The sequence below is a fragment of the Acipenser ruthenus genome, chromosome 3 (assembly GCF_902713425.1).
Source record: "Acipenser ruthenus chromosome 3, fAciRut3.2 maternal haplotype, whole genome shotgun sequence".
Classification (NCBI taxonomy): Eukaryota; Metazoa; Chordata; class Actinopteri; order Acipenseriformes; family Acipenseridae; genus Acipenser; species Acipenser ruthenus.
In genome coordinates, this window is record NC_081191.1 from 7,238,262 (window position 1) to 7,300,837 (window position 62,576).

Sequence of the window (62,576 nt, forward strand, 5' to 3'; positions counted from 1 at the left end):
CAGTACTTTTTAACAATCCTGTGAGGTTTCTGTGTGGTTGTCTTCTAATTTCGTGGTATCAGTACACTCTGCTTCAGCAACTGCATCAGCGTGCAGGAAATAATCCTCTTCTAGGACTTTGTCCTTGCAGGTTAATAACTTGGAGAGCAGGCTTCTAAGACCAGGGTCCTACAAAAGACAGTAACCTGTGTGTTCTGTAATTTTAAGGAAATAAAATGGAAATCTATTCTACATTCCACTGTTCTTTATTAACCATCATCACTGTTACAAAACATATTTTCTGCATTGAAGAGATTGGTGGTATTTGTACATTTCAAATATCACGTTGTCCAAAAGGTCTCTAATGTAATGAAAACATTTCATTTGAATAAGCCCCCCACCCCCCCCACCCCACCCCACCCCACCCCACAGATTATACATTGATTATACACAGATTGAATAGGAGTAATCCTTCCATTATATATATATATATACAGTAATATATATATATGTATAGTATATTCCGGTAATTCTTTAATAACATTTAATGAAGTATCAGAAAGTAATCAATAACAATGCAATACAGAATCAATATTTTGTAAAGAGTTTTATGTGGGAAAGTCCAGCTGTTACACCATACCATTCTAAATAACTTAACCATTCTTTTTAGACTAATTTATTCAATTGGCAAACATATACTTAGCTAACAGACAACAGTGACAATAGCATAGCAAAAGAATCTTACCCACAGCAGGAGACATCCATATGCATACATATCAGAAGTGTATATCGCTTGACTTAATACTCTATCAGTAATTGGCAGTATATTTATTTAAAAAAGGTACAGTATATTTATATTTATTAAAAAAAAGGTACAGTACAAACAGATTAACCTTTTTTGAGATTATTCATAGAAGTTTGTTGTGAAATTCCTAATAATCAATAGTAGTTCCATGGTCCATGTTTAGCCTAATTGAACAGATCCCAAGATATGTTTGATATGAAACTTCATTTAAGTAATCAAAACACTTACAAATGTAAAATAATGACTGACCTGGTGTGGCAGTCTGGCTCGCAGTGGTGTGGTGGATGACGTCACGGACCAGGAAGTAACTGACTCCAAAACAGTGGATGGGCGGGTGAAACCGAGTGCAAAAGCACTCAGCGTATTTAATAATAAACAAACAAAATATTTAAACAAAATACAAACAAAAGGGCACGAGGGCCAAACGAATAAATAAACAAACAAGTAAGTGCCGTGCTGGATAATGCAGCACGTATTAGCAATTGTTTTTTAAATGTTATTCCTTCTCTCCTTCTCTCCGCTCCCCGTACTCTCTACTCCAACACCCCAACCCCAAGTGCAGAGAGCTGCTGGTTTATATACTCTGGCCGAGGGATTTAACTAGTTGGTAATTATCTTATTATCCCCCGGCCAGAGTCTGCACGCGTTTGGTAAGGATGCATGACTGTCAGCTATTTAAATAATCAGTAGCTGATCAGCCATGCATCCTCACGGGGTTTTTAAATAATAATAAAAGACGCAGCGCTTTTACCCGCGCCGCAAACAAAAATACAAATAATAATAAATAGGGGCGGGACACTCCGCCACACATGCCCCCCCCTTGTGCGCAGCACACATGGCCCCAACGGCCACCTCCCCCCTCAGTCTTAAAGTCCCGGAAGAGGGGGAAGTAAGTTACTTCTGGGGGGTGGCCATGGTGGAATCTCTGGCACCCCCCCATTCTTCGTGGTCGGCAGCTCCCTCTTCCGGGGCTCCCGCCACACTCTATCCTGCCGCGAAAGTGCGGCTGGGGGAGCTGGTCTCCTGACCTTCCCCCTCCTCTTCATGGCCAGCAGTTCCCCTCCGTGGGGCTCTGACCACCCAAACTCCTGCCGCGAAAGTGCGGCTGGGGGATCTGGTCTCCTGACCTCCCCCCCTTTCTTGATGGCCGGCAGCTCCCCTCCGTGGGGCTCCGACCACATAACCTCCGGCCGCGAAAGTGCGGCTGGGGGAGCTGGTCTCCTGACCTCCCCCCCTTTCTTGATGGCCGGCAACTCCCCTCCGTGGGGCTCCGACCACAGTGTAGGGACCCCAGGTGAAGCAGGATCCCTGGCGACCCCAGGCGACGGCAGCGGACCCTCGGGAGGCGACGGCAGCGGCAGCGGACCCTCGGGAGGCGACGGCAGCGGCAGCGGACCCTCAGGAGGCGACGGCAGCGGACCCTCGGGAGGCGACGGCAGCGGCAGCGGACCCTCAGGAGGCGACGCAGGACCGACAGCAACCCTAGGAGATGCAAGGGAGACACAGGCGACCCTAGGCGATGCCGACGGCGGGAGGGGAGCCCCTGGCCATGAAGGCGGCAGCAGGAGCTCCACTTCTCCCAATGGTGGTGGTGGAGGAGGTTGAGGTAGCTCCTGCTCCTCTCCTCTTGACAGTAAAGGTGGCAGGGGCTCCTCCTCTTCTGGCGGCCAAGGCGGCAGGGGCTTCTCCCCTTCTGGCGGCCAGGGCGGCAGGGGTTCCTCCTCTTCTGGCGGCCAAGGCGGCAGGGGCTTCTCCCCTTCTGGCCGAAGTGGTAGGGGCTCCTCCCCTTCAGGCGGCCAAGGCGGCAGGGCTTCCTCCCCTTCAGGCGGCCAAGGCGGCAGGGCTTCCTCCCCTTCAGGCGGCAGGGCTTCCTCCCCTTCAGGCGGCAGGGCTTCCTCCCCTTCAGGCGGCAGGGCTTTCTCCCCTTCAGGCGGCGAAGGCGGCAGGGCTTCCTCCCCTTCAGGCGGCGAAGGCGGCAGGGCTTCCTCCCCTTCAGGCGGCGAAGGCGGCAGGGCTTCCTCCCCTTCAGGCGGCGAAGGCGGCAGGGCTTCCTCCCCTTCAGGCTGCAGTGGGGAAACCAGCAGGCATGCTCCCTCTGCTGGTGGTGGCGAGGGAGGCGGAACCAGCAGGCATATTCCCTCTGCTGGCGGAGGCGGGAGCAACACATAGTCCTCCCACGGGGGTGGAAGTGGCACCAGCAGGAACTCACCCTCTGCTGGCGGAGGCGGGAGCAACACGTCGTCCTCCCACGGCGGTGGAGGCAGAACCAGCAGGAACTCACCCTCTGCTGTCAGCTTGGGTCCTAAGGCTGTGGAAGCGCAGACTTCCACCTCTTGGGCTATGGACGCACCGACTCCCCCCTCTTTGGGCTGTGGACGCACCGACTCCTCCCTCTTGGGCTGTGGACGCACCGACTCCCCCCTCTTGGGCGTAGGACGTTCGGGCTCCTCCCACTCGGGCGTAGGACGTTCGGGCTCCCCCCACTCGGGCGTAGGACGTTCGGGCTCCTCCCACTCGGGCGTAGGACGTTCGGGCTCCTCCCACTCGGGCGTAGGACGTTCGGGCTCCTCCTCCTCAGGCTGTGGAGGCGAAACCAGCAGGCATTCTCCCTCTGCTGGTGGAGACGGTAGCGATGGCTCCTCTCCCTCTGATGCTGGAGACGGTAGCGATGGCTCCTCTCCCTCTGCTGGTGGAGACGGTAGCGATGGCTCCTCTCCCTCTGATGCTGGAGACGGTAGCGATGGCTCCTCTCCCTCTGCTGGTGGAGACGGTAGCGATGGCTCCTCTCCCTCTGCTGGTGGAGACGGTAGCGATGGCTCCTCTCCCTTTGGTGCTGGAGATGGCAGCAGCAGGGTCTCTCCCATATCCGCAGCCAGGTAGTTGAGCACCATGGCTGCGATGTCTGGGAAGGATGCTGGGTGGTGTTGCTGTTCCCAGGCCTCCCAGCGCTCCCCATCTCTTGCCCACAGGAGGTTGATCACTGCAGGGAGGGCTTCCTCATAATCCCTCCCCGGCTCCACCAGCCAGTCCCAGACTCCCTCAGAGGAGAGTGCATTCGTCCTCTTTGGAGGATGCAGGTCCTCCCTCACTGGACGCTCTGGCTCCTCTTTCTCCTGCCATGGAGGGGGTTGGTCGGGTGCTATGTGACCCACCTCCCCAACAGCGAAGCACCACTCCTCACCTTTCAAGCAGGTGGGGCAGACGTCCAGCATGGTTGAGCTACAGTGGGACCTGCGACCGGCCCCACGCTGCTGTAGCTGCTGCTTCCTCCGTCCGCTTCTTCCCATATTTTTTTTTTTTTTTTTTTTTTTCCCAAAAAACACACAAAAAACACTTTGAAAAAAAAACGAACAAAAAAACGAGCTTTTCTTTCCTGGTCCGGCTATTGGAGGCGTTTGTTTTGTCCCACGCAGGACACCATATGTGGCAGTCTGGCTCGCAGTGGTGTGGTGGATGACGTCACGGACCAGGAAGTAACTGACTCCAAAACAGTGGATGGGCGGGTGAAACCGAGTGCAAAAGCACTCAGCGTATTTAATAATAAACAAACAAAATATTTAAACAAAATACAAACAAAAGGGCACGAGGGCCAAACGAATAAATAAACAAACAAGTAAGTGCCGTGCTGGATAATGCAGCACGTATTAGCAATTGTTTTTTAAATGTTATTCCTTCTCTCCTTCTCTCCGCTCCCCGTACTCTCTACTCCAACACCCCAACCCCGAGTGCAGAGAGCTGCTGGTTTATATACTCTGGCCGAGGGATTTAACTAGTTGGTAATTATCTTATTATCCCCCGGCCAGAGTCTGCACGCGTTTGGTAAGGATGCATGACTGTCAGCTATTTAAATAATCAGTAGCTGATCAGCCATGCATCCTCACGGGGTTTTTAAATAATAATAAAAGACGCGGCGCTTTTACCCGCGCCGCAAACAAAAATACAAATAATAATAAATAGGGGCGGGACACTCCGCCACACCTGGGTATTTTCAATGTACTTTTCCTGTACAGTACAAAGAAGCTTCTGCTCTTGCTGTATCTTCTGCATCACTTTGGAAAAGGCATTTGACACAGTCTTACAGTCCTCATCATCTTGTTCCTGTGGAAACACCAATAGCATAAAAACCATTCAAATCCCCTTTCAGGTGCATCAGCATTGAAATAAAGTCTAATCCTGTCTTACACAGAGAATATTGCATTTATAAATACAGCTGCCAAGTTCATAAACAAAATGTGCGTGTGTGTGTGTGTGTGTGTGTGTGTTCAATGAACATTATTCTAGAAAAACAACCCATTCACCAGAAATTCACAGTGCCTGAACATGAGTTGAAGTGCTAGGGGATCGATTCAATACAATCCATTTCACTCACAAAATGTTGTAGTATAGAAACATTGGCTTGCGATGCAATCACAGATTTGGACCACCAGAGGCATGCAAGACATACCAATGGATGCTTTCAGCGATTGTCTGATGAAGTCGTTAACAATGCAACCTTACTGTGCAGTGCATCCCAGTAGCAGCATACAACAAGGTGAGAAAAATAGCTAAAATAAAAAGACATTTAGCTATCACTTATCTAAGCTATACCAAAATATAATCAAATTCCTTTATCTGCACACAGAAGTGGTACATGCGTATAGGCTGACACAATTGTGAATGGGAAGGAGCTTAAAAATCTTGACAAATTGCAACAGAGCTTTGTAAGACATCAAAGGAAAGTGGCACTGTACGCACCTTCCCTGCTGGTCTTCCAACAGTTAACCATCTAATTGTGTTACAATATTATGCCATATAAATAGGCTAGATGACCATGAACTAAAAAAACGCTCAAATGTATGATATGTAAAGTCAAATTCCTTGAAAATTTTTTAAAACAGTCTTTATAGAAAGTAAAAACTTTGAATGTTATGCAACCATGGGGTAGATAAAATGTAAAAATGTAGGAACTCTTTCCAGTTTGCAGTTTCTCTTACACAGCAACAAATCAAACAATTCCTGAAATTTACAGCTCCACAAAATGAATCTTCAAGCGCGATGTATAAGAGCAACTTCAAAGCTTTCTTTTAAAAAGAACCTGCGTTACTAAAGCGGGTTCTTTAAAACGCTGGAACGATTGTGTTTTTATACCACGTTAAAATTAAAAACCAGATACTGCATCACAGCAGCCATGAAATCACTTTGAATTTTTGTTTTACTACCAAGGAATTGGGTGGCATTGCAAATTTCTATTTAATATCCACATTTACCCCATCTTAGCTAAGACGATGCACAGAATTTAGGTTTAATCAACCTCCATGTCAGACAAATTTACCTAAATGACACCAATAATCTGTAAAATGAACGGTTTTACCAGAATAGATCTCACAATTCAGTGTTATATGCACTACCTAAGGGGTTCATGCAGGTAAGAGGGTGACACAGGTGGTATTTCAGAGATAACTTACCATAACTTGACAGATGTCTGAACAAGTGGTTTCTGCAGTTTTGAGTGGGGTTATCTAATATAACAGCTAATTACAGCTAATATAACACCAATGAAATAGTTTAAGTACTTAAACTATGCAATCTCACATTCAATCCTGTGTTTCTACTATAAAACCATGGTAGATTCTAATACCCTCAATAACTTCAGCTAATACAATCCCAAGTAGATTTATGATAATTATTGGATGAGCGTGATAACACAAAAGCAAATCATCACAGCTTCTGTGTTCAAACATGGGTTAATTTTGGTGGGAGGTATTACACAGGTCTTTCTGACTGAGGACACCATTTGTTACATCGAATAAACTGAACATTCATTTTCAGTTCTGTACTTAAAAGCAACTACTTATTGCATGCTTTTCATATCCTATTTGTTACCTGGAAAGCTCAAAATGTGTTGTCAAAGTTACAGTAAATTAAGGGCCTACATGTTATGTTACGGTCTGTTGCCTAGTTACATACTATGTGTTTAAAGCGATGCAAACAGCAATTATGTAGAATAACAAATAAGTATTAAGCGATGTGTTTCATAACTAAACTAGTGTTTACCCCATATATAATATAAATTGCTCAATAGTAAGTTCTTTTTTTTTAAGTAAACAGACTCTTCATTAAGTATTTCACTGTCACATACAGATTCTCCATGAATGATTCTCCATGCATGCAGTGCTGTTTGCTGTTTTTGAATTATTTGTATATAAAATTATATATTGAGATATTCTGCACAGTGGAGTTGCAGGGGCTGTTTCCTCCCTGCAATGTTTTGGAATTGATGAACACTTTGTGAGGTTCTGGAATTGGTGAACACTTTGTGAGGTTCTGGAATTGGTGAACACTTTGTGAGGTTCTGGAATTGGTGAACAATATGAGGTTCTGGAATTGGTGAACACTTTGTGAGGTTCTGGAATTGGTGAACACTTTGTGAGGTTCTGGAATTGGTGAACAATATGAGGTTCTGGAATTGGTGAACACTTTGTGAGGTTCTGGAATTGGTGAACACTTTGTGAGGTTCTGGAATTGATGAACACTTTGTGAGGTTCTGGAATTGATGAACAATATGAGGTTCTGGAATTGATGAACACTTTGTGAGGTTCTGGAATTGGTGAACACTTTGTGAGGTTCTGGAATTGATGAACACTTTGTGAGGTTCTGGAATTGATGAACACTTTGTGAGGTTCTGGAATTGATGAACACTTTGTGAGGTTCTGAAATTGTAAAACTAGCAAGAAACTACTTTTGTACGGTAACATTTTACTGTTAACTAATAGACTGCAAATACTAATTCAGCACTAAGTATCTTTATAGAAAGATAACCCTAACAGAACTAATTGCATTCCCATTTTCAAAACAAATGAGTCTTTTCAAGACTGGTCTCTATACAGGCCTGCAGATCTGGAATAGTTAAAGTGGTGCAAACTTTGAACTGGAGTAAAAGCTAAGTACACCTTTGTGACATCATGCAGCCTAGAGAGTACCTCTTTTATGTCACTAAACCACATGCACAGGGATGTCAGGGAATCATCCATTTCATTTCTGACACCGCTGAACTCGTCCTGTTTATTACTCTTCCAGACAGAACATTGTTCAAATGCATCTTCCCCTACATTTTCCATTGTGAATGATCCAAAAGCAGAACAAACCACAATTCCTTCACCAAATAATTCAGCTAGTTAAACAAAAAAAGCTATTGATATGTGAATAAAAATGTGACCCTTTACTTTCTATTAGAAACTACTGTACCAGAGATATATCATTCATTTAGAAGCCCCAGAGAACTCCCTTTCAAGCTGTCAGAAATTTGGTGTGTGCAGAAACCCGTTATTCAGAATTGTCTTTAAGAAGTATTTAATCCATTCACGCTGATTGCAAAACAAGAAAAGCTCCCCTCACGTTTACAATTGAATATCAATTAATGGCAATTAATTTCCGCACTGGTGTACCGAGGCAATAAGATGAGAATGAAAAGTCTATGGTTTATGGTCTTGGTATGCCAGTTCAACAGTAAAAACATCAGCACCCCAGATGAGAGGAAAATATTCTTCCAATTGGCTTTTAAAACACTAAACGCAGAAGTTAATTGCCATTGATTGGTACGGAATTGTAAACGTGAGGGGAGGACAACTTGTTTTTAAATCAACAAATCAATTAATGGATTTATTGAATTCCTGACGATAAATACTCCTTAACCTTTTCAGGACCAAGCATTTTTCAGTGGGATGCTCCCCCAGGACCAGGCGTTTTTTGGTTGTAGCTGACTCTCTTCCTATAAAAATTCACTAAAAATCTATTTTCTACAGTAGCACCTTGGTAATGGAGTCCTTGTTTCAGAACACTCTGGGGAACATTGCAAAGTACTTCACATACAAACTTTTCGCTTTTTTTTTTCAACACAATATTTTATTTTTGTTTTTGTTTTTTTAAAGTTAAGTATCTTTTATTATGTAGTCTGCTTAGTTATTCATTCCATTATTATCAGTAATAAGGAAAAAACGTAAAAAAGTACCTGATACATTCAGTTCATGAAATAGTATCTGTATAGCCACTCGTTCTTGATATTTATAAATGTTGTAAAAACAATATATATACAGTATATATATACAGTGACTATAGAAAGTCTACACCCCCTTTCAAAATGTTCACCTTTTGTTGCCTTATAGCTTGGAATTAAAATGCATTAAAATCGTTTTTTTTTCATTTATCTACACATCCTACCCCACAACTTCCAAGTGAAAAAAATATTCGGCTACCCATACACGTGACACGAGCAAGACCCTGTCACAGGGTACAACAATTCATCTCCCAATACTAACATCAAATAATAATAATAACCGCTATTTCACTGACAAATCTCACGCCCTCCCAGTCCCCTCTCAAATGTTTAAGTAGTGAGAATGTGGTCCAGTAGCTGTTTGTTTATACTGTACATTATAAAAATACCGTTTTAGTTTTAATGAATAGAGCAAATTACCAGAATGTATATAAATCAGAGTGTTCCATAGGACCACATTATACTAAATGAAGTAAAGCGATCTGTACATGGATTTGTGAATATCCTTCAAATATATATGCCGTATATATATTTTAATTTACAGATTAGTAAAAATCACCTATCCTATATCACATTGCACAGATATATTCTATGATCATATGTGGTATAAGGAGATCTAATTCTATGCTTAAAATTGCAACACTTTCAAACACAACGTGCAATACGCATTATAACTCCTTTTGGGTCTTCAGCGTATATAAATTGCTAATTTATATCGACACTTCGATGACCGTTGCTGGGTTACACCTCCGAAATACCCACGCTAAATATGAACACAATAAGTAAATAATAATTAATTTTATTCACATTCTTCCACAAGGAGCTAGTAGCTATGACATACGTTATGAAACAAGTTGGAGAGAACCCTAGTAATTGAAACACAGTAGTTCTGTTTTTTAACTACCAACGTGTGCTTTCATGAAAGGGGTTACAATGTGTATGCTCAAAAGCAGGATTCCACTTTTTTTCTTGAATTATTATAAATATTATTAATTGCTTAGCAGATGCCCTTATCCATCCTTTATCATGTAATTTTTTTGACAAAAAATAATCACTTCCATATAGCCTTTTTTTACTTTTTATTTTCAGATCATGCAGCAATCCCCGCTTAGATAATGAACACTATAGGCTTGTTGTATTTCTTTTCCATTGTTTTATGAATAACTCCGAAATCACCTTGGTGCCCTTGGGTTGGATTTTTGTTTTGCCTCTTTGCCCCCTAGAACTGCCTTGCTGCCCCTGGATTTTCATGTCTACCGAAAGCAATATTGCTTTGCCCTTCATAAACTTAAATTCATGTCCTGTCAGTACCTCCCCTATCCATTGATACGAGTTTCAAGCCTGTACTGCAAAGTACGATGGCCCTGTAAGTCATCAAATCAAAGTGTTGTTTTTTTTTTAACATGTTTACACGATCGTGGTCCTAGAAGCCCATTTCAGTATGATCGTGTTAAAGACAATTCTGAGTATGGGTAAGACGATTCTGCACACCCCTATCAGAAATAATACCTTGATTTTAATACCATATTATTCATTTTTAATGACTGCCTAGCAGTCTTCATATTGTACTTTAATAATGTTTCTTTCTTTTTTATTCCAGGTATTCAATTAAACATACATGGGTGTCTGGTACAATAGTCTGATGTGAAATCAATGTCAGACCTAAATGTAAACGTGCACCTCCTTGCTCAAACATATTAATTATTTTCTAAATTATTTGCATCCAGACCGCCTGTCATTACAAACAATGCAACAAATATTCCAATGTGCATAAGCCTTTACACATCACTCATCAGTCACAGTATTACACATTTATGTTAGACTCAATTCAACATATAAAAAAGCCAAGATAGAAATGAGATTATAACAACCCAAGCAGCCTGAAAGACTGAAAGATCTCAGGTACTAACTAGAACAATACAGACCTTTGACAGTGTCCTACTTGCACCCTCATGTGGTGTACAGTGTTAAACAGACTCACACCTCTTATTTCTTAAACTCATATACACTACTTGAAATTCAAAATCAACAGATCTCTGCCCAAAGTCTCATTGTTTTTAACCAAATAAGGGAAGATTCCTGCGGACTACTGTTTCTCTGGGTAACTGTTATCTGTTTTAACACACCAGACAATGTATAAAATATGTTTTCTATAGACTTTTTGCACTCCTTTAACAAAAACTGTAGCTAGTCTGCAATAAACCTGCAGATCACCTAGTTTCATCAGAGCATTCGGTGTTTACAGTAATAGATAACCTGCTGTACCAATATATAGTGTATGCAGGTCATCTCTTTAAAACGGGTTATTCTTTAAATAAAAGACAACCAGAGAATTTTAAAACACGGGCAACCATCCCTCTTTGGGAAGCTTTCAAACCTCAAGAGTGTTCATACGCTCTGTGATGGACTACCCATCCACTTCAAGGAGGTATTCATCCACTGCAGCAGAAAAAGCCTCTCTCGCTTCATTGCGTCTGGCAATCAGCTCTTCCAGTTCATCCTTCTGGTAAAAAACAAGACAATATCGAAATTGTTCATTTTGTTACAGAAACACTTTTACATTTCCAGTGTGAAATACTTGTGCTGTTGCTGGTAAATTGGCAACGTTTCACAAAATGTATACTAATTACACAGAGTATTGCTTATGGGTAGAACACTGGAGAGATCTTACTCTTATTTGTTTCCAACCAATTCAAAAAATGACCTTTTGGTTTAGTTTTGTAAAATTTAATGTATAAAGATTACAGAACACGTAGCTAAAACAAATCTATCCTACCTCTGAGGCAAAAACAAATACCTTTAGAGTTCGTAGCACCACTACTTTTTCTGCCAATCCATTCAGTTTAGATCCCACTGCTGTTTGGATGCATTTCTTACCTTCTGTAATTATATGATGCTCATGCATTGTTTGGACAGCACAACTAACTATAACAAGGTTCACACACTGTCTAAGGATCGCAGATATGGAATGAGCTCAAAAGTATTTTAGATAAAGATTGTTTTAAAATAACTAAATGTTATTTAGAAAAAAAAAACATATATTGACTGTGTGGTGTGAATGATATAGTTAGTAAAAATGGACACGTGAACATACCGTAGCAGTTCAGAGAATGTAATATTAACTGTCTTTAAAGTAAATTATGTTAAGTGTGTATTTTTATGACTTTTTAATATTGGCACTAAATTGTTTTATACTTTACATCTACGCTGCAGGGACTGGCTGAAAAATAGCTTTTAGTTAAAAACATATTAATAAATACAATTACAATTGTAAATAAAAAAACACCATAGGCAAGAGCAGGTTCGGAAAAGAAACCAATACATCACATGACCACACAGGTCAAAGCTGTGGGTACCATTACATTTTGCCCATGGATTTCAAATAGTTCTGCATTTCTAGACACCACAAAAGTGACAAACAGACTTGCCTGAAGTTCAAGGTTTAGTTCCTTCAGCTGAGATTCTAGCAACACTGAGTTCTGCACAACAATGCATGTCTCAGCATCAAGCTTCTCAATCTCTTCTGGTATCGTTTTTATCTATTTTCTTTCTCAATAAACTCTCTGTCTGCAATTGGCAGGTTGTGCTTCTTTCCCTATACATATAAGCAGATAGAAAAACAATGTGATTCATCATTTACTTTACAAAAGTACACCACTGTAAAGCAGAAAGCCACAACCTGAATGCAAATGTTGCAACATTATATACTTAAATCAGACAATGGTGAATTCTGGATTTCCCTGCAAAATATACGTGGAGCACTATAAAAAATACTGTTCAACCACACCCCTCTCACCGCCCAATAAAACTGTATTTTAAAAAACAATGAGAAACTTACTAAATGTACTGCCTTACCTTACTTTGTTCTGATTCCCTGTTGCAGAACATTGTCACCTCTGCTTCCTCTGTCCAGAGTTCTACATGCCCACAAGATAGAAGGACTCCTTAGAATTCTAGCTGGACGCCTCACTTCATCACTGTGGGCTGGGTCACCCTTTTTAGCAAACCCCATTTTGCCGATTTCATCTCCGATATCCATGTTACCTTGTAGAACCTGAACCAGCGTGTTGCTATCCTTGCTTGTGCCCATTATCAGGATTCTGATCTGTTTTTCATAAACTACATTATGTAGATATTCTTTTCCCTGAAAAATCACATTAAATAGGATAGTTTTCAACACCTGGTTTAGTAAACAATAAAAGCTTTTAACAACGCATTTCTTCTGAACAATGTTGTCACCAGCAGTCACACTGATAAATGCCAAAGCAACCACCATTCCAGTCAAATCTTACTTTTTGAGAACTGGGAGTTCCATAAACTCCTTTGGCCTGTGGACAAGTCTTTGCGAGGGAACTTGTCAAATCAAGGATGAATTCATCCCGATCCTCGTATATATTCTGAAACGCAAAAGAAGTGCAGCAAAAAAAGAACTCACTTTATCAAGACAATAATTATGTTAGAAATGCCCATACATTTCTTTTTTAATTAGTGCAAGTATTGCATTCATTGAGGTAAAAAAAAATATTTACAGATTTAAATCATAACACCTCATACACACATTGGTTTTACTGTCATACTAAATTCCAGTGTTCTCTCTTTATCACCCGCTTCCTGATTTGTGACTCTACACCTTTAATTTTAAACATAATCATAGTAACTTTTAAGGCAATATGCATTCCCAAGTTCTTGTGCTTAATCGAAGTTAGACTAAACAGCTCCCCCGTGTGTGCAAGTCAACAAACTGCAACATTTGAGCCCAAAAAACTCTGGAATAGTTAAAAAAAAAAACATGTTTCACTTGGAAGAAAGACAGGAGGTTTTCCAAACAAAAACAAAAGCATCCCCAAGAATTCTTGATATTAAAAATAGAATCATTGATATCTAAAACAGAATTCTTTATATCAGAAATCGATGATTAAATGTTAAAACGGCTTGACATAGGACTCCTGACAAGTGCAGAATTTCAGTATTCAAAAACAAAACTGCCCTCCATCCTTTAACACGTAGTACTGCCACTCGAGTCCAAAAAAGCATGGTTCACTCACCATCGTTTATAAACTAGCATGCATGCACATGCCAGTAATAAAGTAATTGTACAATACACACTTGGTAACTAGGCTGTACTGGTAAACACATTTAACATCTAATTCATATAACGAAATCATTATTTTATTTTATTTTATTTTATTTATTTATTTATTTTAATTGCCGTGTGTTCTATTGCCATTCAGTTATTCAATAGTTTACAACTAAATACTGTCCAACATCATCAGTACTGCGGTGTGACTGGGGTTAATGGATGCACTCTTTCAATTGCAACTAGGATGCTGTGTGGTCCAGTGGTTAAAGAAAAGAGCTTGTAACCAGGAGGTCCCCGGTTCAAATTCCACCTCAGCCACTGACTCATTGTGTGACCCTGAGCAAGTCACTTAACCTCCTTGTGCTCCGTCTTTCGGGTGAGATGTAATTGTAAGTGACTCTGCAGCTGATGCATAGTTCACACACCCTAGTCTCTGAAAGTCGCCTTGGATAAAGGCGTCTGCTAAATAAACAAATAATAATAATAACTCACTAAGGCCTTAGCGTTGCACTCTGGAATATACAGAAAAATCACGACACTTTGACAGTTTCTTTCCAAATCTGTTTTTTTTTTTTGTTTGTTTTTCCAATTTCCCAATAAACTAAAATGGTTGCTATCATTTTAATTTCATTACGGGATATTGAAGGGGTTGGTTGTGGTTATATATGGTTAATAAAATGCTCTTGGGGTGAAAACGTGTCTGTGATTTTGAGCCAACATGGCTTTCAAATCTGGCCTTTATGTTTTTTGTCAGCATGTCACAACAAAAAAAAATATACAAACCTTTCATAATCATTTAATATACTGTAATTATTCAACAAACAAAACGTGCTTCTACATTTAAATTCCACTCACAGTTATTCCATAATCAAGCACGTTTAGACACGGCTTGGAAACGTTTTCCAAACGTCATAAAATAAGCAAAGTGCACGTGCAATTAACGTTTTGGCCTACCTCAACTCCAATTATTTTCTTCTCAGAAGAACTTTTATTTTTTACCTTTCTTTTAAAACCGCCTGCTCTTCCAATTTTTCCTAATACTATTTACTTTCAAAAATAGTTTTTTTTTTTTTGTGTTGGCGTAAAGATATCAAAAACGACGATGACTTTTTTCTGCCACGTTTAACAGATTGCCATCCTTCTCAGGGTTTCTTGTCATGAATCAACACGTGATTCGAACAGCCTGGAGGTATTTTCAAGTAACCTGGTACATAGGGAATTGCAGCCCTTGTATTTATTTAATTATTTAAATAAATACAATATTTATTGTTATTAAAAAAAAAATGTTAAAAAAAATTGCCGAATTTCTCATTATGTAAAGTGGTCATACAAACATTTTAAGAAATTCTCATTTTTGTCAGCGTTTAGTAAACATATAGTACCCCTAAATAATCAAAACAATACTATTTTCTGATGATTAAAAACGATAAACACTATGGTCACTACATATTAAGTAACCATTACCATGAAACATGACATGTTGAAATGTTAGTCAGCTAAATACATATTTTTAAAGAATATAACATGATTAACTCATAAAAATATACACAAAATAGATATGGGTTCTGAAGCTATGTGTTAATAATAATTCTGGAACATATTTTTTTGCAAATGTAGCTAAATGGCTACATGTAAGGTTTTACTTCACAGTCAGCATCAATACTACATAACTTTTGGTGAACCACTAATTCCAAACAAGTGTTTCTTGAGCAATGTGCATTTGAGCTTATCAACAACTGCTTCCTGTTGTCAGGTGCTTAACTATGGCTTGACCATTGTTCCAAAATTGAGCCACTTGCTGAGAACTCATGGCATAGATCAAATCCCAGTTTTTTCTCCCTTCGATTGTTGTTCCCCAAAAAGATTGAGACTTGTGAAACTTTTTTTATGCTGTCTACATTTCTTTTAAAACATGCTAACTGTAAGTTTTTACAGCTATAATATAAGGAATAACAATGCACGTTCAATGACTCTTTAGTGATTGAACGCTTTGTTATAAGCTATTATAAAATATATTATGTTTTATGTTTTATAACTTATGTATTATAAATATTATCCACCTAATATTGTAAATGACATTCTTTGTTATATGCTTATAGATGTATTATTGGTTATTAATAATACATCCTTAAAGTGTTACTGATTCCTCACACTTTTCACACTATAGCACCATAAAAAAATGTGAAATGAAGATACTATAAAACTAAGAGCTTGGTGATGAAGTGGGCTATTTCATTTTGTGCCTTTCATCTGGAAACCCAGGCTTGAAATCAGGTCACGTTTGATGGTCTAAGGTAGCCGGCCCAAACTAGACATTAGCCCACATCACAAACCACACAATTCAGAGAGACCTAGGAAGGAAGAGGGTATCCATGTCCAAGGCATCTGTCTGCACAAAGTCTATCTCTAGCAAGACCAGTAGCTAAGCTTTTATGAGCACTAACTTGAAATGTATCAACAGTTTAAAGTAAAATGTTCAGGGTTCATCTCAGACGACATGGCCTTGACTTACGCTGTAAGTATGATTGTCAGTCCACTGGCACTTTATATAACTTCCATTCTATGTTGACATTAAATTGTTAGTACAGATGATATGAAAATAGTGTGTCTTATGAAACAAACCTGCGGTGCATCAGGGTTCAGCTGTTCAGCTTATTACATTTAATAAATAATTGTGAGATACAGTACATAGGTTTGAAAATTCTATCAAGGACAGATCTAATACTCAAACAAAGGCCCTTTCATAATATTTCAGCAAGCCTTTAATTAATAATAGAACCTTGTGTGTTTCATTTTTGCAGTAGTGACGTCTGCTTCAATGTTGTTAAATTAGGCAAACAAGCCACTTAACTCATGGACATTTGACCTGATTCTTTATAAACTTGGTAACAACATCTCCCCCAATAAATTACATCCTTTATGTTAAATTAAAATGCCAGTCACATGGCCTGTATTAAAAAGGTCAGGCATGCCAATGAACAACCTTGAAGATCTTAACACAGTAATCTTATTCACTGGAAACTTATTTTGCCATCCATCAAGTTTAGCTTAGGTGCCTAGCAACTCTGTCAATAGGGCATAAATGCTGTGCTATTAAACTTATAAAGCGAGAGAACTTCCAATACAATACTGAGAAGTGTGTGCACACTTTGTGCGTGCATGTGTGTAGGTGTGTACACTTTGTGTGCGCATGTGTGTAGGTGTGTACACTTTGTGTGTGCATGTGTGTAGGTGTGTGCTTGCATGTGAGTCTGTGCTGTTTATGCTAGCATGGATTATTTATTTATTATTGACTGTTATTTATTGATGCTGTGTGTACTGTAACCCAGCCAGCACTCATGGTCGTTCGTTTGCCCCTTTAAATTATGACCCAGGACAAAGGAAATGGAGTTTAAGTGCTGACGTGCTATTTTTAATACACAAAAAATGAAATAAACAAACAAAATCCTAATTCCGTGTTGGAGCACTGACTACACAGGCAGGTCCCTGACTAGCTCGCAGGATGGCTAAGCCGTTTACCTGCCAAACAAAAACACACCACACAGGTTTTACACTACCTTTTTTTTTTCTTTTTATGCTTGAGCACACTATCAAGCAGGCTTCTATCCACACCAGCAACCCTGAACAGACTGGCTGCTTTCTTTAAATACCCTGCACCTGGCTCTAATTTACAATGATCACCAGGTGCAGGGGATAATTACTAATAACACAATATAACTAAACAATTAAACCAAATGTACATACGCACATGTTTCATGCAGGGAGGATATTAACCCCCTCCCTGCTGTGTTACAGTGCATTGTTGTATGTTTCTTTTGTTCTGAGCCATGGTGTAAACTGAAGAAAAATTTCCATTTTATGCTCTATTTAATGGACAATAAAGCTTTTTTGAATTTAATTTAAATTTTTGAATTTTGAATACTCCCTGAAAACAATAAGATTTAACAATACATGTGTTGACAGTTACTAACACTCATACAAACCCCACATTTACTAATGCATCTTTGAGTTTTCTGTTTTATTTATTCATGCTGAAATTCACAGAAAAAAAGTATGTAACTAAAATGAAACAGAAGCATGTGTAACAAAATAACAAATAAATAAATACTGTATTGAGTCACAGATTTATGATAAATACTGTATTAATTCACAGATTTATGAAACAACAGTTCTACAAAAATGAATGTCACAGATGAGTTTCATTTCAATTGAAGTAAGAAAGCACCCATCTGCATTTCAGATGAGTTTCAGAATGATGTATTACCAGATAACAAAACAGCATTTCAGATGAGTTTCAGAATGATGATTTACCTGATAACAAAACATTCGGATTTCAGAGTGTCCACTTCAAAACATACATAAGGGGTAGGACTTCATTTCAACTAAATGTATTACTTGAAATTGTAACTGTTCAACATACTGCCTTAACAAAAAAAGAAGAAGAATTAATCAACACTGCATTTTACATTTTGAAATATTGTTAAACAATGATTTAAAAATAAATGTGAAACATTTAGGGTCCCATTCTGAAGCATTGGGGACTGATGGCGCAACCCCTCCCTGATTTTTACACCGAAATATTGAAAAGTCTGAATATTCCCAGAACATGAACTATAAACCCAGTGAAGGTAGTACCATTATAGCTGTCACCTCTGTAGACTTTTAATGTGTCTAGAAAATAAATAGACCTACAGCAACAACAACAACAAATCATATCATTATGTAACTGGGCAGGCTTGTTCTCCAAGAATTGTTAATTCAATAAAATATAACCTCACAGAAAAGTTATCTTGGCATGGTTTTGTGATGCTGTCAGTATTTAAACAATTGGTAAAGCATAATATCCTACTACACACTATTTCAATAGAATGTATTTATTTGTGTGCCGATGTCCTGGAGTGTAATTTGCTTGTGGATGAAGGACCCTTTTGTTGCTTTGCCATCTTTTCCATTTTCAACAATTCCAGTTAAGCTTGCAGTAGAGACATTATACAAAAAAAACAAACATCCTGGAATATATTGTTCAATGTTCCTCTCTCAAAGAATTCAGGTGTTGTGGTACAATCCAAAAAATCTACCATGTAGTCTACAGTGTAGTCTAAAATAACTAAATATTCAGGATTGCTTAGAAGTATTCACACCCTCATTTCATTATAATTTTATTCCTGGGATGGAAATATCAAGGATCTTTGTACATCGTCCAAACTATCTACAGTTTATAATCCAATTGAGTGAAGAGTATCTGAAACCACAGGGTGTTAACATTTCTGGTCACCACTATAAAAATACCAACATTCGCCACCAACACCAACCAATTCATTTTGTTACTGCTAGAGATTTCTTCTGAGCTCTCTAATTTTATGATCTAAAAAGTTGTACATTTAAGATAAATAAAAAGTTCCCTAATGGTGCAATATAAAATGTTGCAATTTGTCTGTGTATTTACTTTAACGAAAGGTGGTATAAGGATAGGGTTAATAACAACACATCTCTGTGATCTTCCACTCTGAAGGCTGTCTGGACTGTATGAAGTGTTTATTAGCAGTGTTAGTCAGCAACTCCGGACACAGAAATGTGCAATCATTTATAAATAACCTTGTGGAAGATTTAAACTCACATAACTGTTTTTCCTTTTTAATAAACGCACACACATATATGTGTATATAAATAACAGTTTATGCTCAAAAGAGCCAACTTCCCAGCATTTCAGTTTGTGTAACATATCTTTGTCAAGGGAAAGTGTGTTTGAAAACAAACAGTGAAGGTGCTTTTGATGCCATGGCAACTGCACTCACTTATTTCTATTTAAATCTAATAATGTGTTTGTGATGTTATTTACTACATAATTAATGATGTAAATCTACTATTCCTTTCAATTTAAAAAATTGAGTATTAATTTATTTTCCTTTATTCTTTTGTATTGTCTAATTTTATTTCTTCTAAAATTACATTGTAGGTCATTTATGTTATGTTCATTTCTTGTAAAGTGTTGAACTATTGGTTCATTTATTTTTTAATTTCTTATGTTTGAGAGGTGATTCTGTATTCTCTTATATAATGGTGTACCTGTCTCTCCTACATATTTTATTTTGTTACATTTTTAGCATAATATACCATAAACAAGGTTGCTAGTTATATATCCATGGGAAGGTTGCATGCATATAAAGTATGAACAGGGAAGTGACTAAAATGTTGATTAGAGCATGTTCTGGGTTTTAGGAACACCTGCAAGGCCACAACATCCAGTGTGGATGTGAATCAGAATTGTTTTGCCAGCTTAAGCAATAAAGATTTGCGGCAAACATAATGATGTAATCATAACACTGGGGACTATTGGGTGAAACAAAGAAGCAGTTATGAAAGATTGTGGAAGGGTGGTGGGCAATTCACTGACACAGAGGAGACAGAACTTTATTTGTAATGCCGCTTAGGCGCACTGATTTATTTTTACCCGCAGAGGGTGCTGTTGTCCGTGGCCTGAATACTGACAACAGTAAACAGGATCATAGGGTTACCAATACAGGCATACAGTCCAGTGCACATACAAGTGCTCAAAAATAATAATGAAAACAAAAAGTGAAAGAAAAAGGAAAATAAAACACAGTAATAAAACTACTCGGCAGCGTTACTCCGACCGTCGCTATCCACACGGCCTGGGTCTTCGTCCTACGCTCACCCGTTCCCTCAACTTGTAGATACTGTTCGGGGTTCTGCCAAGTTTTTCCCCGCTACTAAAAATTCATTTTCTTTTCTTTTTAATTAATTTATTGTTGTGCTTGGTCCGGCAGCAGAGCTTCCGCCAGCTGGCTCGTTTCGTCTTTGAGGGGCAGGCTGAGGGAACACCAGAGTGTTATTTTATAGGGTGAGCAATCCCCCAAGGCCCGCCTCTCAGCCACTCAGAGATAGGGAAAGCCAACACACCCTCTTCCCCACCTCTCTGTGTCATTGCCATGACTGACAGGCTTATCTACGAGGCTGCTGCCCCCTTCCTGCAGTACCACGCATGCGCCTGACAGTCAGCACAGATCTCTACCCTGTTACAAAGATGTTAACATCAAATACTGTATAAAACAGGCTTATTCAGAGCTCTTTGTTGGAGCAGGAAGAATGAAGTAAAGACTGCAGCCTGTCTCTCTGGAATATAGGTAAATATTGCCTTTGAGCAAATACTTTAGGTCAATCCACAAAATAACACTTGCTTATGTGAAGTGGTTAACTCAGAGCTGGACCATGGCAGAGGGACATCCAGGGTCTAGTTTTAGGTAGAGCTGGGTGTCATCTGCATAGGAGTGAACACATGAGGCTATGTTGGTGGATGAGGTGACCCAAGGGAAGCATGTAGATGTTGAAAATACTCAACTAAAGTCCCTTGCAGAATATTTTATGTCCAGGAATTAGAACTTGATTGAATATAATTTTACATTATCACACCACAAGGCTGTGGAATTGGCTATTAAGTTATTATGTCAGTGGTAAATTAGGTCTGACTCCACTGAAATGTATACTTCTATCACTTTAATTGAGAAACAGCATTCCCAACAGAGGAGGTTAAAAAAGGTTAATAGTATACAAGAGTACTGAGGTAGGAGACACTGAAACAAAGTGAATGGCTTGACAGTGGGAACCAAGATTACCTGTTAATCTTCAATCCTGAGCAGTAAGTGGATTGTAGCAGGGAGACAGCATTCAAAATGCGCTGCTTTTTTAATCTCATTGATTTAGAAAAGGATAAATATGCTGCTTGCTTTAATTTTACAGGGAAGAGAACAGTGACACTGAAAACATTGGCAGATAATGAATATGTTTAATAGGAAAGTGAGGCATTATCATTTATTTGTGCCTGTAGGCTTACATGAGTAATTTTTAATACATTTTTACAACACAAACATAGCAGTAATTTAGTAATGTTTTCCCAACAGATCTACATTATCTAAACAGGCAAGAGAAGGTATGCTGGATTAACAGCTGCTTTTGCAGCTCATTTTGAAACTGATAATAAAATGCAAAATGTGGTTTGTTTCTGTTCCATGTAAATATAGTTTTAGTATATAAGGTATCTGTGTTTAGGTCACAGAAGAAGATAGTAAATATATACTAAAGAATATTTCTGTTAGGTTTACCAGAAATGATTGAACTTACTGTATTTTTTATCTGACTTTTGTTGTTACATTAATTAGAATTTGCAATATCATCTCAATTTCTAAATCTATGTTGTTTTTTTTTTGTTTTTTTTTTTATTCAGTTTAGTACTTGCTAGATCTGAAATCAGTCTCTTTTTGTTACAGAAAACACTTCCCCTTAACATGGTCACAGTTAAAGTTACTGAACCTTATATCTCTGAAGATTTGCAGCAAAACATACTATAAATAATGTAATGATTTGCCAAAATTCAAGGACGTTGCTGCTTCGTTATTTCACTATTTGAATTTAATAAAGGTAATTAAGGTAATAAAGGTCAGTACTATTGGGGGGAGGTGTGTTTTCTTGCCCTCCGTCAGCGTTTGCCTCTGTCCTCCATAAGCTTTAACAAACGTATGGTCCGTAACAGTTCCAGAGGATTCCAGTACATCTACCAGTGGTGCACCTGTTAAAAGTCAGGAACCATATTTATCAATGGACCTTTTTTACGGTGAAAAAAGTAACTAATTCATATTTTAGTTCAAAGAGATGCCTTTTGCAGATACAGTGTAAGCCAATTGGTAAGACAATCCAAAGCAAGCTCTGCAACCAGTTTAACTAAATGTAAAGAATCTAGATTTGAATCCCAGCTTAGCATTTGACTATCTGCTGAAGAGGTGCAAACCCCCTCCATGCCAACCCAATATTCCCCACACACACCCACACATTACACCGGCAGGGCTTTCATCCTGCCACAGGGTTATATGTTGGCTTGGCAGCCTTACAAATGCAAACAAGATGTGTTATGTAAATTAGCATTCATTTATTATTATTATTATTTCTTAGCAGACGCCCTTATCCAGGGCGACTTACAATTGTTACAAGATATCACATTATTTTTACATACAATTACATATAACTATAAAACCTGTCAGGAAGGTAGAATTGTTTGGTGAGATAGACCAGTAAAACATTTTGATTATACTCTGGTAGTGAATCAATCAATCAATCAATCAATCAATCAATCCTTATTTTATATAGCGCCTTTCATAGTGGACCACCATCACAAAGCACTTTACAAGATACAGTCAAAACAACAATGCATAATACATTAAATACAAGGCTAGGATGTGAAAAGAATTCTAAAACATTGTGGATACATAAAAAAAAAAGTAGCAACGACACAACAGCTAATATCAGATGCATGCCCTACTGTAATTGCTGTTGCTGCAAACAGTGTCACTGTCTATGCAGCAGACTCTACAACCAAAGCATCACCATCCATTGTTGCCTGCAATGAAAAGCAATTACAGTATGCAACAATGTAAAGGTAATCAAAACATGGCTACTCTTACCTGGTGTTCTCCCTGCATACAGCAGGAGGTTTCAACAGCCTGGGTTAACTGTAGCTGGTGTTAATTTGATTGGTGCCTCCCGGGGATTAAGGTTCCCCACCTTTACTCTTAATTTAAATGTAAGAGGTTAATGTAAAATAAACTGCTTTCAGTATTACATTTGTGTGTGTGCCTCTTAATTATATAATCTCCCATTCGCTGTTATGTGCTGTATTTCTACAGTATATGAGCCTGCTTTTTCACTTTTTCTATTCCCCTACTATTACATTTATAATAAGAATCCACATATATGCATAGGCACCTTTCAAACAATGAACAAATACGTATTTATCAACCAAGGATTTAGCTTGTAGTATTAATTATACTCGTAAACACTAACAAGTTCTTTTTTGTTTGTTTTTTTAAAGCTAGTTAAATCTAAACATTGACAATTCTAGCCACAAACATTAAAAAGGCCTTCAAAGATGATTATCCACACTCACTCAATCACATACAATTTATATACAGTTTACTATCTCCTATGAGTGCTCTTACTAATGTAAAAAAGGCCTTTATTTAAACAGTCCATAGATCAAGTTATTGGTTTTGTAGGAGTACTCAATTATGCAAATTTCCTTGACCCGGGTTATCTGTTAGTTTAAGTCTTATTGTCCCAAAAGATTGTAGTAGGCTCGGTTTGAGATATACAGTATATATATATATATATATACACACACAGTATATAGATAGACAGATAGATAGATAGATACACATACTGCGTGTGCACTTTCTTTTGAATTATTACTCACCCAGTCCCCTTCAACATGGAGTCCTCCGCAGTGTGCTTCATTGATGTCATTTGTTTCTTCGATTGGTGAGTAGAACAACTAATATAAATGTTTTAATGATGCTAGTAAAAACATATATGAAACGAAAAGTTCTCCTGTGTTATATATACGCCTATTGCACGAAGGCGCTGCTCTCGACAGATGTGGCATATTGTTTTTTTTCTGTGATTTTCTTTATTGCTTTTATTCAAGCTTGCAATTCAACAGCTGAAATCACTCCATATCCAGTGTCCAATCAACTGTCTCACTAATTAGGTGATTAAGTGCATATGCTTCAGTCATAGTCACTCAAGTGTGTCATGGTCAAGGATGAATGATCAAGTGATTAAAAAGAAACCAAAAACATTTTGTCAATGTCCATCATTTATATACCTTATTTTATATATACACACATTTTGTAACGGCGGGTCCCAAGGCAAGCTGGAGAGAGGGGCTGGGCCAGCGTGCTGGAGTGAACGCGAGAACCCAGCTTGTACTTTTCCACCGAGCGAGGTCACCCGCAGTAAGGCTGGGGCCATGACTCTTCACTTTTAAAAGGTTCTATGGATCCCTAGGTTGGGGAATTTCCCCACAGCTGCCAGCCTGGGACTTTCCGGCCTGGGACTTTCCGGCCTGGGACTTTCCGGCCTGGGACTTTCCAGCCAGGTGAGGTGGGAGCTGGATACCAGAGTCAGACTGAAAGAAGAGAACAGAACAAAGAAAAGGAGCTAAAGAGAGAAAAAACTAAAGAGAGAAAGAGCTAGAGAGAAGAAAGAGCAGACTAGTAGAAGTGTGAGCTGTGGCTGACAGCAGCTTTGTTAAGCAATAATCAATAACACTATGTAACACAATTTTTGTTCCTGGGTAGTAAGTGTTATTTCCTAATTGCTTATGCCTCAGAAGTATAGAAAATGGCTATTATTCCCCACAAACTTTGCTTTTGTGACCAGGACAGTGATATTTTGAAATTTACCTATTTCCAATGAGAAAACGGGCGAATGTGTGTCTTTCGTTCACATAAAGTCAGAAAAAAACAACGTATGAATCCAAATTAACATGTATTTATACTAAAGTAATACAAAAATGACTACAAAAGATTTAGAAGTGAGTAGTTTTTCGAGATTTACGATTATACTGTAAATCACTTTCAAGAATCAGCCCCCAAATGTAGTCTCCCATCATGTTCTCGTTATACTGTCCTTGGTAGCGGCGTTCAAAGTCCAGTATATCCTGGTGGAAGTGCTCGCCTTGCTCCTCCGAGGACGCGCCCATGTTCTCCTTGAATTTATCAAGATGAGCATCAAGGATATGGACTTTGAGGGACATCCTACAGCCCATTGTGCATAGTTCTTCACCAGAGTCTCAACCAGCTCCACATAGTTTTCGGCCTTGTGATTGCCCAGGAAGCCCCGAACCACTGCGACAAAGCTGTTCCAAGCCGCTTTCTCCTTACTAGTGAGCTTCTTGGGGAATTCATTGCACTCCAGGATCTTCTTTATCTGTGGTCCGACGAAGACACCGGCTTTGACCTTTGCCTCAGACAGCTTAGGGAAGAAGTCTTGAAGGTACTTGAAGGCTGCCGACTCCTTATCTAGAGCTCTGACAAATTGTTTCATAAGGCCCAATTTGATGTGCAGTGGTGGCATCAGCACCTTCCGGGGGTCCCAGCCGTACTCATCATACTTCAAGGCGTCCAGCAAGGTCTTGATGCTGTTGTAATCCTCTTTGAGGTGCACCGAGTGAGCCAGGGGAAGAGACAGGTACTTGTTACTATTATGGAGAAGCACAGCTTTGAGGCTCCTGGATGAGCTGTCAATGAAGGACAGTATAACAAGAACATGATGGGAGACTACATTTGGGGGCTGATTCGTGAAAGTGATTTACAGTATAATCGTAAATCTCGAAAAACTACTCACTTCTAAATCTTTTGTAGTCATTTTTGTATTACTTTAGTATAAATACATGTTAATTTGGATTCATATGTTCTTTTTTTCTGACTTTATGTGAACGAAAAGACACAAATTCGCCCGTTTTCTCATTGGAAATAGGTAAATTTCAAAATATCACTGTCCTGGTCACAAAAGCAAAGTTTGTGGGGAATAATAGCCATTTTCTATACTTTTGAGGTATAAGCAATTAGGAAATAACACTTACTACCCAGGAACCAAAAAAAAAAAAAAAAAATTGTTACACGGTGTAATTGAAGCAAAAAAAAAAAAAAAGTTTAGCCTTGAAACCTTGCCTTGCGTCCTTCTTGACACCGTCATAATATATATATATATATATATATATATATATGATTTGCGCCCTCAACCTTTCTATATATACATTTAGTTCTTCCCTTATATCTTCTCTTATTTCCTTATACTTGTACATTTCTTTCTCCATTTGTTTTTCTTTCCCTTCTACCTTCAAAATATAATGTACTGTTGCTACTTCAATTTCTATATCCCTTATCTTTCTATTTAATCTGTTTCTTTGCTGATCATATGTATTGCATTCCATGATATATGTTCCACTGTTTCTTGTTCACCACAATTATTACAGGATGACTCCCAATCCTGTATAAATGATGATTTAATGCTGTCCTAACCTTAGTCTATTAATATTAGTTTCTTCCTCTCTGTTTTCCCTTTCCCCATATGTTTGTATTTCCCTACTTTTGAGTGATTTTTATAATAAAATCTTCCCTTTCCATTGTTTTCCCATTGTACTTGCCATACATCCATTACCTTAGCCACAGCATTCACCTCTGCAGGACTCAAAGGTATTATTTTGTCAATTTCTTTATTTAGAGTTGCCTTTTTTGCTTAAAAATCCACAATTTCATTTCCTAAAATACCCGAGTGACTTGGAATCCATATTCCCGTCCTTTTATCTCAGTTAACATTTTATTTCCTTTCTTGCTAATTATTCTGGTTAACAGTTTACATATTTTTGGTTTATTAAACATCCATTTTGGCATCAATGTTTTATTGAATATGTTCAGTATTGTTATTTCCTCAATCTTAATCTCTTTTGCCCAGTTTGTCATATGGAATGCAAATGTTCCACCAACTTTTTCCCATTTTCCCTTTTTATATTCATGATACCATTTTGTCCCAATACTCCCCCTCACTGGATGTTCCTTACTAAAATATTTAATCTTATTCCAATACGTTATATTAAGTAATGTTCTCCTTAATCTTAGTGGCATCTCCCCTGTCATTACTTGCAAAGGCTCAGTTGGTGATGATCTCAATGTTCCTGTACATATTCGTAATGCCTGTGCCTGAATGGCTTCTAAACTCTTTAATTGACTCTTTCTTGCTTCCTCTATAACTTGACTTTCATAATCTAGTACACTTCTTAATGTACCTTTATATATCATTAAAAGACACTTTTGATCTACTCCCCATTTGGTACCTGCTATTGCTCTCAACAAATGTAATCTTTCTTTACACTTATCTGTTATAATTGTGATATGTCTACGCCACATCATTTTTTAAAAATCTAAATAAACCTCTAAATATCTGGCCTCATCCACTTCTTTAATTATATGTTGTCCATATTTAGTTTTAAATGTATTTACTTTGATTTGTTTAGAAAAATGCATGCTTTAAGTTTTCGCTAATTAAATTTTAAATTGTAACCAGGAAGTCTACGGTTCAAATCCCAGCTCAGCCACTGACTCATTGTGTGACCCTGAGCAAGTCACTTAACCTCCTTGTGCTCCGTCTTTCGGGTGAGACGTTGTTGTGACTCTGCACCTGATGCATAGTTCACACACCCTAGTCTTGTATCTTGTAAAGCTCTTTGTGATGGTGGTCCACTATGAAAGGTGCTATATAAAAATAAAGATTATTATTGTTAGTAGTAGTAGTAGTAGTAGTAGTAGTAGTAGTAGTAGTATTACATGTTGATGCACGTGCATCATGACAAGTAGTATAGATGTTTATTTATTTGTTGATTCATATTGTGTCTGGTGGCTAACTCTGTCTTAGAGAACACTTTGGCTATAAGAACACTTTGCTTGCTTCCCAAGGGGTGTTGTCTTAGCCAGGGCGACTGTATCTCTAAATGAACAGGAAGGTATTTAGAGATATCTCTAAATGATTTAGAGATATATCTAAATGATCAGGATGTTATTTTGAGATATCTGAAAATGATTTAGAGATAGCTCAAAAACATTTTGAGATATCACAATGATTTAAAGATATCTGAAAATACATTTTCAATATTATTATTTATTTCTTAGCAGACACCCTTATCCAGGGTGACTTACAGTTGTTGCAAAATATCACATTACACAATATTACATTATGAAATATCACCTTATAGATAAGACCAGTTGTAAAGTACAGTAAAATCAATAGAAAGTAAGATCAAATTCAAATAAGGGATATCTAATTTAATGCTCCATTTAAAGATATCTGGAAATCATTTTGAGATATTATCTGAACGTATTTTAGATATTCAAAATTATTTAGAGATATCTTTAAATATTTGAAGATACCTTTACTATTTAGAGATATCTAGAAATGGTTTAGAGATATCTCTAAATGTTAATTTGGCTTGCTATATCTGTCAACCTGTAATAAGGTTATTTTGTTTACAAATACTGCACATAACTTGTCATGCTCGGGTGTGTCTGGTTTTCTTCACGATAAGAACACAGTCATTTAAAGGCCCTCGTTGCTGAAGATTCTGATTAACCAGATAAAACAAAGTTTGGAATTATAACTCATATTTTCTGTCGATCCATCAAGTTCAGAAGCTACGTTTCGATTGAACGTCAAACTGCAATAAACTACATTTCCCATAGAGCTTTGCGCGTGGAACGCTAAAATTACGTTCTTTGACAAACGGCAGGAAGGAGAGAAAGGCAACAGTAGCCGAGAGATCAAGTCTAATGTGATGTTTAAAAGGAAAGGTAATTCACGGAAGTATTGAAACTGAGGAAATAAATAAGTAAACTATGAAGCGATATGGTGAATAACGGAAACGTGGGTCCGATTTCTAATGCAACCTTTCTTCATGTGAAGGTAATAATGTAATGCCAGAGAAGAAGCAATTCGCGGTGCCTAGACTTAGAAACTCCTCCTTTTGCAGTCCATATACTGTTTATGTCGCGCAACTGACAAAGTGTTCTGTGTGTCTAAAAAACACGTAACTGATAGAGAAAACGAGGCCTTCTGACTATTCTTGGTTTGTGAATACTGTTATTCGTTATAATTTAGAGAACTAAGTAACCAATGTAAATTAATACTACAATCTAATGCATGGCAATGTTAGTGGGGACCTACATTTCAAACTTTACATGTAATTAAGACCATGCTGTGCACTTGGGGGGGGGGGGGGGGGCATTGCTTAGTACTGTACAACAGACAGTATACGTGTACACTATTCTATTCTATACAAAACGGTTAAACAACACCCAGGATACTCCTTCCTACCCTACATGTTTGGTTTTCACATATTCATCTTGTAAGGCACATTCTACAGTTGTATTTCAAATGTCATGACAGTAAAAGTGGCTTTAAACTGAGTTTTGTTTAATTAAACTGGGAAGTTACTATACTATAACTGGTCACTGTTTTATAATAATAATACTAATAATAATAATAATAATAATAATAATTTTAAGAAAATCAAATTAAAATAGATTAGATTTAATCTCTTAAATATTAACATTCCTGTATACGGTCAAGAACAGACTTTGTCGCAGAACACAGCCATGGAGTGCATTTATGACATGAATCTGCACAGCATGAGGTGGGGCTATTCCATTGATAGGTGAATTAAAGATACCTTCCCTAGCAGCAGTCATGAAATAAAAAGTTCAAATGTCAGGAGTAAAGGGTTACGATTAGGCTGCACATAAGGTTAATGTTAAAAAAAGAGAACTTGAAAAACATTGAACAATGATGACAGAACTTTGGTTGACAGTTAAGAATCCATAACTGCACAAATTAGGAACAATTTGTATACTGTAAGTATATGTGTCAGTCATTCTGGGTCAATTGCAGGATAAAAACTCATGAATAAAATTCTCTTTGAGACTAACCAGAGTCATTCAAATTCCTGACTCATTGGCTAAATAATAATAATAAATACACTTCTAAGGGGAAACAGCCAATTTTCTAAACCCAAGGACCTTTGGCCTACTCAGTGAACATCAGTATGTTCTCTAAAAACAAAACATTGAGCTTAAAAATATACAAATAAATGACTTGCTGTAGTTGATTCTTGCTAGTTCTGTACAGTTTAAGTGGTGCGCGGAGGTGGATATTTTGTGAATATAGCCCCCAATGTTGTTGCAATTATAAGTTGATTTCAAATCATAGGCTTTTGTACTCTTCTCCTCTTCTGTTTGTGGAATGTCATTTTATTAACAGGTATTGTTAGTGACACCCTTAGATTGTTAATCCTGCTGGTGTTTCGTCCTGCACAGGTAATTTATTTAGTGATTAATATCACTAGATGTGTCTATAGAGAGCAGTCTGCGACAGAGTAGGGTTGCAAGTTATTGATACACATGTATTAAGATGTAGGCTAGCCTGATAGATTAACAATAGATATATTAAATTATTGTTTTCAGTTACTTTCCAAAATGCTTGGGTGTTGTTGTTTTTTTCTGTCAAAATATGTACAGTAACTCCACTATGTCCCTGTCGATGAGGCATGTGCAAAAAAAATATATATATAGCGATCAAACATTGTATTGCTACAGTACTGAGTTTACATTCAAATATATTACAAAAGGGCACAACAGAAAAGATCCAAAAATACATTGCTGCAGCAGCACTCTCAATCGATATGAAGTCTAAGAGATTTGTGCTTCAGATCACCTCCAAGTTCTGCTAAGTTTGCAGGCACAGAGGGCACTGCTGGATTGCACCCCAGTCTGAATTTGCAGTAAATCCCAGGGGCACATTTACTGGCATCCAGTATTTCATAACTTTAACAGATTTATTGTGTTACGATATTTAAGCTTTTAATAATTTATGACCAAATGTTACATTTTCCTTGTAATTCATTAACTGCAATCCATCTGTTGTGACCACCAAGGAGACTGATAAAATAATCTGAAAGGGTTACAGAACACCCTGTAGTGTTTGCAAGGGCCTGAATCCTTTTCCTTTGCCCTGTGTTGCTAATAATTTTCGTAGTGCTGCGACAAATATCCGAATATTCAAACAAATATTTTTTGACATGTATTCGGATACAAAATTCAGATGTACCACCTCACCAGAATTTGCGCGACAGTTTAAAAAATGACAAATAAAAAAGAGCTGTGTGATATGTGAAATTTAATATATTAAACAAACAGAATGAACCCAGCAGCTCTTGAGTCTCTATTTAAAATTTTTAGACAGCAAAATGTAAATAAACCAGATTATGCGCGTGCATGCATAGTGATCTCTGTGGAAGGCCAGCTGGGTCAAAAGGCAAGCATGTAATTCTGAAATGCCTTGCTTAAACAGTGCCCAACTTTCTGGAAATGTTGTGTAGAGATTTTAATATAGGTTGTATATGTTATATATGTTATATATTTTTTGTTGCGACTTTGTTACTGTGTGTGTAATGTAATAAACAAGAGCCAAACTCCTGGGATATTTTTCTACTTTAATGTGTTACATATTGTAACGTCTTGCTGTAAAATAAAGGCACACACACGGGCCCCTGCCCCTGCTATGCTGTCTCTGCCTGCGTTCTGGGCAATATAATGGCTTTTATCCGAACAAATATTTAAATTATGAGCGAATATCCGTACATGAAAATCCCCTGTTCATCCCAGCACTACTATTAGCATACATTTTTGTGAGTTTTCATCAAATTATTCATATTGCCATTTCTTATTATATACTACTCTATACCTGTATCATAGTCATCAACTTTCTTGTCACACTGATAGTGCTCATTTTGAATTTACAGCCATGATGGGAGTATGTCGCAGTTTAGTTATTTTAAAAGTTGTAAAGGTAAGACATTCTGATCAGTAAGGCCGTATCAGATGTCCCCTTGTTGTGTTTGCAGTACTGGAAACACTTTCTAATGTAATTGACTTGTGAGCTCCTCTTGAAGTGGAAGAGGGGGTGTTCTTCGTATCTGTCACCGGTCTTCATTTTCATATAAAGGAGGAGGCTTGAAGTCCTACGTAGAAGGCAGGGGGGGGGTCTGGGGGTTGAAAAAGCATTTCGGAGGACATCTACAGCTAAATAATTTTTTTCAACAAATTCCTTGTGGAAAACGGACACTCTACTAACAAGTTCAGTCTGTATGGCACTTTTGTGGAGTTTTGAATTCATGTGTGTTTCAATGGCATTAATCTTCAACCTGTGAGGGAATTTCAGAAAACTTTTCTGATGTATTTTGAAGGTTTTTTGTAGCGTGCTTCTTGCATATTGACCCTCCACAAAGCACAACCACCAAGTATCTTTCTTCACCCATTCATGTAGAAACGTGGGTTTTAACCTTTCTGTTCAGCGAAATATGTTGCCACTAAATTTTTACAATATTCACTTGAAAGGGCAAACAGTTGGCTTGTCTCTTGCATTTTTTTTAATGATTGCTGTCTTAACTAAGTCAGATTTTCAGGTTTTAAGACATTTGCTTCTGCTAAACTAGTATAGAGCTAGAACCCAGTTTTCTCAGATGAGGGCAGTGTAGTATTGTCTAGCTCAGTACTAAGTAAAGTCCACATATTTAAGCAAACTGTTTGGTTTTGCAATAATGTCTTACACAGAGAAGAAAGTGGGGAAAGAAAGAAAGAACCAGACACCAGTGAAACAGAGAAATTATATTTCAGGCACAAAAACAATGTCACATTATATAGATACCATAATACCAAGTGAGACAGAAGAGAAAAATGTGAAGTAATTTCTAAATTAGATAAGAAGCAGTATTAATTGGAAGTAAATTTGATTACAGAAAAGGTAAGCTATGTTTTGTTTTCTACTTCTGGCTATTCCATTTTCCAATTTTAAGTTTCTAAAAGTATTCATGGAACCAACCAGGTAACAGTCTATGTAAGACTTACAATATATAATACTGTTGTTGCTCAAGTTTGCCAGAAAATGTCGCCACGAGAGGCACACAGATCGATAAGCCAACTATACAGCTGGCGAGTGCGAGTACTATGTATCTGTTTGCACCATGCCTTAAGCACCCTAAGACTGAATGTGAAGGAATTTGACATGTTCTCATTTTTCCATGTGGAACAGCAAATTTTGACTCTTGAACTTGACTATTTTCAATTAGTACTACTATGAATATGATTGTTTTCGAATTGTTAGCTAATTTTACACATTTTATTATAAGTGCTTTGGTAGCTTTATCAACAGATAGGCATTAATGGGTTAAGACATTTCGTGTTCGATAAAAATTGTTGTAAAATATAAAAATATGCAGTTAAATCAGTAAAGAATTTAACAAAATGACGGTCGATACAGCTGAAAGGAGGAATTTAAGATGCAGACAACGGGATTCAACTGAAGCCACAGAAAATGACTGGTATACTGAAATACTAAAAACAGTGCTTCGTTTATAATCGAAATAGCGAACTAGTTCTCAACAAAAAAGAGTAAAACGGGGGAAAAAATGATTCCAGTTTTTTAACTATGAAAATCTGGTAAACCTAGTTTTGATGGCAATGAGAGACTGTGCATTCAAAAAGAACAGTCAACACATAAGCTTACAGCTACTGAAAGTTTGCAATACAAATGATGAATAGCAGTAAGTTGTGGCATTACTCAACTCCATTTTCTTGTGAAGAAAGTGTAAATCAATGATTGATTCGATAATCGCTTCATTGTTCGGCCTTCGTCACCAACATCGCTTGTAAGCTTGAAACTGATTGGTCCATCACGATTCATGGTGTCCATGGAAAGTCCGGAAACTAAATGCCTTCAGAGAAGGAATGTTTTACTCTACTTACATACGTAATGAATAGTGGAAATTCTCGCAATTTTTTTTCTTTTTTAAATAACTATTTTAAGCGGCTCATCTGGATAAGTAGGTGGCAATTTAGCCGGCCACCGGCTGGAGAGGAGAAGGCTGTATCACCATGCCTATCTAAGGGCTTGGGCTTTGAGAATAACTTCCTACAAATCTGACCATTCATTGTGTATTTTATTTTATAGAAGGATTTTCTTCTGATGAAGAGAACCAAAAGAAACTGTGACCAACCAAGTCTGCACACCGAAGAAGTCCCTTCCCTCCTAAGCTTGTGAATATCAGGCTTCATGGTTGGATATCCGGGAACAGACCAATCTTGTACTTGTGAACGATCATGCTTGGAATATTCTTCCGCAAAAAAATGTCCCAGAAACTGAGTATACTGTTGCTGATCTTTGGCTTAGTTTGGGGTCTGATGCTTCTGAGATACGCCTTTCATCATCCGAGACACCAGAGCAGTGCTGAGCTGCGGGAGGAGATTCTTGACCTAAGTAAAAGATATGTCAGGGTGCTGGCTGAGGAAAATCAAAATGTAGATGGATTGCATGGGACGTCAATGGCTGGATATGGTAAGATTTTGGCACATATAAACACAGAAAGATTGAGGCTGCGAGTGATGTATGCTGCATTTATATCATTTGTAGTATGACTGTCTTCTTGAACTTTAGTGCTGCTAAAAGTGGTCAGGGAACTGGACTTGTTGCTAACTTGTAGCTATAATTCTTACCTGTTTTGCACTTCTGTTTGTACTGTAGGTCTGTTTTTATTTTATACCATGATGTCTGGTACTACACTTAAAGAAATGTCTGTTTGCAAGCTATGTTTTCAGTTAGTGTTGCGCTTGTTTGGTCATTTTACCTGGAGGTTAATATTGTCCTCATTCCTTCAATGGCTTGTAACAGATATCCCAAAAATAATGGCATAGAAACCAAACTTTCTTTACCCCAAAATAATAGCAGATTTCACGTGTTGAAATGAAAGTACATGTTTTCTGTAATGTGTTTCTTTCAAAACTGCACATTTGAGACCTATGTAGCTAATGGAAGTGTAAAACAGAAAAGATGTATGGAATTATTTTATTAGCTACAAATACTTTTAAGTGATGTAGCAGCAGCTTGTCAGTATATTGCTTCGGAGGACAGCGTGTGTTCGTCTTCGTCCTCCTGAGCCAGCGCAGGGGTGGTAGCGGTGAGCTAAGCCTAAAAATAATTGGCCATTTCAAATTGGGGAGAAAATAATAAAAAATTGGCAACGACTAAATTTATAAAAAAAAAAAAAAAAAAAAAAGACACTTCAGTTAATATCCTTTGTCATAACTGTTTTGTTTGTCTTTCCAGTAATACTCTGCTTTGTATTGGTAACTTGTTCTTTGTTTTTGTTTTTCTAGCTGACCTAAAGAGAACCATTGCTGTCCTGTTAGACGACATATTACAGCGGTTGGTGAAGCTGGAGAGTAAAGTAAATCTTGTTGTAAATGGCTCCAAGACCAACACTACACACAGGGTTGTGGGCACTACCCCCAGTAAACCAACGGATAGGGCAGGTCGCCCAAGATAGCAAGGTGTGAACATTGATAACAAATCTAGTACTCCTTGGCTCCATCATGGCAGCTTTTTAGACGAAGGTTAGGTTAGTTCACTGTAAAGTGATGATCTTAAATGATCTTTTAGTACAAGCTAGTTTTTGGTTGTTTTAGGAGCCTGTGGAATAGGAAATCTCCACAGACAGGACAAACGCAAGCTTGGCTGCTCTTGATCTGAATTACTGTTTTGCGTACAACTATCAATCCGTTTTAGCGCTTAACTTGAAGGTGTATCAAGTGAGTTTTCAGTATTAGGCTTATAATCATACTTTAATATTTAAATGGCACAGAATATATTGTAGCTTTGGAAATTGTACTGTAAATTATAAAATCAACCAAAAGAGTGTTATTATTTGCACTGTACTGTATATGAACGCTTATGATTTCAAATAACTATTTTGTATATCCGCTAAAACTAAGCTACGAAAACACAATAACAACTAGAATGTTCGTTTAATGGAGGAAAAATAAACGTATGCGATTGGGGGGAGAATCATATTTTGTCTCTTATGCTAAATTGATTTGGAAAAGCATCGTTTTTAACTTTGTTTTTAATCATGATCCTGAGAAGTTTTTTGCCTTAATTTCGCAAGCTAGTTCTTTTTTATTTTTCTTTTAATTAATAATGCTTACACACCACAAGAAAATCATTTAGAATGGTTCTGTGTACCTAAATGAATGATGGGCTTGGTTAATGCACATATTTCACTTATCAAGTTTTTTAGTTATGGTAAGGTGGAGTTTAAATTTGTGTAAATGATATTACATTTATATAGTATGGCATTTATGTTTGTGTTTTTCATATGTTGCCTGGCACCATAAATGGACAAACTGAACTGTTTGCAAAGCAATATATGTGTAACATTTTGGTTGTTAATTACACATTTTACTATGTACATTCATTTGTATTAATGTGTTTATTGGTAGTTGTTTTTTTTCATTCATAACTAATTATTTTGTATCAGTGTAAGTGTTTGCTCTGAGAATCCTAAGGATAAAATGTACTTTAAAAAAAAAATAATAATCTTTACTGATTTCATGTGAGAGTCATGAATGGCCAATAAATCTATTTTGATTATATGGCTTAAATTGCAATAAAATTACAGTTGTGGTTAAACACAATACAACACTGAAAAGAAACCAAATACCTGGAACATATTGAAGTGGGAAAGATGTGCGAGTGGCAGGGTGGGGTTCCTATTGGACACATGCAATGGACAGGGATGATGGGATCTGAAGAACTGGCTAATCAATCCCTGTGTCCATGCGAGTCAAGTCCTTACATCAATCTCCTGTGATTCTGTAAACCAAACTAAATTGCAGGAATAGCACTGGATAAGCTGCCCCTCACACATGGGGTGTTCTTATGAAATTCTACTTCCTATACATGTTTACTGTGGTTTTTCCTCTTTTACAGTATAACCAAGATTATATGCATTTGGATTCCAAATCCTGTCATCATGTGATAATATAACATAGTACGGTTTTGATAAATGAACATCACAAACAGTGCCATTGACAGCATAGGAACAGCAGCCTGTAGTGACTGATTTGGCTGAGGCCAGACACTGAGCAGAAGCAGTATGTACTGTAACTGACTCTGATCGCTTTGATGCGTCCTGTTGTTATTGCTTAAATTGATTGTTCACATACCACCATGTATTCCCATTACAGAGACTGGTCTTGAGTAAATAACTAATCTAGGCTACCTGAGTTGTCTGGAGATGTGTGCATACTACTACAGCACAAAGCTGAACAAATTGAGCTTTTCATTTAAAATTGAAAAGCGCATTAGTAAATGTTTGGAACCCACAGGTGTCACAACATTCAATGCACAATTAACAACTTAGAATGTGCTAAAAATCAGATGGATGCCAGTGATCAGAACAATTAACATGAAAAAAACAACTATTTGAATGTTTTAGCAACACCCATGGTTGCTAAGGCAACTAATGTGTTCCAACAGACAATGTGCCAAAGAGGCTGATCTCCGACACATTTTTAAACAATAATGCAATTTCAAAAGAATATGTTTCTCCATTGATTTTAATTCAAATAAATAGAATAAAAACAACTCCAGGAGCTCCGCTAGAAACAAATATAAGAAACAAAACAAACACAAACACAGAGAAAATAAATCCTAATAAACTTGAACTTGTTTAGCAATGAAACTAGCTCTGTGCAGGGCCTGATTTAACATTACATTTCAGAGCAAAGTATTATTTTTCTTTTTGTTAGCCCTAACCAGCCTATGGAAGAATACATATTTGAGTGATTGGCAGAAGGTGGGAGTCTGGAACCAACTCCCCAGTAATGCTGTTGAAGCTGACACCCTGGGATCCTTCAAGAAGCTGCTTGATGAGATTCTGGGATCAATAAGCTACTAACAATCAAACGAGCAAGATGGGCCGAATGGCCTCCTCTCGTTGGTAAACTTTCTTATGTTCTTAAGGTAAACAGGAGCAGTAGGAGCTGAGTCACTATTCAAAACACACCATATTGTACTATTATAGACTCTTCTAATTTGATACATAAAAATGCCAGAGTTAAACTGTAACGCAAGTCTGATCTTGTAGCTGAGCCTGAAACAGTACAGTGTTTAGATACACTGCAAGAGACCATTTGACACTGGGTTACTCAGTACTTGTGTCAAAAGAAAAAAAATATATAGTCATTTCTGTCAAATGTATTATCAGTGGATGTGTATTATTATCTTGTGTTTACATTGTTATCTAACAATACATGTTTAGTTTGTGTTGGTATTATTGTTTAAAAAAAAGATCCGCAAAACATTGTATTATTGGAAAACCAAAAATACATTAACATAATTTTGTTTAAATATCGCTTTGGCACCCAGAAATCAATAATAATAATAATAATAATAATAATAAAACAATGGCACTGTTATAAATATAGTATTTATATTACAATATCGATAATAAAATATCGACACAAGAAGAGCTCAAACAACATATTCTAGAATGTGTTGGTAGTCATGGGGCAGGTGATTTTGTGCTGGATGTGAAAAGACAAACTGATGCTTGGTCATATGTTTGAAAACAATTTACAGAATCTTAGCATACAATCTATTGCAGGAGTGAAAGGCAATTTGAGAATTAAAAAGATGACTGGACTGAAACTTGAGGGGGGGTCGGGGGTGGGGTGTGGGGGTGTAACAAGATGAAATATTGATTGTCATGTTGCTATGCTAGCACAATTTTGATTGTGAACTTTGAACTTAATGATGTGGTCAACACAATACGTTTCTGTAAAATTCTAAAATGTATAAATAAATCTAAGAACGTGTACTCTACTTTCATAAATTAATCAATACATTGTATCAACATATTGCTTTGTGTCAGTGTATTCACTCGTGGAGTCCTCCTATCTAAAACATGCAAGTTAACAGTACCAGAGCTCTAGGCCAGGGTGTGCATCAAGAATTCAGTGGACTTGTCATGCAGCTTATCCATGGAGGTCTGGATGTGAGCACAGCTCTCCGAACAATGTTATTAAAGAATGGTGATAACATGGTAAAGAGCAGGCAAGCAGTCAATCAGAATGGCAAAGCATTGTAGAAGTGATAGTTAACCATGGGAAAGTGTGGGGAATGCAACACATAAGAACATGGGAAGGGAAATGTGGCAAACTGCCAAATTACTGAGCAGATTTATCATGGTGAACTTTGTGAAATTGGTTTGTTGCCCCACCATCAAATAGACAATTATCACTGAACCAGCATGCAAAGACTGAACGGCAAGTTGTGTTTTAGGTTGGGAGCACATATGGCTATAATGCAATTGTCCCAAAAAATAACTAATTTCCTGTACTGTCTGTATGTTGTTTGATACTTGACTTCCTAAAGGGGGGATATAGCAAATGTATAAGACATCTACTTTAATGTTGTGTTGGCTACACAGAAACAAAGCATTTTGTTAAATATTATTATTAACAGTATAATATAAAACAACCAAATGACACTCATTCGTTACAAGCGAGACTCTCTCATTTGGAGACCTGAATCATAAAATACATGATTCCACAATGCATTTCATTGAATATTTCAAATATCACTCTACTGTGATGCTCTGCCATGTGTGCAGAGAAATATCTGATAATGACATTACAAATAATAATTAAAATGTATGCCATATTGTTTTATATACAATAAATTGTCTTTGAAGGGAAAAAATTAAAGGCTTTTAATGGATTCCTAATATAAATTTGACTTGTTTCTCTTAAAATATATTTCGAAAATAGCCATGGATACTGCGGTTTTTCTGTGCGCTTATCTCGCGTAAATGCAGCACTAACATAATACAAAAAGTACTCGCGCCTATAAGTGTGGTTATACGGTACAGTAGCACACCCTTGATCGATACCGTGTGTTGTGACGTATTCTCATTTTCACACGCCCATTTCGACTGCAGTTGATAAATAGAAACTAAGGAAGAAGAGTCGCCATTTTACAGAGCTTATTTGCGGTGTGGAAGTTGTTGCGCAGTTATTTTGGAGAACATACAAATATCCGTGGACATTATTTTTCCTCTGTTAACAAGGTTAGCCTTTCTACAACTTTCGGATAACCATGAGCGACGTTGAGGATACGCACTTCGGTGGAAGAGTAAGTAATACGAATAAAAACGAATTTCAGTAGCTACGCCATTCTTCGAGCTGCTTTGTTGCTGTACTTGGGCCTGGCTCAATGCACGAGCGTCAGTAAAACAAACAAAGCCGCTATCAATATTCAAGTATAGCTTTTTGCCATATATTTAGTATTAAAACACGTGAAAATACACATACTGATAAATTAGGTTATTTTATATAAGTATATGTATCTTGTAGAACCAAACAATTTAATATTAAAAATTAACACTTTGTAGTACTAGGCCGTAAAAGGCACCAAGTGCATTTTACATACCGCAGTCGACGGATTTTTGTAACATATATAATTGCAAATCTAGCGATAAGGTGGTAAAAATGATGTAACTGGTACTGATAAATATTTGGTACACTTTTGTAATACGTCAAGACGCATAGGTTATATACACATTCATTATGTTAATTACCATACTGTATTTAATTGCATGCGAGCCCAGTGGTGTATGTGTCGGTCAATGAAATGCAGAGGACGAGAAGGAGATGACGTTCCTGCCACAATACGTTTCGCTGTACCTCAGTACTTTCCGTTGAAAATAAAAAACGCCATTTGGGACAGTGGCAAATTGCGAGGATTAGCATAAAGACAATGGCGTCACGGTTTGGGTTGATCGGTATGGTTTTTTGTTTGTCTTGGTTAATAATTTGACATTAAAATGACTTCGGTTTATTTTATCTCGATTCAAGCAACATATAATTACAAGTAGGCTATATAACTGCCTAATTGCAGTAGATACAGTTTTATACAATGCACAGGGTTCAATAATACAAATTAACTGCAGCAATAAAAAAAAAGTAAAATCGCATCGTAGATGACCGGCTCTTTGCGGGAATGCTGCTCTCTACCGTCGTTAGTATCGGAAGGCTACTACGTGTTGCATAGTTAACAACACCATTGGTGGCCCTTTTGTTCATTTTATTCCACTAAGGACAATGTGGCGAAGTGACTTTACAGCCACACTTTCTATTCACTAAAGAGCCCTGTGAATGAGAAAATAAGGAAGAATCTACGATAAAGTAGTCTTAAACTTTTCTTTTGTATGAAGTGTCCAAATTGGTAGCTGTGTTGAGATTACTATAGTTTCAGTAATTGTATGCAGCGCTAAACTCCCAAAATAGTTTTTCAAAAAGCTGTATAGTTAGTTTATTCAAAATTAGTGATATTTGTTGTTGCCACTTCCCCCTCCCACAAAAGGTTTTGATAATGTAAGTGTTATCTGATTGCACAGAAGGGGATGTCCAGCGTATATGAGATCTTTATATATATATATATATATATATATATATATATATATATATATATATATATATATATACACACACACAAAAAAGAGCATGATAAATAGCCGGTCTGTAACTTTGTGTGGAGCTAGGTAGAATTGTTTTTCCTGCTGGATAATCAATCTTTAAAAGTAGATAGCAAAATCCAGTAGGGATTTCTCTTTTGATCCCCATGTGCTTAATTATACTGAATGTTCTTTTTTTATTAAGGTTATTGATCGTGAAGAATGTGAAGAGTATTGTCCAAGAATGTGGAAGAATATCCAAGATTAAAGAAGGCTAATGAAATGTTAAAGATCAGAAAATAAAATGTGAAGGGAAAAAATGAACAGAAGAATGGTCAGATAGAAGCACATGCGTTAAGTCTTAAATGACATGGTTTCATTTTGGGGAAGAAAACACGGAATATGAAAATGAAAAACTGAAAAACGAAGAATGAAGAAGAAAAGTAGAAAGCCTGAGAGACGTAGCATTAAGAATCTGGAAGAATGAATGAGTCATAGGTTAAGTAAATGTATGGTTTATGTTAAAGTGTCTGTATGCTCCAATTGTAGCCAGAAATGCATGATTCCTATAGTAGTATACAATATGGTAATCAGGTTTAAATAGGGAACTTGTGTAACACAAGGAATTGTAAAATAGTTTGTCACTAACATGTGGAGGTGATTAATTATACAAATGATGCAAGATTAACATTTTTTTTTTCTACAGCACATGAAGTATTCTTAATATACTGAAATTAAAAAATAAATATATGCAAGATGTATTTAACAAAACTTTGTAATATTAGGGATCCCGTTCTCCATCGAAATCTGATTGTGGCAGCCCAGTGCGTGTGAAGTCTGAGAGTCGGTCTGCATCTGGTAGTCCTTCAAGAGCTTCAAAACGATCAGAGTCCAGGTCAAAATCAAGGTCCAAATCAAGGTAAGGCACTAAATTAATAGCTGTCATTTATTCAATTTAAATGTAGTTATACATGATAAGAACATCTACCTATGTAAATACAAAGTATTGCAACTTTTATTTTTGTGTGTTCATTATTTATATATTTTGTACTGGTCAGGAATGGTTTAATTTTTTTTTTAATATTCTCTATAGAATGACTTTCATTAGTGTATTTTGTATGTAACCCCATTTCAGTAATTGCAATTGCTGTGTACTCTTCCAGATCGCGCTCTAGGAAGCATTCTCACAGGAGGTATTCACGGTCAAGGTCCCGCTCACACTCGCACAGGAAGAAATCCAGAAGCCGCTCGTACTCGCCTGAATGCCGTCGCAAGAAGAGCCGGAGCACCTCCCCAATGTCAAATCGGCGCAGACATGCAGGCAGCAGGGTATGTCATGAAAGAATCTCAGATTTTAGATGCTTCCGTTTTGCAAGTCAGAATTTAGGTCTCTGATCTGCAAGAGTTGTACACCCACAATTTATGAATTTCATCAATCATAGGGTTAAATACTGTCACAGTACACCTCTTCAATAAATTAAATGTAATCAAACAATATTAAGGCTCAACTCTGTTTTACTTGTGGGAAGTACCACTGATAATTGAAGTGCCTCAGTTATGAAGTAACTGCTTATTTTACATACATACACATGATATTGTTTAATATATGCACACATAATTACAGCCTTCATTAAAAGGCAACAGATTAATTGTGTTATTTTTAGTTCTGGCCCAAAATACAATTGTGATGTAAAACCATTTAATAACCCCTTTTATATCAACAGACAAGATTCAGCAATGACATCAAAAAAGAGTCGAGCAATCATAGTGATGCCAGGGTATGTGAAAATGTATTGAGTTTATGAAAAAAGACTTTGATGGATGGTTTATTGTCAGGCTTGATGCGATTGTGTAAAAGTGAATGGGGGCAAAAATATTGTATGAAAGGGGTTATTAAACTGACCAGCAGTTGCCCACAAAAGCAAGACATGAATAAATGATGGGAGTAGTAAGCTGCATTTTGTAACAAATTTCTGTTATTTGTACATTTACATGATTCAGAGTTCTTACCTAGTTTATGAAAAGGTGTGTTTTACTGATGCATGTATGTGATTTATGAGAGAGCACTCAGTCTTTACTGTAGAAAACTCAGAACTTTTAGCTTTTCCACCAGGCAAATCCTGACCCAAACACCTGTCTTGGTGTGTTTGGGTTAAGCCTGTACACAACGGAGAGGGACCTGCGCGAAGTGTTTTCCCGGTACGGACCACTGGCTGGCGTGAATGTTGTCTATGATCAGAGAACAGGACGGTCAAGAGGATTTTCATTTGTGTACTTCGAAAGAATTGATGACGCCAAAGAGGTACGTTTTACAGGGTTTTAAGCCAAGCTCCAGATAAGCTGTGTACTAGGTGTGTTTACGCATTGCAAAAATATGAATTATGTATGATATTCAAGTAATGTGTACGTGTGGTAGCTAGAGAATGGATCATACAACTGCTAGTCCTGGGTTTTATTTAAACAAAATTAAACGTGAGGGGGAAGAAATATACGTTTCAATCCACCCGTTTGCAATGAGTGTTTGTGACTGGTGAATAAGCGACTGGATTCTTAACTCTTTGCAGTCCATTTATTAAGTGCGCGTCGGGTCCAATTTATTTTCACACGCAGTTTAGACGCACTGTTTTAAGTGTTTTTTTTCAAACGGGTTTAAAAGGCCCTACATATCAACAAAGCACTCACTAGGCATCTCCAGCCCCGCCCCACCCTTTCACTTCTTGGCATATTGCTTTCACATATGCCAAGAAATAAATAAGTTGTACATACCGATCGATCATCTCCTGATCACTCGTTTTATCACCAAACTCCTCAATAATGCAATCAAAGTCATTATTTTATTACTATAACATCTCAAAAAAGCTATGCAAATGTCCATGATAGTCTCTGTGCGCTGATACAGTAACAGCCAGCTTGTTTCCTTATGACCGCCCATATGGGATGCTAGGGGCAGGTATGACTATTCTTGAGATACGCCTTTTTTTTTTTTCTTCTTTTTTTTTTTGTCTTCTCTGCTCCTGTCGCTCCCACTCGGCCATTGAATGGTTTTGGCTTGTCTCTGCTCCTGTCGCTCCCACTCGGCCATTGAATGGTTTTCACAGCTTTTTCCGGCGAAAAAATGACTAGAAACCAGTTTTTTGCGTTTTTTTTATGTCGGACAGGGTCCAACAATGGACCAGATAGGAATAATGGCAACGTCGGACCAGGTCTGACAATGGACCGCAAAGGATTAGTCTACCTCAACCTAACCTACAAATTTACCCATCTGTCAAGTGAATTCTTGAAAAAATAAAGCTATATAATAAATGCAGTGTTCTTCTGTTTCAAGATAGTCAGGATACTTTTTATGTAAGGAGATCAATATGGAATACAATGATTTGTTTTTTCATTGCATTAGTGCAGTATCAGTAAAGTTTTTTGGTACATGTTTTTTACTCTGGAAGTTTGTCTAATTTGCAGTTGTATGCTGAAACAGGAGTAGAAATAATGAATAATTAGCTTAAGTGTACCTGGTATAAACCATGAATATTCCATTAGTATAGTGACTTATTAATCATCCTCTGTGTGTGGGTCTATGGATAATTGTACTTGACATAAAAAAGCTCTTAATTACACTAAAACTATTGTGAAGAAAAGATGTGTGTTGAAGAAAAAGTATAAAATAAATTAAGGCAGGTTTAACCCTTTCCGGTCCGATGTCAGACATCATCAAAAAGATGTAAAGCACAAGTCGTTTTTTTTTTTTTTTTTTTTTTCTCTGGAAAAAGCCGAAAACTATTCAATGACCGAGTGAGACCGATAGGAGCTGTGGGGTGGGGTGGGGTGGGGTGGGGGGGTGGGGGATCTGAGCAATACACATAGCCCCGGCACCACAGCGATAACACGGCCATAAACAAACAAGATAGCTGCTTCTGCATCCAGCACTCAAAGAATATCACAGACATTTGCAGTGCGTGTAAAATAAACGGCGTGTGTGAAAATAAACTGGACCTGATGTGCCTGAGACGTGCTGAATAAATGGGTCGCTAAGGGTTAATTAACTCACTAATTCAATTCCAGGCAATGGAACGTGCCAATGGAATGGAGCTTGACGGAAGGCGGATACGTGTGGATTACTCAATCACCAAACGAGCCCACACTCCTACTCCTGGCATTTACATGGGAAGGCCAACTCAGTAAGTTAACAGTTAAGCCTTTCGATTACAGCATTGATTTTATTAAATACATGTTTCTTCAGTGTTTACTGTTAAATTGTACCAATTTGTCAGTATTTCCTTTGCAGGAAGAGTTCATACAATATATCTGGTAGAAAAAAATCAGTTCAGTTTATCGAAGGCTTCAAAATCGTCTGCTTCAAATAGATCCTGCAACTAGAATGTTATTGGGTCTGTCAAAACCTTGAAATGTAATATTAACTTCTGAATCCCAGCTTTAATAAAAAGCACCCTAGCTGTTATGTTAATCTTGTGATTTATTCATATTTACGGCTGTTTTTTTCAGTTCACAGATTTCATGATTTACATGAAACTTGTCCATTGCAGTGTAACATGTAGTTACACTCCGTGAAAATTCCCATTTCTGAAAGGATAGTGTAAATACATTTTTAGCACTTCGATACAGTAAAAGTTTATTTTATTGCTGCACTACCTGTCACATTTAGGAACCTGGCAGCCGGTTTAGTTTTGTTTCTGAACAAATTGCATAAGTTGCACCATTTCGTTTAAAATGTCTTCAAAGGAAGACACTAGCCGCATCAAAGAGTGGAAGTGATTGTTAGATAACTCTGTCAAGTAGAAGATTTCACGTGTGATTTACCATATTGGGCCATATTTTTCACTGATGGCCCAAATAATGTTTAATACATGGACAGGTTGTAGATATTCACAATGGTTTCATTATTTCGTGCAGCAACGGCGGTAGCAGTGGTGGCGGTGGTGGTAGCAGCGGTAGTAGTAGTGGAGGACGTCGCCGTGATTCCTATAACGACCGAGGAGGCTACGACCGAGGAGGTTATGACCGAGGAGGCTATGACCGATACGAAGAGTATGATAACAGATACAGGTGAATATCTCCATTTACAGTACTCATTCTTTGTATAGTCATGCATTTACATGCAGTGTTTATAAGCCTTTAGTTCTAGATGTTATATGTATAGTCTACAGTAATTCAATCCAACTTCCAAAAAGGAAAATGAGACAGACTGGAACAGTTACTCGTGTTGCATCTGTACAATTATTATTATTATTATTATTATTATTATTATTATTTTTATTTATTTCTTAGCAGACGCCCTTATCCAGGGCGACTTACAATTGTTACAAGATATCACATTAGTTTTTACATACAATTACCCATTTATATAGTTGGGTTTTTACTGGAGCAATTTAGGTGAAGTACCTTGCTCAAGGGTACAGCAGCAGTGTCCCTACCAGGGATTGAACCCACAACCCTCTGGTCAAGAGTCCAGAGCCCTATACACTATGGAGGAAAATTTGACCTTCGACAAACATGGTACTGCAAAAGTAAACATTTGTATTAATTACTGCTATAGTTCTATTAAATATGTCCCTTTTAGATAATCATTTTGATTCCAGGTCAAATTACCCTTAGAATGTGTTGGAAATTTTAACCCTAAAATTCTGAAATAAGCAATGTACAGTTTGCATACACCCCAGTTCAGCTCGTATCAATTTGGGGGACCTGTGTGCGCAAAAAAATGACTATTCATCTGTTGGTCCTTCCTGGAAGAACTGCAGCAGTTTATTACAACCTAAGTGTTGTGGTGTTTGTTTATCCTGCTTTTAATATATATATATATTTTTTTTTTCTTAGTCGGAGGCGATCTCCGTCTCCTTATTACAGTAGATGCAGATCCCGTTCTAGATCTCGCTCCTACAGTCCTCGTAAGTATCTGGTATTTCTTTTGTTACAAAGTAATGGACTTCAGAACTAACATTTGTTTGGAGACATTTAGCAAACTCTGAATCGGGGCCATCGGAGGCTATTTCCTGGTTGGCACTTGTCAGCTGTAGTTCAAATTACACATGGAAATGTATTGATTTCTTTAATTTTATGGGATTGACACTTGTAATGTGATTTTATATCAATGATGTGAAAGGTGCCAAAAAAAATTATTCTACCACATTACTATAGAAGTTGTTTAACAAAGGCTGATAATAAATTGCATTTTGCACACAAGTCAAATGTATATCCCCTGCAAGGGGTTCATATCCCAGACAGGAATGTATTGTAGGCCGTATGTGTCACAGTAACATCTTTCGATTTATATCTATATAACCTGTTATCCAATTGTCAAGAAACTTGGTTTGGACATTTTATGTTGGTATGCACAATATGTATTTCTGTGCACAGCCACTGGCCCTGAGCTATGCATTATATTAGACTGTAAATGTTGGGTATAGGTTAATAATCTAATGCACCTGTCATTAGATTATTTACCTATACCCAACAAGTTGCTTAGAAGTAATGGTCCCTTACCAGTTTTATGTTTGTTTCATTATTTCATGAACCATGGTTAAATTTAATTTTTCTATTTATTTTTCAGGACGGTATTAAAGCGGATAGATTCAGCTTGGGACATTTCTTGTTTCTGAAGTTGTACAACTTTTTTTTTTTTTTTTTTTTTAACTTTTTGTTCTGAACTACTTAGACATTGTGAAGTTGAGTTCTGGAAAATGATCATCATACTTATCTGATGTTTTACAGTTCAGTGCAACTTAAATGTATGATTGCCAGAAAGGTCGCCCTGTTTTTTGTTAAGATTTTTTTTTTTCTTCGTCATGTTAACATATGAATGCATTTAGCTGCATTGTTTGTGTGCATATTTGTAAAACGCATTGAAAAATATGCAGAATAAAAAGCTATAAATGCTACATTTTTTCTATTCCTTGATTCTTCTAAATGAATTAACCATTTGCTGTCCATTTATTAATTGCGCGTCAGGCACGCCAGGTCTAATTTTCACACGCGAAGTTAATTTTAGACGTGCTGTTTAAAAGTATTTTTTTCCAGTCAAACGGGTTTAAATGGCCCTGCATATCAACAAAGCACTCACTAGGCATCTCCAGCCCCGCCCCACCCTTTCGTTTGCTATAGCGTTCACCTATGTAAGACATAAATAGTAATAATAATAAGTCGTACATACTGATCGATCATCTCCGGATCACTCATTTTATCACCAAACTCCTCAATAATGCGATCCAAGTTATTATTTTATTACTATAACATCTCAAAAAAGCTGTGCAAATGTCCGTGTTTTCTGCGCGCTGATTCAGTCAGCCAACTTGTTTACTTACGACCGCCCCCGTTATCTGATACCTGATACCATGTATGACTATTCATGAGAGATGCCTTTTTTTTTTTTTTCGACTTGTCTCTGCTCCTGTCGCTCCCACTCGGCAATTGAATGGTTTTCTCTGCTTTTTGCGGAGAAAAAACGACTAGACACCCGTTTTATTGCGTTGCTATAATGATGTTGGACCCAGTCCGACAAAGGACCTGTGAGGAATAATAGCAATGTCGGACCCAGTCCGACAATGGACCGCAAAGGGTTAAGAGTTGAAAAGTTTATGTAGTGTGAGTGACGTCTTTCATTTAATATCACTCCTTGCAACTTACGGACAGGAACATGAGATTCAACTTACTAATGGTTGCAGTTGTAACAGCAGAATACTGTCATGTTAAGTTTATACCATCCCTACCTAAACTTAGCCACACTTTGCTATGTACAATATTAACCATATTATACCACAGTAAATACTTAGTTGACCATAACATTGGGAAGTTTGCATGGAATGATGCCTCCAAATCATGCAGTCTAAACAGCTTCCCCTTAGTAAATGGAGTGGTATTGGCAGATCAACAGTTCATGAAAGGTAAGGCACTGGCTGCTGTAGGGTATGGTACCGTAAGGTTCAATTAATGGTCCCCGTCGTGTAAAGATCCATCTTGCAGAACACCCCTGTCGCTCCTGGGCACCTCTCAAGCAGACTTATTGCGAGGTGGATTAGTAATGTGAAATACATGGTCTCATTGGGAACAGTCCAGATTCCTTCAATTTAAACTAGGCTTGCAAGAGAGGATTATTCAACTAAGCCTTAGCATTGTGGTTTTTTTTTTTTTTTGCTCCGGGGGGGAAAGAACATACACACACAAAGTCAAGACGTATGTGCAAGACACATTGGCCAATGCCATTCCTGCATGTTTATTTAGACTCCCTTTCATAAACATAAAGGAAATTGCATACATACAGTGGATTAGTAACAGCGACTTCAAAACTGATGACTGTCAAGGGCAGAATGACCAGGATAACTCTGAGCACAGCGGCTGATAAAGATTTTGTTAACCATTAATATATGCTGATGCAATGAAAACACAACAGTCTTAAATTTTACATCAATAGCTCATTGGGCACATAATGCTATCTACATTTTAAATAGTGAGCAGCTAAGTCTGTTGATTGTTTGAGTAGTTTTGGTCCTTGGTATAACAAAACACTGAAGAAGTCCTCCGATTTCATAAAAACAGATGCTCAGTGTTTGGCATTCGAATTGAGTTAAAAATTGCCAGAATGAACTGATTAAGAATCTGTATAAATAGCCATTCGAAAAGACATGATTATAATTAAAGCAAGAACAGCGTGGATAAGGGCGTCTGCTAAGAAATAAATAATAATAATAATAATAATAGGACCATGCCCCACTTCATTATTGACTGCCTGGTTGTTATCGGCATGATTGAAAGCAGCCGGTCTGTGAGAGAAGTTGCCTGGAGAATAAGATGTTCTGCTTCAACAATCAGCAGTTTAGTCCAGAGAAACCAGGAAACCGTCTTTGTAAGGGAGAGGCCGTCACATCCGACTGATGCATCTGTATAATTGTTTTCAGACTGCAGTGACACGAGAAATTCCAGCAAGAAATAACCTGCGCACCAGCAGACTGACTGTATGTAGCTCACCGTCTGCATGAAAATAATTTGCATGCTCGGAGTCCGTTCAGGGGTAGCATGTTGAAAGCTGAGAGATGAAATCGCCACCTTCTGTGGCGGCAGAGAGAGTGGTGGGGTGTTTTATTCACTGATGAATGCTGTTTTGCCTTCGACAGACCTGGTGGAAGACGTGTGTGGAGACGTCGTGGTGAGCGTTAGACTGACTGTTGCATTGTTCAAGCCAACCGGTGGGTCGGTGGAAGTGTAATGTTCTTTAACACAAGAACACCTTTGGTAAAGATTGAGGGCAACCTTACTGCTCAGCGATACATTGACGAAGACATTGCAAGACCACACAGTGCTAGAATTACAATTGCACGACTTCATGAAAACAATGTCGAGGTCTTGCCGTGGCCAGCTTTTTCTCCTGACCTGACTCCAATAGAACATCTGTGGGACCAAATTGCCAGTGCCATCCACAGGAGACAACCGCAACCAGCCAACCTTTGCCTTCTGGCTGCACAGGAAGAGTGGCGGAACATCCCACAGCAGTCTATTCAGAGGCTGATCAAGTCTATGCGTCAATGCGGCCAGGATTGTGTTAATGCTCACTTTGTAATGTTTTCATTTTGGCAGTGTGTCACTGTGACAGTCTGGCTCGCAGTGGTGACGTCACGGACCAGGAAGTAGAAACCAAAACAATGGATGGACGGTTGAAGCTGAGTGCAACGGCACTCAGCGTATTTATTAATAAACAAAACAAAAGATTTAAACAAAACAACAAAACACTAAACAAAAAGGCACAAGGGCCAAACGAATAAACAAATACTGTTTAGCAGTCGTCTTAACTGTCGTGATTTTTCACTCGCTCTCTCCGCTCCCTGTACTCTCCTCTGTACACTCCACCCTGAGTGCAGAGAGCTGCAGGTTTATATATTCTGGCCGAGGGATTAACTAGTTATTAATTATCTTATTACCCCTCGGCCAGAGTCTGCACGCGTTTGGTAAGGATGCATGACTGTCAGCTAGTTAAATAATCAGTAGCTGATCAGCCATGCATCCTCACAGGGTTTTTTAAATATAATAATAAAAGACGCGGCGCTTTTACCCGCGCCGCAAACAAAAATACAAATAATAATACATAGGGGCGGGACACTCCGCCACAGTCAAGTTTCATACTGAAAACTTATCATGATTCCTTGATCTGTATTTTGTTCACATTTTCTGTGATTTTGTTTGATATCTATGTTTATTTGATCAAATCCATTAGACCTGAGTGTTGTGCATCAGTATATTAAAATTGATACAACTATTTTACTCTGAAGTATGCACTTTACCATCATTTGAACATGTTCTGCCAGAGCTACTCTATGATGTGGCTAATGAGACACCAATATGTGTTTTAATAGCTAGATATTTCTCCAATTTTTTTTGCAAACGAAATATTGGAGTGTACTTGCATGTTTAATTAGTGTCATAGAGGTAACATCTTAAGAACTACATTTGTGTGGACTTAAGTGTTTGTTTATATCATTTGAAAGTTTGTTTTTCAGTGGCCCTAACGTGGAGAAGATGGGGTCTGTGACAAGTTTTAAAGAAACCAACACTGGAATTTCATCAATGGCAGTTCCACTCCTACCCAACAGATGGTAGTACACTCTGAACTCATTCAGGACAAATGCTTTTGTAAAGAAAAGCAAAAAATACTGGACCCTTGGAAGGATGTTCGTCAATGCCCTGAACGTGTTTTACAATTAATCTACGTTGGGGTTGCATTGATCAACCTATACCAGGATACAATACGATACAATACAAATGACTTGTTATACAGCACCATTCACACCATGTCATCCCAGAGGGCAGTACCAAATTTAAAACAAAACAAGAGAGCTCACATGTACAATACACTACAGCTACAACCAATTATATAAAAGCATATTTTAAAAGTATGGTTTCAATTTAGACGTAAATTGAGCCTGCGCAGGATTTTTAAGAGCATTTTACAGATCAAAGGGAATCCCTAAAATTTGCAGCAACCGTTTATTTTTAGTGCTTATACCTGGATAACCATGATGAATACTTGTGGCCTGGGCTAAGGTTGCTAAAATCAGCCTCTTAGCCAACCTAACACTAGGGGAACACTCCTATTTTATTTTGATTGATTCATAACTTTTTCTTTGGTGGCGAGGGGTTGGACATATATTTTTTAACATTTACATTGAAAATGAAGTACCTGTGAACATCAGGTAATCAATAACCATTCTGATGCTGTTGTGCCCAAAGCTATTTTTCTTAAAACATGTCACATGCATATAAACTTTGTCAAACAGGATATTTCTGGTATGGTTTGGGAACTGGCAACTTGACTTCCTTGCATTTATTTAAAGGGCAAATGTGGGTGTCTTCAAACATTATACAAAAAGTAAAAGAAATATAAGAATATCACCCCATAATAATAATAATAATAATAATAACAGTTTTTGAACCCATGTCTCTGTACACAACACTTCATCATATTCCCTAGTTCAGTATTTTGTCATCCCAGGCCCTCAAATACTCCCAGTGTTCTAGGTTTTCATTTAAACCAGTTCTCTTTTTCTTTATTTGTTATTCATTGTGATGATGAACGTAAACTCAGGAGTAACCATGGTAGGTATGGTTTAAAAAAGTCTCAGAGGCTGATTATAAGGGCTGTTATGTGCAGTGGAAAACAAATATTGTAGTTCTTGGAGAAAACAAAACCTGGGATTGTTGAGGGTTCTTGAGGACCACGATTGAAAACCATATCAATCTCTACAAGTGTGCAATTATGCTAAATTACATGTTTCAGGTTTTCAATGTTTCCTCAATCTTTGTCTTGTAAGTGTACAGCACTTGAAAATGTATAAACCTGTTTGTTGTAGGCATCATTTCACTGTATTTGTATGGTATGTAGCAATGCTTAGAAGCTAATAAATCACCATGAGGGGGAAAACAAGCAAGAATAAGACAGTGACAGAGCGGCAGATGAAGACCACTGTTATATTAAATCATCTGCACTCAAGCCACTCTGTCCTCGGACTAATATTTACAGGACTGTAGGTGCAAGGACAGGGTGGCACTGTTGTGATTGTTTAATACAGGAGTGGCAGTTATGCCTTTCAGACAATTTACCCATATGTAAATGAAAGCCTGCAACCCAAAGCTGCTGTTTCTCTGTTATGGATTGAAAGTAACATCATGTGCACAATAGTCTAGCAGCTATATCTTGAACGGGCCTTAAATTTTGAATTAGTTCACCCATAAAGTTAGAATATTTCTTTTTTTCTTTTTTTATAAATTTAGTCGTTGCCAATTATTTTCTCCCACCGCTACCACCCCTGCGCTGACTCGGGAGGGCAAAGACGAACACACACTGTCCTCCGAAGCGTGTGCTGTCAGCTGACCGCTTTTTTTCACACTGCGGACTCACCATGCAGCCACCCTAGAGCTACAGCGTCGGAGGACAATGCAGCTCTCGGGCAGCTTACAGGCAAGCCCGCAGGCGCCTGGCCAGACTACAGGGGTCACTGGTGCGCGGTGAGCCGAGGACACCCTGGCCGACCTAGCCCTGTAGGAATGTGCTGTCACTCAGTAGTTGGGGAGGGTTTAAAGTATTCAGAACTAATCAATGATAGATACAAGTCAGGAAGGCGGGACATTGCCCAGCAGCACAGGGAAATGTATTTATTATTATTTTTGTAGTAGGTTTAATTTTTTTAATGTGAAAAGGGTGAAGTTAACGTGAATGGATTAATCGTTTTTACGGTGTTTTCCGGTGTTTATTGGCTATCCACCGATTGAATTTGCTTTTGTATCGGGGGTGTTTTATCGGTTAAAACCGAAAATCAGAAGCCCTAACTATGTGACAGACTTGTCTCAGTTGCTGCTACACCACACTGCAGTAAAGCCAGGTCTACTAGTAGTCAACTTCATGATGATCATCCGCATGGTTTGCACTGACGGAAGTGATTGTCGTACATTTGGATATCTTTCTGAGAAATTTCTAAGAATGATTCTTTCTCAAAACCTCCAACACATTGCAGTGGTTGGTGACAGATATTCTCATGACCAGTCAATCAAAAGTGGAGAAAGAGCCAGACGTGGCAGAATCCAAATGCATGAAATAAGGAAGCTTCAAGAGCTACTCCCCTGCCCAAACAGCGACAGAAAAGGCTTTCTAATCCAGCTAACAAGGCACATTTTTTGATGAATGACTGGGTGGAGGTTGGCCAAGAAAGATTGTCAGATGGGAGAAAGTTGTTCTTGGCAAGGGGCTTCACAGACACACGAAAGGCAGTTGTGGTGGAACATGGGCAGTTATTATTATTATTATTATTTATTTCTTAGCAGACACCCTTATCCAGGGCGACTTACAATTGTTACAAGATATCACATTATACATTATTTCACATTATACAGATATCACATTATTTTTACATACAATTACCCATTTATACAGTTGGGTTTTTACTGGAGCAATCTAGGTAAAGTACCTTGCTCAAGGGTACAACAGCAGTGTCCCCCTCGGGGGATTGAACCCACAACCCTCCGGTCAAGAGTCCAGAGCCCTAACCACTACTCCACACTGCTGCCCTGAGCTCCAGTCAGACCATGAAGAGGCTGACTCAAGAATGTTTCTACACATCAGCCATGCACTTAAAACACTGAATGTAAAACGTGTTGTGCTATGGAGCATTGACTTGGATGTTGCTGCCATGTGCCCAAGATATATCTTTCTGCTAGATATTCAAGAGCTCTTCTTCAGGACTGGAGTTGCACAAAAGAAGCGCTACATCCCAATGCACACTGTTGCTCAACATATTGGACGCGACATTTCCCTTGTGTTGCCCTCAATCCATGCCTTGAGTGGCTGTGACTCCACAAGTGCATTCAGTGGGACAGGAAAAAAGAAAGTGGATGAAGACCCTGACTGCAAATTGTGACCTACTGGATGGCCTCAAGCAACTTGGTCAGTATTCTGCATCCATCACTGATGATGCCATGAGATCATCTCTACAACTCACATCACTGGTATATGCCAACAGAAAATGCTCATCACTGGACATGTTGAGATACAAACTTTTCTCGCAGAAAAGTGCTACCAGTGAAAAGCTGCCACCTACAATAGATGCATTCTCAGAGTGTGTAAAGAGAGTAAACTATCAAAGTTTCATATGGTTGCATGCTACAGAGTAGTTTTTGAATCTCCCACCACCAGTTGGCAAAGAATGGAAAGTTGATGATGGTGGAGAGCTTACCCCAGTGCTGATGAAAAAAAAACCAGCTCCTACAGCAGTCTTGGCTTTTGCACAATGTCATTGCAAAGATGCTTGTGCAACTAAGCAATGCAGATGTAGAAAAGAGGGAATGGTGTGCTCTGATGCTTGCTCTTGTGATAATAAAGAATGCACCAACAGACTTGTTGAAGCCTTGTCTGACTCTGAGAGCAATGATGAATCTTAACTGTCACTCATTTCTCATAGTCTTGTGCTTGAAGGCTAATTAATGCTTTGAGACACATACTGTATTTTATTCACATGACAAGACTGCTAAGAAATAAATAATATTAAAATCATCCAATTATCATATTTATGATGATGATTTTAGACAAATGCTCAGAAGAATCAGGTTTCAGTCAACCCAGACATGCTCTTTAAGTTTAATTTTGGCAAGTAAATTGATTTATTGTCATCCTGTAGTACAGTAGATTAGATTATCTTGAAATATCCCTTCTTCATAGACAGACATTTTTTTATGTCCCTCAACAAACCCCTCTGTAGAAAAAAAAAACTTCACCACTTCAGAAGTCCACATCCACCCTAGGGGTTGCCCACAATGGTCATAGAAAAGCATGGCACCATTAGAAATGTTCTGGCTTTATAGGTGAACCTTTTGAAAATGTTTGGTCCTAGCTGCTAGACTACAAACCCAGACGGTAATACAGGACTGCCGCCAGCCACAAACTACCCACCCCAGAATTAAACAGTTAATCAAGGCTTTAGTAGAGTCGGGAGCTATCTGCCATAAGATGGATATAATGAAATGCAGATGTAATGTTTATGTTGCCACTGACTATAAGTATTACAGAAAGAATAATTTTTAAAAATAAACTTTGTTCTGGAGTAGAACTTTTGAAATGATGCTGCAACCATTTATTCTAAGGAGGGCTTTGGGGATATGTAATTAGTATCATATTGTTGATTACATCTATGCATTTTGAAATATAAAGTTCTGTTGAATTGAATTAGAATAAAGTTGGTTTTAGTGAAAGGAGAATAAAGGGCTTTACTGCTAATAAAGGATAATGGTAGGAAGATTTTCTGCAGAACATGGGTAACACTAGTTATTAAAGGAAGAACAAAATAAAACTTAAGCAAGACCTTTGATTGAAACAATGAGGAATGGCTCACAATCAAGTTTACAAGAAGAAAATGAAACAGGGAGGAGGCAAGATCATCTCCAAGATCTAACTTGGCTGTCTGTACATGTGAAATGTTTCGGACAGATAACACTGCTTTTTGTGTTGTTATTTTGCACATTAAAAAACGGTAGCAAGATAGCGTCATGGTCCAGGCTGTTAACCGGCAGGAGAAAGACCCGGAAGTGGAAAGCTGCAGTTTAAACGCTGTCACACTCTTTTATTAACACTAACAAACGGGACTAACATAAATAGAGGAGCAAACAAAACACAAGAAAAAAAGCAAGGTTCAAATAAAAGGTTTAAACAAAAATAACTCAAACATCCTTATTGTTCAGGCTGAACAACAGTTCACTAAACATTTACCTCACTAAACAAACGCGCTGACTTCCTTTATATAGCATGTGGCTGGGGCTTGATTGACCTTCAATTATTCAATCAACACCCCAGCCACATTCCCCACATTAACCCCATCCCTGCCGAACTTAAATTCAAAAGAATTAAACTTTATTTACACAATACATCAAAACCACATTATTTACACTTTTATTATTATTTATTTTTATTATTATTTATTTCTTAGCAGACGCCCTTATCCAGGGCGACTTACAATCATAAGCAAATACATTTCAAGTGTTATAATACAAGTAATACAATAAGAGCAAGAAATACAATAACTTTTGTTCAAGTACTTGCAGGGTAACCATTAAAAAAAAAGAAAACAGTGATGAATGTTGGATGTTGAATGCATGTTGGCAACCTCAACACGAGCCACGACCACAAGCCCACTGAGGAAAAAATGCTATAAGTTTGATGAAGGTGGATAACTTACTTTTTTTGTAGGTGCTTGTTTGACCTAATCATTAGCAGTTTTTGCATGAGATGACTGTATCTCCAGTTCTGTTAGACTCATGAGCACAATGGCATTCCAAGATATCAAACAGCTGTGTTGATTTGCCTAAAAATCAACCCTTCTTCTAACTTAAACAAGGGCTGTGTAGCTTTACTGCAATGCAAAATCTAATTGAGATCGAATCATGATATGAAGAGAAGAGCCAGGAAAGGCTATTTGTCAGTACAGTACTGTCATAAGTAAAGGATACTGACTAAATTGAATATCCTGTGGTTGCTTAGCCAGCACGCCACTCTTCAATGCAATGCAAAAAACCTGTACTACAAGTCACTGTGTTGAAGGCAGGAGAGCTGCCTCCATTAAAACGCTGCTCACAGTGTTGTCGGTTGTATCCCTGTCCTTTTTTTAAGCTGTCTATATATAAGCCAAGGGACCAATATAGTGTAAGGTGGCACTTGGAGGTCCATCTTACACGGGCAGTACAGTATGAAGGTTTGCTTCATGTTTACAGTTTTTTTTAATGTAATATAATTTTTGTATGCTTTCACCTTGGATGGAAAATAAGTAAAGTTGTAATTTCCATTGTGCTAGAGACATATTAATCTGTTTCAAATATTATTTTTGAGAAATCTGCTAAGAACATCTTTTGTAGTGTTTAAGTATGTTGAAACAACTGGAAGTACATTAAATAACTCATTACAATTCAAGCAGTAATTCAACCTGTACAAAGACTTCACCTCGGGATATGTGAGAAATGGACAGCGGGTAGTTGAGTGGTTTCTATAGTGAAGTGGCACACCCTGGCTTCTGCGCAATGGACTGTGCCCCGTTTTCATTTGAAATAACGTCCCCGTGAAGTACTGTCCTAGTATAGGATTAGGGTTAGGGGTGTGGCAAATAGGCTGGTGTGGCGAATAGGGGTGTGACATCATTATACAGTCTGACCAATCAGGGTGAACCTAGGACACTATGACACCGGGACACAGTCCATCTTAAAAAATGTCTGCCTTTTTATTTTCAATGAGAGGGTGTTTTTTTTAAAATGTGAAACTGTTCAATAAAGTTTTCCACTTTAAATTACATTGTTTAATGTCCTTGTTTGTTAATAGAATGTTTTAAACTGCTACAGATTTGTGCTCAACAACTTGACCTTCCAGTCCTTCTCAACAAACTCAAATACTGTTAAATAACAAAGTAGTTTGCCATGACTCAAAGGAATAAATTGCAAGATCTGCTTCTCGGGAGCCAACCCTTATTGACGTGATGAATACGGTAAATTCAACCCTTTTAGTCCTGAATTATTTTTGTCGAGCTGAGGAATGCCAAATCAAGTTATATAATATAAAATGGAACTTATTTATTGAGTGTACATGAGGACAGGATAAACGCATGTTTTAAACATATATTTTGGTAAATGAGACTTTAAAGTCTTGTCAGTACTGTCAGCCTTTTCTGTTTACAGTTCAGGAATCTTTGGCCTTAAATGTCAAAACAGGTTTTCACTCACTTGGTGTACAAATACTATACTAGAATTGCCTTTTATCACTACATTACAGAAACCACGGTCCTGCTCACAGGCCATTGTATTCAAACAGTTAACGGTGTGATAACTAATGGCTTAAAAACTATTTTTTATTACTTTTGGATTGTCATTTTTAAGATTTTATTTTTACTTTGAATTAGCTGAAGACAATCTATCCTGGCATAACAAATCCCTGTGCAGCAGGTATCAGATCCAACCTGACATTATTTACAATCCAATGTGCAGCAAAGGGAGTTTCATGTTTCAGTTATGGTCCTGAAGCCTGTTGTACAGGGAGTGTACTGGTACAAACACTTCACCAATAGTGTATATTGCCAACATCTATGTTGATTCTTATGTTGGTCACCAAATCTAACTACATATCACACTCTCAATACCAGACTAGGCATTATATATTCATTTTGATCAAAAAGTAGATGTGGTAATTAGGTCTTTAACTAATCTTTCACAAACAATTGAGAGTTATTTTCACCTAGTATTAAAGCACTTGAATGTGCAACACATTTACGTATCACATATATTTATTTTGTTTCTACTCTTTGGATTATGAAGGCTATGAATTATAACCACAACACACAAAAAAAGCATTGAAGACATTTCAAGTAATTCAACCACATACTGTGTAATCTCAAGGTTTTTTTTCCAGTAAAGATCTATACAAGGACTATAAAAGAAATGTCAAACAGTGTTTCTTGCCACATGAAGTGGCATTAAGTGGTTCTCAAGATTACTTCAATGATGTTTTTATTTGTATTTGTATGCAAGACCTCTTTCTCCCATTAAATCCTACTTGGCAGCACACATTCTGCTATAGAAGTGGTGAAGAGGCTGTAATGTAAAATATAATTTTTTTTCAGAGAAGGAGTTTTTATTTTTTTTTAATAATCTTCTAGAAATTGATAAACACATATGTATGTTAGTATTCATACATCCTCTGCCAGTGCCATAAGTAAAAACTACAGTATCATGAAAAAGTACGACTAGGGCCAAATGTTTTGCATCACCCTGTATAGAATTAACTAATTTTGTTTTATAAAGTCGAATGAAACCTGCTGAATAACGCTACTTTAACATATTAAATTACATACTGCTTTGTAGTCTTCTATACAAATGAAAAACTGACAGAAATGTAAAAATGTGACATTTCGAAATCTAACATGAAATACTGTACTACTATTATGGCTTCCAGTAGACTTTTGCAATATCATTTTGTAATTTCTTTAATTACATGATGTTAAATAAAATATCTAAATTATGTTCATGTAGTTTTTTATTATTATTATGTCTCAATCCTAAAATTCTAGGTGATGCAAAACTGTTGTCCATAGCTGTACGTCCACTGTATGTACATGTACAAATGGACAGCTTTCTCCATACATCCCCAGATTATGATGCTCTCATTAATTTCTGGTAAAGAATTTTGCAACCAAGTTTTATTTCAATTGGACAAGCAGTTCTTTACATATAAGTAAAAATGCAAGTGTGACACCCATTGTGTACATAAAAACAGAGCTGATGTGATCCAGCCAGCCGCTGTGTCTTTGTACCAGGGTTATATGATACAGTAACACAGAGAGTAGGGTACAGAATTATGAGCTCATCGGCAGCAGTGCAAGATGTTTGCTAAATTAACACGGATTGCAGACCAGGAACACACACAGAGGCAGAAATAGGAAAACAACAACCACTACATGGTTTCAATGAGAGCAGTCTTGGTGTGTGGATTGTTGCCGTTTGTTGTGTTTTCTTTAAACTTGGAAGGTATAACCACCAATGGTGATTTTTTTTTTATTTTTATTTTTTAATATGGCTGTATGAAAATTGGAAACCATCTATGTGAAGTAATTTCTCGATACCACAACTGCTCCAAAAAGGCAAATTATTATTTTTTACTGAGTGTAATTATCCAGATGTCCTCCTCTCACTTGTACATGTTCTTATGTTCTTATATTGGTGTGCTGAAGATTGGGTTTATGGAGATGATCATATTAACGGTGACTAACTAGTTTCAATCTTTCTTTCTTTTTTTTTTTGGGGGGGGGGGGGGGGGAGATGGGCTTATCGTTTTGTACCCTACTGTTTAGTAAGAATTCATTTTCATTTGTTCAATTAAAAAACCCTTTGTACGTGCAATAAAGACCTTTCATAAAAAAAATGACTGAAGCTCAAAATTCTATTTTTAGATAGATTTAAATACACACAACTTCACAGCTTTAAAAGTTTAAATATTTAATTGTACTGTGCTTTTTAAATGCAAAACAAATTAATGAGGTACGACTTACTATCGATTTGTGACAGTCTGTACAAATTATTTGTTTTTGCACCACCAAAATTGTTCTAGTTTGTGCAGAATGTGTAATATCAAATATATACGCAATATATTTCTGTAGATAACTGATTTTCTTGACAGCGTCCACCATAAACACACACACACACACACATATATACAATGGTCATTATACTCTATATAGTAACCATTTTATTAACAAGTGAAAATGTACCTTAATACACTTGAATAGAACAAGTTTTTTTTGTTTTGTTTTGGGTTTTTTTTTTTACTGCTGAACCACATCTTCTTGTGAAGGAAAGGAGGCTAAATAAGACAAGCAGGATCCTCGGCTGTCACAGTATTTGATAAAGCATTCACCTTTCACATACGTTATGATTATGAAATCACTGGTGGAAAGAGGAATTGATGCTTTTCTCTAGCGATCCTCAAACTGATGAGTTTATATGATTAAACTATACAAAGTATTTCTTTTTCATTGTGTTTGTTAGATTTTACTGTATTTAAAAAAAAAAAAAATTAGACGTCATCAATTTAAGCTATGAAGGACAAACAGCAGTTGTTGTATTGATAGAATAAAGTATATTGTGCAATATGGACATTGCATAATAATAGCTAGAATAATGGCAAGCTAATAAAAGGGTGCTTACACTATTCGGGAGCTTTTAGGCACCACACCATAGGAATCCATTTCAAGGTCTTCCTCTGTTGTACAGTGGCTTTTACCTTCCACAGACTAAATATGTGATACAAATGGAAATGTTCTAAATTTTAAAATCTAGTTTTGTTGAAAACCCAACATTGATACAAATTTAGAATTGCTGTATATCTGGCTAATCTGCAAGAATCACACAAGCTTTGCATGCATAT

General features: G+C 37.6%; 2 protein-coding genes across 5 annotated transcripts; both read left to right on the plus strand.

The window, feature by feature from the left end:
- Positions 1 to 28,930: 28,930 nt before the first annotated feature.
- On the plus strand, positions 28,931 to 38,836 carry LOC117435742 (coiled-coil domain-containing protein 126-like). Of its 2 annotated transcripts, none has more exons than XM_034059147.3 (3): positions 28,931 to 29,199; positions 34,300 to 34,683; positions 35,502 to 38,836. In XM_034059147.3, exons 2-3 carry the CDS (start codon positions 34,449 to 34,451, stop codon positions 35,669 to 35,671), a joined length of 405 nt encoding a protein of 134 aa, XP_033915038.1. In that variant the 5' UTR covers positions 28,931 to 29,199; positions 34,300 to 34,448; the 3' UTR covers positions 35,672 to 38,836. The 2 variants fall into 2 exon arrangements, with proteins under 2 accessions (XP_033915038.1, XP_033915039.1); XM_034059148.3 differs by having other exon boundaries at positions 28,931 to 29,087.
- A 1,303-nt stretch (positions 38,837 to 40,139) lies between these two features.
- LOC117394731 (transformer-2 protein homolog alpha-like) lies at positions 40,140 to 48,531 on the plus strand. 3 transcript variants are annotated; one of them, XM_033993232.3, is made up of 9 exons: positions 40,140 to 40,320; positions 42,427 to 42,560; positions 42,805 to 42,970; positions 43,366 to 43,419; positions 43,755 to 43,943; positions 45,698 to 45,813; positions 46,547 to 46,699; positions 47,471 to 47,541; positions 48,204 to 48,531. In XM_033993232.3, the coding sequence occupies exons 1-9, from the start codon at positions 40,285 to 40,287 to the stop codon at positions 48,212 to 48,214; spliced, it is 930 nt and encodes a 309-aa protein (XP_033849123.1). In that variant the 5' UTR covers positions 40,140 to 40,284; the 3' UTR covers positions 48,215 to 48,531. The 3 variants fall into 3 exon arrangements, with proteins under 3 accessions (XP_033849123.1, XP_033849124.1, XP_033849122.1); XM_033993231.3 differs by having other exon boundaries at positions 40,141 to 40,320; positions 43,743 to 43,943; XM_033993233.3 differs by lacking the exon at positions 43,366 to 43,419 and having other exon boundaries at positions 43,743 to 43,943.
- Positions 48,532 to 62,576: the final 14,045 nt, after the last annotated feature.

Excerpts from the sequence above, each read along its gene's own strand:
- LOC117435742 (XM_034059147.3), top strand. The coding sequence starts at position 34,449 with ATGCTTGGAATATTCTTCCGCAAAAAAATGTCCCAGAAACTGAGTATA. Across the intron at positions 34,684-35,501 it reads GACGTCAATGGCTGGATATG|CTGACCTAAAGAGAACCATT; the intron begins GTAAGATTTTGG and ends TTGTTTTTCTAG.
- LOC117394731 (XM_033993231.3), top strand. The coding sequence starts at position 40,285 with ATGAGCGACGTTGAGGATACGCACTTCGGTGGAAGA. Across the intron at positions 43,944-45,697 it reads GAATTGATGACGCCAAAGAG|GCAATGGAACGTGCCAATGG; the intron begins GTACGTTTTACA and ends ATTCAATTCCAG. Across the intron at positions 45,814-46,546 it reads TACATGGGAAGGCCAACTCA|CAACGGCGGTAGCAGTGGTG; the intron begins GTAAGTTAACAG and ends TATTTCGTGCAG.